The following is a 72,089-nucleotide window of genomic DNA, read 5'->3' as shown; positions in this document are numbered from 1 at the left end:
AGTTTCAAATTCTTTAACACCTTTCAGCTTCACTTTCTGTGCCTTGGCATCAGCTCTGCTGTCATAGCCATCATTTCCTCTTTAGAATCCTCTGCTCCCTTACTACATTCCCCATCATCCCCTGTGCTGGCCTGCAAGCCAGCAGTGAGCACACCCACTGAAATTCTGCCTAAACCCCTTCCACTGCTCCCAAAGAGTTAGACACAGCATCAGCACAATCTCCTGTAGAGGACACTGCAACAGGAAAAAGAAGTAATACAAAAAGCACCAGCCACGCCAATAGAGATTATCCCCCACTCACCCTCACTGACGGATGGATGAAGTATCTCTCCCAGAAAATTATTGCAATTACATGTTTTGTTATACACATGTTTATTTCTTTTGTGTGTATTGAAACAATAAAAAAAACTAAGAAAAGGAGGCAAATTGGACATAATTTCACACAAAACTCCCAAAATAGGCCAGACAAAATTGTTGGCACCTTTCCAAAATTGTTGGGAAACAACTTTGTTTCAAGCATGTGATTCTTATTTAAACTCACATGTGGCAAGTAACAAATGTGGGCAATAAGGAAATCACACCTGAAACCAGCTAAAAAAGGGAGAAGTTGATTCAATCTTTACATTGGAAAAAAAACTGTCAGAGGACTTGAGAACCAAAATTGTTAAAAAATATCAATAATCTCAAGTTATAAATCCATCTCCAGAGATCTTGATGTTCTTTTGTCAGCAACATATTGAAGAGGTTTACAACCCATGGCACTGTAGCTAATCTCAGAGAAGAATTCATGAAAGGTTGCATTGCAGGATAGTTTGGATGGTGGATAAGCAAGGATCAATCAAGTTCCAAAGACATCCAAGCTTTCCTGCAGACTCAGAGTACAAGGTATTTAATCAACTGCTTATAAATGGCAATTAGTTCACATGAAAGGGAATTGTACAGTACTGATCAACTCCTTTAATTTTACAAAAATGAAAAGTCTAAGAGCTGGGGGTGGATGCAATGTCCTTGTTGGGATAGGGTCATGTCAATTGAGGAGGAAGTGGATAAGTGCGACCTAGCATTGGCATTAAACCTGATGCTCAACTATGTAGGCTTCACAACCTGCCCTGGTTGCATTAGTGCATTTCTTCCTTTCAAATCGCTAACCAAGTGGGCCATGAAATATGTACACTCCCTGTCCAATTGTTGTTCAACATGTCGATGGTGCAGTGCACTTTCAAATCCCCCCAAAAATAGAACAGATGCGATTGCATACTTACGAATCGTGTTGATGGCAAATTCCTCAATGCTTTTTATTTCAAAGGTTATCGAGGAGATTCAGTCTAGGGCACCTGTGTGACACTCCTTTTTGGGTTGGGCTAATCTTCTTAAAATAATTTCATTGCCAATACTATTTTTTTCAAACCATACCCTCCCTTAATAATTACAAGATCTGATGAATCAAGACTCAATAAATCTTTTATATCATTCACTTGGAAGGGTGACAAAAGTAGTCATATTAGTTTCTTTAAATTGAAGCAGTTCAAATCTTTTATATGGCCTTAATTTACTAAATCAAATAATGCAAAATTTTAGCAGCTAACATGAGATATGCTATGGGTTGGATTGGTAATAGATACTTTACCACCAATTTACAAGTTGATGCTGGATTTTGTGGTCCCACTAATCCTCGAATGTTGTTAAATACTAAATTGCCTAACATTCATGCAGACACTAAAGATAACCCCCCTTATTCGGAACATAATAATATCTTGGAAATCTTCCAGGATGCTTTGTAAACTTAATCCAAATGGATTGATTCTGGCCCCATTTATTGGAAACACAGAATTGTTCAAGGGTAGTAGGTATAGATATTTCTGATATGCTGACTAATGAATATTCTATACTTTCATTCAATGAGACAGTCACAAAATTTTCCTTCTCTAGAAATTTTACAGAGACTATTATGGCCTCAATCGTTGAACAGTCAAGAGGACACCCATTAGATAAAATACAGTTATATGAAAAAGTTTGGGCACCCCTATTAATCTTAAGCTTAATGTTTTATAAAAATTGTTTTTTTTTGCAACAGCTATTTCAGTTTCATATATCTAATAACTGTTGGACACAGTAATGTTTCTGCCTTGAAATGAGGTTTATTCTACTAACAGAAAATGTGCAATCTGCATTCAAACAAAATTTGACAGGTGCATAAGTATGGGCACTCTTATCATTTTCTTGTTTTAAATACTCCTACCTACTTTTTACTGACTTACTAAAGCACTTTTTTTTTGTTTTCTAACCTCATTGAGCTTTGAACTTGTTAGTGCTGATAATTCCCTATCATTTTGTAACACGTGCCAGTTCTTATTTATAGCCGCATACATTTCTTTATCTATTGGGCTATGTGTGAAGGTGAATACAAATTTTTTATGATCTTTCTCATGTGGGAGGGACCGTACGGTTTTCTTGCGTTTTTTTAGCAGGTCTTTTTGTGTGAGCTTCCCCACTCTATGTTCGGCTGCCGACAATATTTTAGATGGATAATTTCTATTCAAGAAATTCGTTTTCAGCTCTGCGATTTGTTCTTTAACCCCTTTCTGACATCGGACGTACTATCCCGTCGAGGTGGGGTGGGCCCCCATGACCACGGACGGGATAGTATGTTCAGCGCGATCGGCGGCGCTCACGGGGGGAGCGCGGCCGATCGCGGCCGGGTGTCAGCTGCCTATCACAGCTGACATCCGGCACTATGTGCCAGGAGCGGTCACGGACCGCCCCCAGCACATTAACCCCCGGCACACCGCGATCAAACATGATTGCGATGTGCCGGCGGTACAGGGAAGCATCGCGCAGGGAGGGGGCTCCCTGCGGGCTTCCCTGAGCCTCCCGCAGCAACACGATGTGATCGCGTTGCTGAGAGGGTCTTACCTCCCTCCCTGCTTGTTCCAGGCCCGGATCCAAGATGGCCACGGATCCGGGTCCTGCAGGGAGGGAGGTGGCTTCACAGAGCCTGCTCAGAGCAGGCACTGTGAAGCAGCTTGCACTGCTCTCAGATCGATGATCTGACAGTGTGCTGTGCACACTGTCAGATCACTGATCTGTGATGTCCCCCCCTGGGACAATGTAAAAAAGTAAAAAAAAAATTTTCAAAATGTGTAAAAAAAAAAAAAAAAAAAATATATATTCCTAAATAATGAAAAAAAATATATATATATTATTCCCCTAAATACATTTCTTTATCTAAATAAAAAAAAAACAATAAAAGTACACATATTTAGTATCGCCGCGTCCGTAACGGCCCGACCTATAAAACTGGCCCACTAGTTAACCCCTTCAGTAAACACCGTAAGAAAAAAAAAAAAAAACGAGGCAAAAAACAACGCTTTATTATCATACCGCCGAACAAAAAGTGGAATAACACGCGATCAAAAAGACAGATATAAATAACCATGGTACCGCTGAAAGCGTCATCTTGTCCCGCAAAAAACGAGCCACCATACAGCATCATCAGCAAAAAAATAAAAAACTTATAGTGCTGAGAATAAAGCGATACCAAAATAATTATTTTTTCTATAAAACAGTTTTTATCATATAAAAACGCCAAAACATAAAAAAATGATATAAATGAGGTGTCGCTGTAATCGTACTGACCCGAAGAATAAAACTGATTTATCAATTTTAGCAAACGTGGAACGGTATAAATGCCTCCCCCAAAAGAAATTCATGAATAGCTGGTTTTTGGTCATTCTGCCTCATAAAAATCGGAATAAAAAGCGATCAAAAAATGTAACATGCCCGAAAATGTTACTAATAAAAACGTCAACTCGTCCCGCAAAAAGCAAGACCTCACATGACTCTGTGAACCAAAATATGGAAAAATTATAGCTCTCAAAATGTGGTAACGCAAAAAATATTTTTTGCAATAAAAAGCGTCTTTCAGTGTGTGACGGCTGCCAATCATAAAAATCCGCTAAAAAACCCGCTATAAAAGTAAATCAACCCCCCCTTCATCACCCCCTTAGTTAGGGAAAAATTAAAAAAATGTATTTATTTCCATTTTTCCATTAGGGCTAGGGTTAGGGTTAGGGCTAGGGTTAGGGCTAGGGCTAGGGTTAGGGCTAGGGTTAGGGCTAAGGCTAGGGCTAGGGTTAGGGCTAGGGTTAGGGTTAGGGTTAGGGCTAGGGTTAGGGCTAGGGTTAGGGCTAGGGTTAGGGCTAGGGCTAGGGTTAGGGTTAGGGCTAGGGTTAGGGTTAGGGCTAGGGTTAGGGCTAGGGTTAGGGCTAGGGTTAGGGCTAGGGTTAGGGTTAGCGTTAGGGCTAGGGCTAGGGTTAGGGTTAGGGTTGGGGCTAGGGTTAGGGCTAGGGTTAGGGCTAGGGTTAGGGCTAGGGTTAGGGCTACAGTTAGGGTTGGGGCTAAAGTTACGGTTAGGGTTTAGATTACATTTACAGTTGGGAATAGAGTTGGGATTAGGGTTAGGGGTGTGTCAGGGTTAGAGGTGTGGTTAGGGTTACTGTTGGGATTAGGGTTAGGGGTGTGTTTGGATTAGGGTTTCAGTTATAATTGGGGGGTTTCCACTGTTTAGGCACATCAGGGGCTCTCCAAACGCGACATGGCGTCCGATCTCAATTCCAGCCAATTCTGCGTTGAAAAAGTAAAACAGTGCTCCTTCCCTTCCGAGCTCTCCCGTGTGCCCAAACAGGGGTTTACCCCAACATATGGGGTATCAGTGTACTCAGGACAAATAGGACAACAACTTTTGGGGTCCAATTTCTCCTGTTACCCTTGGGAAAATACAAAACTGGGGGCTAAAAAATAATTTTTGTGGGAAAAAAAGATTATTTTCACGGCTCTGCGTAATAAACTGTAGCGAAACACTTGGGGGTTCAAAGTTCTCACAACACATCTAGATAAGTTCCATGGGGGGTCTAGTTTCCAATATGGGGTCACTTGTGGGGGATTTCTACTGTTTAGGTACATTAGGGGTTCTGCAAACGCAATGTGACGCCTGCAGACTATTCCATCTAAGTCTGCATTCCAAATGCCACTCCTTCCCTTCCGAGCCCTCCCATGCGCCCAAACGGTGGTTCCCCCCAACATATGGGGTATCAGCGTACTCAGGACAAATTGGACGACAACTTTTGGGGTCAAATTTCTCCTCTTACCCTCAGGAAAATACAAAACTGGGGGCTAAAAAATAATTTTGGGGGGAAAGATTTTTTTTAAAATTTTCTCTGCGTTACAAACTGTAGTGAAACACTTGGGGGTTCAAAGCTCTCACAACACATCTAGATGAGTTCCTTAGGGGGTCTACTTTCCAAAATGGTGTCACTTGTGGGGGGTTTCTACTGTTTAGGTACATTAGGGGCTCTGCAAATGCAATGTGACACCTGCAGACCATTCCATCTAAGTCTGCATTCAAATGGCACTCCTTCCCTTCCGAACCCTCCCATGCGCCCAAACAGTGGTTCCCCCCACATATGGGGTATCAGCGCACTCAGGACAAATTGGACAACAAATTTTGGGGTCCAATTTCTCCTGTGACCCTCGGGAAAATACAAAATTGGGGGCTAAAAAATAATTTTTGTGGGAAAAAATTTTTGTTTTATTTTTACGGCTCTGCATTATAAACTTCTGTGAAGCACTTGGTGGGTCAAAGTGCTCACCACACCTCTAGATAAGTTCCTTAGGGGGTCTACTTTCCAAAATGGTGTCACTTGTGGGGGGTTTCAATGTTTAGGCACATCAGTGGCTCTCCAAACGCAACATGGCGTCCCATCTCAATTCCTGTCAATTTTGCATTGAAAAGTCAAACGGCGCTCCTTCCCTTCCGAGCTCTCCCATCCGCCCAAACAGTGGTTTACCCCCACATATGGGGTATCAGCGTACTCAGGACAAATTGTACAAAAACTTTTGGGGTCCAATTTCTTCTCTTACCCTTGGGAAAAAAAAATTGGGGGAAAAAAGATAATTTTTGTGAAAAAATATGATTTTTTATTTTTACGGTTCTACATTATAAACTTCTGTGAAGCACTTGGTGGGTCAAAATGCTCACCACACCTCTAGATAAGTTCCTTAGGGGGTCTACTTTCCAAAATGGTGTCACTTGTGGGGGGTTTCAATGTTTAGGCACATCAGGGGCTCTCCAAACCAAACATGGCGTCCCATCTCAATTCCAGTCAATTTTGCATTGAAAAGTCAAATGGCGCTTCTTCGCTTCCGAGCTCTGCCATGCGCCCAAACAGTGGTTTACCCCCACATGTGGGGTATTGTCGTACTCAGGACAAATTGTTCAACAATGTTTGGGGTCCATTTTCTCCTGTTACCCTTGGTAAAATAAAACAAATTGGAGCTGAATTAAATTTTTTGTGAAAAAAAGTTAAATGTTCATTTTTATTTAAACATTCAAAAAATTCCTGTGAAGCACCAGAAGGGTTAATAAACTTCTTGAATATGGTTCTGAGCTCTTGAGGGGTGTAGTTTTTAGAATGGTGTCACACTTGGGTATTTTCTATCATCTAGACCCCTCAAAATGACTTCAAATGAGATGTGGTCCCTAAAAAAAAATGGCGTTGTAGAAATGAGAAATTGCTCGTCAACTTTTAACCCTTATAACTCCCTAACAAAAAAAAATTTTGGTTCCAAAATGTAGATGTAAAGTAGATATGTGGGAAATGTTACTTATTAAGTATTTTGTGTGACATATCTCTGTGATTTAATTGCATAAAAATTCAAAGTTGGAAAATTGCGAAATTTTCATAATTTTCGCCAAATTTCCGTTTTTTTCACAAATAAACGCAGGTACTATCAAAGAATTTTTACCATTGTCATGAAGTACAATATGTCACGAGAAAACAATGTCAGAATCACTGGGATCCGTTGAAGCGTTCCAGAGTTATAACCTCACAAAGGGACAGTGGTCAGAATTGTAAAAATTGGCCCGGTCATTAACGTGCAAACCACCCTTGGGGGTAAAGGGGTTAAATATCGCTTCATTGTTATTAATTTTTCTATACCGCACCATTTGGCTGTAGGCAGAAGCGTAGCTAGGGTTTCACCTCAGGGGGGGGCGAAACACCTGAGTGGGCCCCTAACCAGCTAACCCTGATTACAACTACGGTTGCGCACTCTAATTGTGAATATAGTGGAACCTCAGAATATGACCGCGCTGTTATTGAAAATAAATCTATATACAAAAACAAACATTGATTTTACTGCCATATTGTGACCATATAGTGGTAGATACCAGTTCTACAGACCATATAAGAGATTGCACTACAGTCATAGATGGAGACTTACAGCTGACGTTTTCTCTGATGGAGTCATTCACTTTCCCATCTTTTCCATCTGGCCCACACTGACATGACAACAACACATCTGACTCCTCACATTTCCTGCACTGTCCCCATCTTTCCCCAATCTGCACAAACTCCTGCTGATATCCCAATACTGAGCCGCTGCTACCATATGTGTCCCTATTACTGCACCTACTGTGTGGTACAATAACGGCTCCTCTTACCGCCCCACATAATAATGCCACCACTGTGCTCCTTACATAGTAATAATGACTCCTTTTTGCTCTCTAGATAGTAAAATTGCCTCCTAGAAAATATTAATGCCCTTTGCTAGTGCCCTCCACATTTTTGACCTAGAAAGTAATAATACCCCATATGCAACTTTGATGGTCACAATACTCTGAGTGCCCCTATAACAATAATGCTTAAGTGTCCACTTAACATTTAATAATGTCCCCTAAGTTCCCTCATGTACTGCTCCATTATTGGCCCACAGCTCCCTTATACACAGTATGATGGGCCCGCAGCTCCCTTATACACAGTATGATGGGCCTGCAGCTCCCGTATACACAGTATGATTGGCCCGCAGCTTCCTTATACACAGTATGATGGGCCCACAGCTCCCTTATACACAATATGATGGGGCCACAGCTTCCTTATACACAGTATGATGGGGCCACAGCTCCCTTATACACAATATGATGGGGCCACAGCTCCCTTATACACAATATGATGGGGCCACAGCTTCCTTATACACAGTATGATGGGGCCACAGCTTCCTTATACACAGTATGATGGGGCCACAGCTCCCTTATACACAGTATGATGGGCCCGCAGCTCCCTTATACACAGTATGATGGGCCCGCAGCTCCCTTATACACAATATGATGGGCCCACAGCTTCCTTATACACAGTATGATGGGGCCACAGCTTCCTTATACACAGTATGATGGGGCCACAGCTCCCTTATACACAGTATGATGGGCCCGCATCTCCCTTATACACAGTATGATGGGCCCGCAGCTCCCTTATACATAGTATGATGGGTCCGCAGCTCCCCTATACACAGTATGATTGGCTCGCAGCTCCCCTATACACAGTATGATGGGCCCACAGCTCCCTTATACACAGTATGATTGGCCCGCAGCTTCCTTACACACAGTATGATGGGCCCGCATCTCCCTTATACACAATATGATGGGCCCGCAGCTCACGATCATGATTTGGCAGTCTGCAGTCATATAAAGTGACTGCAGACATTTATTCCAAGCCTTTATCAACTTTATAGTAAAAAATAGCTTATTATTAAATTATTAAAGCACCTCTCTAGTAGGGTTTTTTTTCTACCGCTGGAATGGTGCTTTAAGTGCACTATTTTGTGGCACTGCTGCAGTGTGGCGGCTCAGACTTGTGAGCGCAGCTTCTGACTGGCCAGAAGTGAGAAGCTATGTCACAAGCGCTCAATGTAAGACTATGAGAGCGAGGAACATACCAGAACGAGGCTCCCATAGACTTACATGATTACTGACCTCTGCACCACTCCATGAAACACTGCAGGAGACGGAGCTGAGGTGAAAACCGATGAAAACCCCTGAAGGTGAGTATTAGACAGGGGGCAGGGGACTTGGATTTTCAGCTCCGCTCCAGCAGTGAAATAAAAAAAAAAATACTGGAGTGGTGCTGTAAATGTGATGCAGCTCTTGGTTACTGTATGGGGCTTCTTATACTAATACTCATAGAAGACCCAAGTGGTACGTATCAAAAGCCCCCTACCCCCCCCCAGACAGCAAATATTACATGTGGAGTACATACAGTTAGGTCCATATATATTTGGACAGAGACAACATTTTTCTAATTTTGGTTATAGACATTACCACAATAAATTTTAAACAAAACAATTCAGATGCAGTTGAAGTTCAGACATTCAACTTTCATTTGAGGGTATCCACATTAAAATTGGATGAAGGGTTTAGGAGTTTCAGCTCCTTAACATGTGCCACCCTGTTTTTAAAGGGACCAAAAGTAATTGGACAATTGACTCCAAGTGTATTTCATGGACAGGTGTGGGCAATCCCTTCGTTATGTCATTCTCGATTAAGCAGATAAAAGGTCTGGAGTTGATTTGAGGTGTGGTGCTTGCATTTGGATGGTTTTGCTGTGAAGTAAACATGCGGTCAAAGGAGCTCTCCATGAGGGGAAACAAGCCATCCTTAAGCTGCGAAAACGGAAAAAAACCATCTGAGAAATTGCTACAATATTAGGAGTGGCAAAATCTACAGCTTGGTACATCCTGAGAAAGAAAGAAAGCACTGGTGAACTCATCAATGCAAAAAGACCTGGGCGCCCACGGAAGAAAACAGTGGTGGATGATCGCAGAATAATCTCCATGGTGAAGAGAAACCCCTTCACAACAGCCAACCAAGTGAACAACACTCTCCAGGAGGTAGGCGTATCATTATCCAAGTCTACCATAAAGAGAAGACTGCATGAAAGTAAATACAGAGGGTTCACTGCACGGTGCAAGCCACTCATAAGCATCAAGAATAAAAAGCCTAGACTGGACTTTGCTAAAAAACATCTAAAAAAGCCAGCAGAGTTCTGGAAGAACATTCTTTGGACAGATGAAACCAAGATCAACCTCTACCAGAATGATGGAAAGAGAAAAGTATGGAGAAGGCGTGGTACAGCTCATGATCCACAGCATACCACATCATCTGTAAAACACGGCGGAGGCAGTGTGATGGCTTGGGCATGCATGGCTGCCAGTGGCACTGGGTCACTAGTGTTTATTGATGATGTGACACAGGACAGAAGCAGCCGAATGAATTCTGAGGTATTCAGAGACATACTGTGTGCTCAGATCCAGCCAAATGCAGCCAAACTGATTGGTCGTCCTTTCATACTACAGATGGACAATGACCCAAAACATAAAGCCAAAGCAACCCAGGAGTTTATTAAAGCAAAGAAGTGGAAAATTCTAGAATGGCCAAGTCAGTCACCTGATCTCAACCCAATTGAGCATGCATTTCACTTGTTAAAGACTAAACTTCAGACAGAAAGGTCCACAAACAAACAGCAACTGAAAAGCACCGCAGTGAAGGCCTGGCAGAGCATCAAAAAGGAGGAAACACAGCGTCTGGTGATGTCCATGAGTTCAAGACTTCAGGCAGTCATTGCCAACAAAGGGTTTTCATCCAAGTACTAAAACTGAACATTTTATTTAAAATTACTGAATCTGTCCAATTACTTCTGGTCCCTTTAAAAATAGGGTGGCACATGTTAAGGAGCTGAAACTCCTAAACCCTTCATCCAATTTTAATGTGGATACCCTCAAATGAAAGCTGAATGTCTGCACTTCAACTGCATCTGAATTGTTTTGTTTCAAATTCATTGTGGTAATGTCTAATACCAAAATTAGAAAAATGTTGTCTCTGTCCAAATATATATGGACCTAACTGTATAATAAAATAGCATAAGAAAACATAATATTCAGCCCCCAGTGCCCTGTCCTCCTCCCCCATTTCAGCCCCAACAATACCCCCATCATCTCACATCCACCCCCTCAGTGCCCTGTCCACACCTCACCCACAACACCCCCATGGTCTCACATTCACCCTCCAGTGCCCTGTCTCCCCTCCCCCACAATACCCCCGTGGTCTCACATTCACCCCCCAGTGCCCTGTCTCCCCTCTCCCACAATACCCCCATGGTCACATTCACCCACCAGTACCCTGTCTCCCCTCCCCCACAATACCCCCATTGCCTCACATTCACCACCCAGTGCCCTGCCTCCCCTCTTCCACAATACCCCATGGTCTCACATTTACCCCCCAGTACCCTGTCCTCCCTCACCTACTTTCAGCCCCTACAATACCCCCATTGCCTCACATTCACCCCCCAGTGCCCTGTCTCCCCTCTTCCACAATACCTCCATGGTCTCACATTTCCCCCCCCGAACCCTGTCCTCCCTCACCTACTTTCAGCGCCCACAATGCCCCAATGGTCTCACATTCACCTCACAGTGACATATCTGAATTTAGTAAAGCTAATAAGTTCCATCCCCACTTGCTGATGTAGTTTGCAGGCAGGACCAGGAAGTGTCTGTGTCAGTGAAATGGCACTAGGACCCAGCGTGCACACTGCACAGAGTCAAGATTCAGAGCTGCAGCCCAGGAAAAGCATGATCAGGTCAGACAGGCAATACCATTCACTGCAGGAGGGAGACTCTGCAGCCGGCCACTGTGCTAGCAGCTTGCAGAGTCTCTGTCAGACGGGAGCAAACATACTGCTCTGCTCCTATGCTGTGATCTGCCTCCTCACAGAAGTGGGCTCCCAGTGGGCCCCTTCATGTGACAGGGCCCGGGGCGAGGGCCCCCTCTGCCCCCCCAGTAGCTATGCTACTGGCTGTAGGGTATGCTATTTCTTGTGTGGAATGGGTGGGCGCTAGTAAAATGTAATAGATTATTTGTTGCGGTGGGTTTCTTATGTACTTTCGTATTAAGCTTACCATCCACTATCTCAATTTTCACGTTCAGAAATTCCAACACATTTCCTCCAAAACAGGCTGTAAATTGCATGTTGTCCTCATTTACTGCATTAAGATGGGCTACAAAAGTGTCAAACTCTTTCCTAGACCCGTCCCAGACGATGAAAATATCGTCTGCTCTGCGAATCTTAGATACGTTCCAGTGGTATGGAGGAACCAATAGGGAATGCGCTTTCTGCATGTGTCTTCGCTAACCTATTTCTTGCAGTGTTCAAGGAAAAATATATAACATCCGTTGCAAACCCCTTTTTAAAATATATATGAACGTATCTAAGATTCGCAGACGATATTTTCATCATCTGGGACGGGTCTAGGAAAGAGTTTGACACTTTTGTAGCCCATCTTAATGTAGTAAATGAGGACAACATGCAATTTACAGCCTGTTTTGGAGGAAATGTATTGGAATTTCTGGATGTGAAAATTGAGATAGTGGATGGTAAGCTTAATACGAAAGTACATAAGAAACCCGACAAATAATCTATTGCATTTTAATAGCACCCACCCATTCCACACAAGAAATAGCATACCCTACAGCCAAATGGTGCGGTATAGAAAAATTAATAACAATGAAGCGATATTTAAAGAACAAATCGCAGAGCTGAAAACTAATTTCTTGAATAGAAATTATCCATCTAAAATATTGTCGGCAGCCGAACATAGAGTGGGGAAGCTCACACAAAAAGACCTGCTAAAAAAACGCAAGAAAACAGTACGGTCCCTCCCACATGAGAAAGATCATAAAAAATTTGTATTCACCATCACGCATAGCCCAATAGATAAAGAAATGTATGCGGCTATAAATAAGAACTGGCACGTGTTACAAAATGATAGGGAATTATCAGCACTAACAATAAATCACCCAAGATTTGCATACAAACGTACAAAGAATTTGGGTGATTTACTAGTTAAAAACCGCCTTTTACCCATTGAAAATAATTGGCTAAAGAAACTTCAACCCACGGGCAATCATACAATCATAGATGCGGTAACTGTAATTTTTGTCATCTTAGACTTTTGGAATATCCCATCCGTATAGGTTCCATCAATCACACAGTCCGACACTTAATTACATGTAAAACTAAATATGTAGTCTATTTAATTTTCTGTCCATGTTCATTTTTCTATATTGGTAAAACTATACGCCCGATGGTCACAAGATTCAGAGAACACTTTAACTCATATCAACTGGGAAAGGGTGCCGCCGTTTTATTAAACACATGCGAGACCAACATAATGCGAACCCGAATGTATTACAGTTTGCAGGTTTGGAGGTAGTAAAAAGCCCGATTCAAGGTGGCGACCGCAACAAAATTCTACTTCAACGGGAGGCAAGATGGATCATGGAGACTAATGCGCAAGGGCCCATCGGACTGAACGATAAACTGGACATGGCTATATTTTTGTAAATTCATAGAGCCAGTCCAGTTATAATATGTGAAGTTTAATGTTTGTTTCTATTTGTGCTTATTAATGATGTTTGATGCACATAACCAGAAAGGTTTTTTAATTGTTCACATGTTCATGTTAAGCTGTCTAGTTTTTAATTGTGCACCTGGACCCGTGGAAGCGCACGAGCGCGAAACGGCCGTCGTCCTCCCCTCACTTCCCGCACCGCAACTCTCACCAGCCGCCTCTCCTTACCATGTCTTTTTTGTTACAAAGATGAATAAAGGACATTAAATTGCAGCAGAAACTGGGTGAGTGCCATGTCTATTTCATTATTATCCTTTGGCACCTGTCTGTGAACTTTCGTTGAGCACCTCCCATATACTGCTGTGCATACACGTGCTATATGAGCCCTAATAAGGATCCCACGTCTGCTATTGAACTGACTGTTGCGATACCGCCTGGTGCCGTTCATATTCCAAACTTTGTTTATGCTTTGCGGACAGTTCTTGTTAAGGCTGGAAGTGGCAGGCCAAGAAAAACATCAGAAAAGCAGAGAAGAAGAATGGTGAGATCAGTCAAGGACAATCCTCAGACCACCTCCAGAGAGCTGCAGCATCAACTTGCTACAGATGGTGTCTCTGTGCATCGGTCAACTATACAATGCACTTTGCACAAGGAGAAGCTGTATGGGAGAGTGATGCGAAAGAAGCTGTTTCTGCAAGCACGCCACAAACAGAGTCGGCTGAGGTATGCAAAAGCACATTTGGAGAAGCCAATTTCTTTTTGGAAGAAGGTCCTGTGGACTGATGAAACCAAGATTGAGTTGTTTGGTCATACAAAAAGGCGTTATGCATGGAGGCCAAAAAACACAGCATTCCAAGAAAAACACTTGCTACCCACAGTAAAATTTGGTGGAGGTTCCATCATGCTTTGGGGCTGTGTGGCCAATGCCGGCATCGGGAATCTTGTTAAAGTTGAGGGACGCATGGATTCTTCTCAGTATCAGCAGATTCTTGACAATAATGTTCATGAATCAGTGACAAAGTTGAAGTTACGCAGGGGATGGATCTTTCAGCAAGACAATGATCCAAAACACCGCTCCAAATCTACTCAGGCATTCATGCAGAGGAACAATTACACTGTTCTGGAATGGCCATCCCAGTCCCCAGACCTGAATATCATTGAACATCTGTGGGATCATTTGAAGAGGGCTGTCCATGCTCGGCGACCATCAAACTTAACTGAACTGGAATTGTTTTGTAAAGAGGAATGGTCAAAAATACCTTCATCCAGGATCCAGGAACTCATTAAAAGCTACAGGAAGCGACTAGAGGCTGTTATTTTTGCAAAAGGAAGATCTACTAAATATTAATGTCACTTTTCTGGTGGGGTGCCCATACTTATGCACCTGTCAAATTTTGTTTAAATACAGATTGCACATTTTCTGTTAGTACAATAAACCTCATTTCAAGGCAGAAACATTACTGTGTCCAACAGTTATTAGATATATGAAACTGAAATAGCTGTTGCAAAAAATTTTTTTTTATAAAACATTAAGCTTAAGATTAATAGGGGTGCCCAAACTTTTTCATATAACTGTATTGGCTAAGATACAATCATCATCTTTATCACTGAGTTTTGTTTATCAGATTATTAAATTAGAAATAAAGTGGTTGGATAAATATCCAGGTCCCGGTAAGTGGTGCCTTCAGCTACCCACTATCAATTAAAAAAACTGTAAATGAGAAGCTACAAAAAAATTTAAATAATGCGTCCATAAGATAATTATAAATCTTTGATCCTAATGATATTTTATGGAACCTATATTATACCTAAGAGACAAGCCAAGATGTATACTCCATGTAGATGCTGTTGTTCCAAATGTCAAAACCCACAGGCAGATATGTTCCATTGTTTTTGGAAATATTCTGTTATCCAGGAATTATGGGAAATGGTTAACCTCATTTTCTTAGGGATACCTTTAATATCTCTATCTACCCAACATCAGAGTGGGCTCTTTTCAATATTTTAGGAGATCTTACAAACATCTCATTGAAGAGAAAAGGTAAATACATATATATACATATATCTGGAAGGCAGCCACTCCCAAATCATCTTACATTGCTGGATACAGAAAAGTCCTCTTCCATTTTCTCTTATTAACCTCTACATGACAGAGCACTTTTTCTTTTTGCACTTCTGTTTTTCGCTCCCCTTCTTCCCAGAGCCATAACTTTTTTATTTTTCCATCAATATGGCCATGTGAGGGCTTGTTTTTGTGGGACAAGTTGTACTTTTGAACAACACCATTGGTTTTACCATATTGTGTACTCAAAAATGGGGAAAAAATTCCAAGTGCAGTGAAATTGCAAAAAAAGTGCAATTCCGCAACTATTTTTTGGACTTTTTTTTACTATGTTCACCAAATGCTAAAACTGACCAGCCATTATGATTCTCCAGGTCATCATGAGTTCATAGACACTAAACATGTCTAGGTTCTTTTTTATTTAAGTGGTGAAACAAAAATCCAAAATTTGTTAAAAAAATGCGTAATTTTCAGAGACCCGTAGCGTCTCCATTTTTTGTGATCTTAGATTGGGTGAGGGCTTATTTTTTGTGTGCCGAGCTGTCATTTTTAATTATACTATTTTAGTGCATATATGATCTTTTGATCGCCCGTTATTGCATTTTAATGCAATGTTGCAGCGACCAAAAAAAGTAGTTCTGTCATTCTTAATTTTTTCTCATTATGCTGTTTAGCGATCTGGTTAATTATTTTTTATATTGATAGATTGGGTGATTCTGAATGCGGCGATACCAAACATGTGTATGTTTGATTTTTTTATTGCTTTATTTTGAATGGGGCGAAAGGGGGGGGATTTGAACTTTTATATTTTTAAAAACTTTTTTTTTTACTTTTGGCATGCTTCAGTAGTCTCCATGAGAGATTATAAGCTACAATAACCAGATTGGCTCTGCTACATACAGGCGATGATCAGGCATAAGATCAGCGAAATATAGTTATAGTGCAATGCCAAAGATTTCACTTACTTCTTGCATTACATGAGTGATGCCAATAGCTCAGAAACCAGACAGTATAGTCCTCCATACAGTACTATGGGCACCACATAGTGCTCCATACAGAATAAATGAGCCCCATATATTGCTCCATACAATATATGGTCACCACATAGTGCTCCATACCAAATAATGAGCATCATGAATTGTGGTATGTGTTAGAGGGGCCCACTGAGGCTCTATCGCCTGGGGTCCAATAAAAACTGAAGCTAGCCCTGATGTCTCTGTATTATGACTGTTTTGCTCTTAAAAATCTAAATTTTAATTTGTATTATTTTGTTGGTGTTTTGAAAAATAACCTGACATCCGTACATAGTCATTATCTAGCCACTAGGTTAATAACCATATATAGACCTATGACTCACATTGGATGGCCCTGATATATGACATATAAAGCCATCCACAACCTGTCTCCTCCATACATCTGTGACCTCGTCTCCCGGTACTTTCCTGCACGCAACCTCCGATCCTCACAAGATCTCCTTCTCTACTCCCCTATTATCTCCTCTTCCCACAATCGCATACAAGATTTCTCTCGTGCATCCCCCCTACTCTGGAATGCTCTACCACAACATATCAGACTCTCGCCTACCATCGAAACCTTCAAAAAGAACCTGAAGACCCACCTCTTCCGACAAGCCTACAACCTGCAGTAACCACCGATTGACCAAACCGCTGCACGGCCAGCTCTACCCTCACCTACTGTATCCTCACCCATCCCTTGTAGATTGTGAGCCCTCGCGGGCAGGGTCCTCTCTCCTCCTGTACCAGTTGTGACTTGTATTTTTCAAGATTATTGTACTTGTTTTATTATGTATACCCCTCCTCACATGTAAAGCGCCATGGAATAAATGGCGCTATAATAATAAATAATAATAATAATAATATATTATACAGTGGTATGTAAAAGTTTGGTCAAAATTACTGTTATTGTGAACAGTTAAGCAAGTTGAAGATGAAATGATCTCTAAAAGGGTTGTGGCTAAAGATGACATACTTCCTTTGTATTTTAGGCAAAAAAATATACATTGTAATTTTTTACATTTTAAAATTGCAAAAAGGAAAATGGACAGAAGCAAAAGTTTGGGCACATTGGAGATTTGTGTGCTCAAATAACTTTGACCAATGTTTCAGACGTTAATTAGCCTGTTAGGGTTATTGTGTGCTCACCTCACTATCATCATTAGGAAAGGCCAGGTAATGCAAATTTCCCTGCTTTATAATGACCCAGCCTCCTCTAACCATGTGCCAAAAAACAGCAGCCATGTATTCTTCTAAGGAGCAGCCTAGCACTCTGAAAATGAAAATGGTGGAGGTCCACAAAGCAGGAGAAGGCTATAAGAAGATATCAAAGCGATTTCAAGTTGCCCTATCTTCAGAAATGTAATTAAGAAATGGCAGTTAACAGGAAGAGTGGAGGTCAAGGTAAAAAATCACATTAGCTTGGCTGGTTGTCAAAAATGGGGAGACCCAACTCCGTTTTTTTAAATTATTTATTTAAATAATTTAAAAAAAAAACAGTGTGGAGACCCCCTTATTCTTGATAACCAGCCTTGCTAAAGCTGACAGCTGAGGGTTGCAGCCCGCAGTTGCCAGTTTTGCCTGGCTGGTTATCAAAAATACAGGGGAGCCCACACCAATTTAGTTTTTTTATTTATTTATAGCGCAGGCGTCTGCTGATGAATACTCTCATCAGTCGCCTCCTGTTCTCGCTGTTATTAGTTGAATTCAACTCTCAACATTGCCCCCTGCTCGCACTGATTGGACGCTGATATCTCCATTACAGTTTTTTCTAGTTCTGGATATAGCAGGATGTGTGAAAGAGCCCTTATTGAACGAATGCATATCTGATTGCTTAGGCAGATGGTTGTAGATTTTGAAATGTGAATTATTTATTATTGAAGTCTCAAGGCATGGCATATATGAATTTTACACAGCTTGATATAGCATTTTTATAGTGTAATTCAGTTCAAGTCTCTGGATACACGCTTTAGTCACAAACAAGATTTTATGCTTTTTTTCGAATATCCTCATTGCCACAAAGCTGCTTGGCACTATTGGACTTAAAAACATTGTGACAATGTTTAGTCTAGTATTTATTGCATTTTCTGACAGTGTTGCTTGAAAATGCATTCAAATTGTATAAAGTGGTGACTCTACCATCAGTCATTTGGGTTCATTAATAAAGACTAACATGATTTATAGAGAAAGAAGCAATGATACTTTTTTTAGTGGTTTAGTGGCAAAGGCACTCAAATTAGTCAATAAATCCTATAATACTACTATTATAATGAGTGATGGATGGCAAGTCATATATTTGCAAATAACCCTTAGGTTCCCTTTATAATTTTTGTTAAGATCCACTAATGGTTTCAACCAATACATATTTAGGAGGACTATAATAATATATAATATACTATGCAGATGTCCTTGGTGGGATTTGAACCCAGGACTCCAGCGCTGCAGTGCTAACCACTGAGCCACCGTGCTGCCCCACACATGGTAACCCTTCTTGTTTTCCATTTACTCCACTAGTCAGCAGCTATTCTGTGGCGCCGTGGCTCCCCCCTTCGTTTAAGACCAGATTCCTGAGCATGAGTTAAAGGGCAAATGTCAGGGCAATCCCTAGAATCTGGTAAACGGAGCTGTTGCACTAAGCCTGGAAGCTCTTTTAACGAACAGTACAGCTGTGAAAGAACAGGCACCCTGCATTTAGAAAAAATGCATGTCTGCCAAGAGCACCGAGAGATCGTAAAGTCTTCTCTTTAGCAATAAAGCAGTAAATCTGTGAATTCATGTTATCATCAATGAAATGTAGCTCCTTGACACCAGCAGCACTCATGCAGCCCCTCATAAAAACCCTTCCACCACTCTGTTTCACTGAAGGCACTATGCATTTTTCTATATTCATTTTTCTAAATGCCTGGTGCCTACAGTGAAACATGGTGGTAGCAGTGTCCTTATGTTGGGCTGCATGAGTGTTACTGGTGTCAGGTAACATGCAGCTGCAATGCAGTACAGCGCAACCTCTACCAGGGGGAGCTTGGTTGGGAAGCCAGACTGCACACACAGAGAAGCTGAACAGACGCCACCTAGTGGCGAGAGCGATGTCAGGAAAGCCGAGTCAGATTACAAGAAAGCACAAATGGAGTTAGACAGAATGAATGGTCAGGACATAGCAAGGGATAAGTAAACCAGGACGGACAAAATACGGTACAATAGCGACAAACTGAAACAGAGTCAAAGAGCCAAGCCAAGATCATAACCAGGGAGTCAAGCAGATATACAAACAAAGAGACACTGGGAGAGGGCAGGCAGGGGGAGATAACAGACACAGGACAAGTCAGGGTTCACAGTAGGACAAACCAAGGGCTTCGAGAGTCAGGTTCACACGCCAAAGACAGAGCTATGGCTGACACCACCCTCAGGATACCTGGGAGCTAAATAGCAAACCCAAGCCCAGAATGAGGCAGATCAAAGTTAACCCTTGACATGATCCACCCAGAGAAAGAGCAGACAGGACTAAACTCCGGAATGGATCATGACATCAGGGAGCTACATTTCATTGATGGTATTATGAATTCACAGATTTGCTGCTCTGTACTGAAAGAGAAGATTCCTACCATCATTCCATGACCTTGTTAGATGTCCACTATTCCAACATGACAAGTATTCATTTATGCTGTATCTTTAGACCTGTGGTGTTGTATTTGATTCTCACTAGTGAATTTTCTTTTTCTTCATATTTTTTGTCTCGTGCAAATGATGATTACATTTTTCTTTTGATCAATTACAATTGTTTTCTGTATGCCACTTGCTTTCATATATTATTTATTTCTGCTGTTCCTATGCCTAAACATATTTATTTTTTATTACCCTATTACCTGGTCTTCTTCTGTTCTACCCACTAATTTTGATATAGTGTTTTTGCATTTTTTTTTAATGGATCTAATTTTAATTATTAAATAATAAAGTAATTGTATTTATATCGACGGAAATTTGGCATGTACAACTTTTTTATTTTTTGTGTAAATAGACCAAACATTACTATCTGGTAAAACTTCACAGGGTTTTTTTTAATATTATTTATGCAAGTCAAAAATATGAAAACTGCAGCCGGGACCTGAGGTGTAAAAAGGACATGTACATATGGTAGTGAAGGGGAAATAATCTTATCCTGCTCCTGAACAAAGTAAAAGTATGATGTAATATTTGTTTTACATTTAGTTGAATATTATCATATCTATATTTGTATGTATTTGTTTGAAGCAGTATATAAATATGATATAAATTCTTTTTGATACGGAGAAAAAAGCAGTATGCTTTCTTATCTTATTTTTAGTATATCCTGTTCTAGGGAACACAAATATTTGTATGTTCATTAAGTATGATATAAAAGGTTAGATTTGTATCTTAACTTGAAACAATAGCATGATATCTAGACATCAGTACCCGAAATAATATGTTAACTAGATTATGGTAATCTAACCCTTTCACTGCCACAAAAAAATAACACTGGTCAACACAAAAAAAATCATCAGCAAAGGTAAAATCTCTGTTTTATGGAGTTTGATGTGCTGATTCCGAAATATGCTTAGTTTTGCCCTATCACATAAAGTTTCTGAGATAGAAGTATTTTTGTTATTACGTTATTTCTGCATTTTCAATGTATGTGGTTTTTGCTATGTTATTCCCATTTCTTTGCTTGTCTTACTTAATTTGTGAAATTTCTTACAGGGACAACATCAGTAAAGGTTTTAGTGAGTTTTATGGGAAGGAGTATTGACAGTGCCGTCAACCAATGACTGCTTCTCAGAAAGTCACATGTTATGCGGAGGAGCTAACTGTTATGGAGGCGGTAAGATTTGAGTCAGTCAGATAAGGATGGTGATGGCAGCATGGTGATGGCAGCAAGGACTGGTATGTGAGACTCTGACAGGAGTCAGGCCTCTACAAGGATGAGCCCTGCCACAGGGAGATAGAAGGGAAGGCAGTGGACAGCTGGCATTGTGAGAGGATTTTCACTGCATTTCCTGGAGGGCAAGTCACCTCAGAGGGAAGAAAACAGCTCAGCCACTGAGGTGTAACTGAGTGAGAGTCTCCACAGAGAGAGAACCTGAAAGCAGCCAATATCACACTGATAAACTGTCTGTCTGCAAATATTGATCTGTAAGAAATAGGCTGACCCTTTTACCTCACAACTCTATATAGTTATCTACCAGATTACCTCCAGTAAAATCAGTTCTAAATACAAGCTGCCTCTGTCATCTCTGGGGAAATATCCACATATAGCCGGTCGGATCATCGCATTTTTTTTTTTTAGTTTGTCACCACCATTGAACTGAACTTACTCTACTGGTTGATCTGATTTAAAGGAGAAAAATGCCCCAACAGTGTATGAATCACCCGAACAGATTCTGCTATGTGCGTGATTCTTTTACAACAAACGGCCAAATACGTTCAATCACTCGTGATATTAAAAAGTTGTACCAGATGTACTTTAAGTGTCCACTTGGTGATCAAGACAAAAGCTGTGCCCCTCATATGATATGCTCAAGTTGTTCAAATGGTCTTCGTGACTGGTTGAATAGGAGGAAAGTGGCTTTGCCATTTGCTGTTCCCATGATTTGGATAGAACCCCAAAATCATAGCGATGACTACTACTTTTGTTTTGTCAAACTGAAGGCTTTTTCTACAAAGAACAAACATAAGATTAATTACCCTGAACTTTAATCTGCGATTAGGTCAATTCCACATGATGGTACCTTGCCAGTTCCTGTACCACCGTTGTCTGGATTGGATGAAAATAAAGTAGAATATGAAGACTATGGAGCTGAACTACTGGCGAAGACATGGAGACCTCAAGTCAAGATGAGCATGTACCTGATGGAGCAGCCGAGCAGCCAGAACGCTTTACTCAACATTTTTAGACCTTTTATTGTCGAAAGAAAAAGCGGAACTTCTTGCATCTAGGTTGAAACAGAGGAATCTTCTTCATGATGATGTCAAAGTGTGTTATTACCGAAACAGAAGTAACATTTTAACAGAATTTTTCACAGTTGATGGACCAATGGTGTACTGTAACAATGCGAATGGCCTCTTTGAAGAATTGAATCAAGAGTATTTTGCTGCAGATTAGCGATTGTTTATTGACTGATCCCAAAGAAGTTTGAAAGCAGTGTTGCTTCACAATGGAAATATGAAACCATCAATCCCTATTGCTCACTCATGTCATCTAAAAGAAAGTTATGAAAATCTGTCATTTCTTTTGTATGCTATACAATATAAGCATCATCAATTGTATTTCTGTGGAGATTTGAAAGTGATTGGTTAGCTAATGGGAATGCAAGGAGGTTTCACAAAATATTGTTGCTTCTTGTGTTTATGGGACAGTAGAAATACAGTAGAGCATTATGTTCGTCGTGATTGGGGACAGAGAAACATCTATGCTCCAGGTAGAAACAATGTTCAGCATAATTCTTTAGTTGCTCCAACAAAAATCTTTGTTCCTCCACGACATATAAAGTTAGGATTGTTTAACCCCTTCATGACCCAGCCTATTTTGACCTTAATGACCTGGCCGTTTTTTGCAATTCTGACCAGTGTCCCTTTATGAGGTAATAACTCAGGAACGCTTCAACGGATCCTAGCGGTTCTGAGATTGTTTTTTTCGTGACATATTGGGCTTCATGTTAGTGGTAAATTTAGGTCAATAAATTCTGCTTTTATTTGTGATAAAAACGGAAATTTGGCAAAGATTTTGAAAATTTCGCAATAATCACATTTTGAATTTTTATTCTGTTAAACCAGAGTTATGTGACACAAAATAGTTAATAAATAACATTTCCCACATGTATCCTTTACATCAGCACAATTTTGGAAACAAAATTTTTTTTTACTAGGAAGTTATAAGGGTTAAAATTTGACAAGCGGTTTCTCATTTTTACAACGAAATTTACAAAACCATTTTTTTTTAGGGACCACCTCACATTTGAAGTCAGTTTGAGGGGTCTATATGGCTGAAAATACCCAAAAGTGACACTTTTCTAAAAACTGCACCCCTCAAGGTGCACAAAACCACATTCAAGAAGTTTATTAACCCTTCAGGTGCTTCACAGCAGCAGAAGCAACATGGAAGGAAAAAAATGAACATTTAACTTTTTAGTCACAAAAATGAGCTTTTAGCAACAATTTTTTATTTTCCCAATGGTAAAAGGAGAAACTGAACCACGAAAGTTGTTTTCCAATTTGTCCTGAGTACGCTGATACCTCATATGTGGGGGTAAACCACTGTTTGGGCGCACGGCAGGGCTTGGAAGGGAAGGAGCGCCATTTGACTTTTTGAATGAAAAATTGGCTCCACTCTTTAGCGGACACCATGTCACGTTTGGAGAGCCCCCGTGTGCCTAAAAATTGAAGCTCCCCCACATTTTGGAAACTAGACGCCCCAAGGAACTTATCTAGATGCATAGTGAACACTTTGAACCCCCAGGTGCTTCACAAATTGATCCGTAAAAATGAAGTACTTTTTTTTTCACAAAAAAATTCTTTTAGCCTCACTTTTTTCATTTTCACATGGGCAACAGGATAAAATGGATCCTAAAATTTGTTGGGCAATTTCTCATGAGTACACCGATACCTCACATGTGGGGGTAAACCACTGTTTGTGCACATGGTAAGGCTCGGAAGGGAAGGAGCGCCATTTGACTTTTTGAATGAAAAATTATCTCCATCGTTAGCGGACACCATGTCGCGTTTGGAGAGCCCCTGTGTGCCTAAACATTGGAGCTCCCCCACAAGTGACCACATTTTGGAAACTAGACCCCCCAAGGAACTTATCTAGATGCCTAGTGAGCACTTTAAACCCTCAGGTGCTTCACAAATTGATCTGTAAAAATGAAAAAGTACTTTTTTTCACAAAAAAATTTCTTTTCGCCTCAATTTTTTCATTTTCACATGGGCAATAGGATAAAATGGATCATTAAATTTGTTGGGCAATTTCTCCCGAGTACGCCAATACCTCATATGTGGGGGTAAACCACTGGGCACACGGCAGGGCTCGGAAGGGAAGGCGCGCCATTTGACTTTTTGAATGGAAAATTAGCTCCAATTGTTAGCGGACACCATGTCGCGTTTGGAGAGCCTCTGTGTGCCTAAACATTGGAGCTCCCCCACAAGTGACCCCATTTTGGAAACTAGACCCCCCAAGGAACTTATCTAGATGCATATTGAGCACTTTAAACCCCCAGGTGCTTCACAGAAGTTTATAACGCAGAGCCATAAAAATAAAAAATAATTTTTCTTTCCTCAAAAATGATTTTTTAGCCTGGAATTTCCTATTTTGCCAAGGGTAATAGGAGAAATTGGACCCCAAATTTTGTTGTCCAGTTTGTCCTGAGTACGCTGATACCCCATATGTGGGGGTAAACCACTGTTTGGGCGCACGGCAGGGCTCGGAAGGGAAGGCACGCCATTTGGCTTTTTAAATGGAAAATTAGCTCCAATCATTAGCAGACACCATGTCACGTTTGGAGAGCCCCTGTGTGCCTAAACATTGGAGATCCCACACAAATGACCCCATTTTGGAAACTAGACCCCCAAAAGAACTAATCTAGATGTGTGGTGAGGACTTTGAACCCCCAAGTTCTTCACAGAAGTTTATAACGCAGAGCCATGAAAAAAAAAAATAATATTTTCTCAAAAATGATCTTTTAGCCTGCAATTTTTTATTTTCCCAAGGGTATCAGGAGAAATTTGACACCAAAAGTTGTTGTCCAGTTTCTCCTGAGTACGCTGATACCCCATATGTGGGGGTAAACCACTGTTTGGGCACATGCCAGGGCTCGGAAGTGAAGTAGTGACTGTTATGACCTGGTGGTTAGGAGCACCCGGAACGACCTGATGGTTAAACTGACACAGGACAAGCTCTGGGAAGTGGGAGCTCTGCCGACCGCAACCCCTAATCCTATCACACAACTAGAAATGGCCGTGGAGCGTACCTAACACGACCTAGACGCCTCTTCACAGCCTAAGAGCTAACTAGCCCTAAAGATAGAAAATAAAGCCTACCTTGCCTCAGAGAAATTCCCCAAAGGAAAAGGCAGCCCCCCCCAGATATTGACTGTGAGATAAGATGAAAGTCACAAACACAGAAATGAAACAGGTTTTAGCAAAGGGAGGCCATACTTACTAAACAGACTGAGGATAGGAAAGGTATCTTTGCGGTCAGCACAAAACCCTACAAAAAGACCACGCAGAGTGTGCAAAAAGACCTCCGCACCGACTCACGGTGTGGAGGTGCCACTCTGCATCCCAGAGCTTCCAGCTAGCAGGGCAAGATCATGATAGCCAGCTGGACAAGGAAACAATGAACAAATAAATAACTAGCAGGGACTTAGCTTCTGCTGGAGTAGACAGGTCACCAGAAAGATCCAAGAGCGAACTAAACAAGTACAAGAACATTGACAGCTGGCATGGAGTAACGATCTGAGTGGAGTTAAATAGAACAGCCAGCCAAAGAATAAACTACGTCACCTGTGGAAGGAACCTCAGAAGCAGCAGCTCCACTCACAGCCACCAGAGGGAGTCCATGGACAGAACTCGCCGAAGTACCATTCATGACCACAGGAGGGAGTTCGATAACAGAATTCACAAAATTCCCCCCCCCCCGTGAGGAGGGGTCACCGAACCCTCACCAGAGCCCCCAGGCCGATCAGGATGAGCCAAATGAAAAGCACGAACTAGATCGGCAGCATGAACATCAGAGGCAAAAACCCAGGAATTATCTTCCTGACCATAACCCTTCCACTTGACCAGGTACTGGAGTTTCCGTCTCGAAATACGAGAATCCAAAATCTTCTCCACCACATACTCCAACTCCCCATCGACCAACACCGGGGCAGGAGGATCAACGGAGGGAACCATAGGCGCCACGTATCTCCGCAATAACGACCTATGGAACACATTATGGATGGCAAAAGAAGCTGGAAGGGCCAAACGAAATGACACAGGATTGAGAACTTCAGAAATCTTATACGGACCAATGAAACGAGGCTTAAACTTAGGAGAGGAAACCTTCATAGGAACATGACAAGATGACAACCAAACCAAATCCCCAACACGAAGTCGGGGACGAAGATAGCGCCGGCGGTTAGCGAAACGTTGAGCCTTCTCCTGGGACAATGTCAAATTGTCCACCACATGAGTCCAAATCTGCTGCAACCTGTCCACCACCGTATCCACACCAGGACAGTCCGAAGACTCAACCTGCCCTGAAGAGAAACCAAAGTAGCCGAGCTGGCCCAATTATTAAGGGCGAACTCAGCCAAAGGCAAGAAGGACACCCAATCATCCTGATCAGCAGAAACAAAGCATCTCAGATACTGTATGTTTCCAAAGTCTGATTAGTTCGTTCGGTTTGGCCATTTGTCTGAGGATGGAAAGCCGAAGAAAAAGACAAATCAATGCCCATCTTAGCACAAAAGGACCGCCAAAACCTCAAAACAAACTGGGAACCTCTGTCCGAGACGATGTTCTCCGGAATGCCATGCAAACGAACCACATGCTGGAAAAGCAATGGCACCAAATCAGAGGAGGAAGGCAATTTAGACAAGGGTACCTAATGGACCATCTTAGAGAAGCGATCACAAACCACCCAAATGACCGACATCCTTTGAGAGACAGGGAGATCTGAAATAAAATCCATGGAAATATGCGTCCAGGGCCTCTTCGGGACCGGCAAGGGCAAAAGCAACCCACTGGCACAAGAACAGCAGGGCTTAGCCCGAGCACAAGCTCCACAGGACTGCACAAAAGAACGCACATCCCGTGACAAAGAAGGCCACCAAAAGGATCTAGCCACCAAATCTCTGGTACGAAAGATTCCAGGATGACCCGCCAACACCGGACAATGAACCTCAGAGATCACTCTACTAGTCCATCTATCAGGGACAAACAGTTTCTCCGCTGGACAAAGGACAGGTCTATCAGCCTGAAACTTCTGCAGCACGCGCCGCAAATCAGGGGAGATGGCAGACAAAATTACCCCCTCTTTGAGAATACCCGCCGGCTCAGGAACACCCGGAAAGTCAGGCACAAAACTCCTTGACAGGGCATCAGCCTTCACATTCTTAGAGCCCGGAAGGTACAAAACCACAAAATCAAAACGGGAGAAAAACAGCGACCATCGAGCTTGTCTAGGATTCAACCGTTTGGCAGACTCGAGATAAGTCAAATTCTTGTGATCCGTCAAGACCACCACGCGATGCTTGGCTCCTTCAAGCCAATGACGCCACTCCTCGAATGCCCACTTCATGGCCAACAACTCTCGATTGCCAACATCATAATTGCGCTCAGCAGGCGAGAATTTTCTAGAAAAGAAGGCACATGGTTTCATCACCGAGCCATCAGAACTTCTCTGCGACAAAACAGCCCCTGCTCCAATCTCAGAAGCATCAACCTCAACCTGAAACGGGAGCGAAACAACTGGCTGGCACAACACAGGGGCAGAAGAAAAACGACGCTTCAACTCCTGAAAAGCCTCTACAGCCGCAGAGGACCAATTGACCACATCAGCACCTTTCTTGGTCAAATCAGTCAACGGTTTAGCAACACTAGAAAAATTAGCGATGAAGCGACGGTAAAAATTAGCAAAGCCCAGGAACTTCTGCAAGCTCTTCACAGATGTCGGCTGAGTCCAATCATAAATGGCCTGAACTTTAACAGGGTCCATCTCGATAGTAGAAGGGGAAAAAATGAAACCCAAAAATGAAACCTTCTGAACCCCAAAGAGACATTTCGACCCCTTCACAAACAAGGAATTCGCACGAAGGACCTGGAGCACCATTCTGACCTGCTTCACATGAGACTCCCAATCATCCGAAAAGACCAAAATATCATCCAAATATACAATCATGAATCTATCCAGGTACTCTCGGAAGATGTCATGCATAAAGGACTGAAACACAGATGGAGCATTAGAAAGCCCAAATGGCAAAACCAGGTACTCAAAATGGCCCTTGGGCGTATTAAATGCTGTTTTCCATTCATCGCCCTGTTTAATTCGCACAAGATTATACGCCCCTCGAAGATCTATCTTGGTGAACCAACTAGCCCCCTTAATCCGAGCAAACAAATCAGACAGCAGCGGCAAAGGGTACTGAAATTTGACTGTGATCTTATTAAGAAGGCGGTAATCAATACAAGGTCTCAAAGAGCCATCCTTCTTGGCCACAAAAAAGAACCCTGCGGACGAATATGACCTTTCTCCAAGGATTCCTTTATATAACTCCGCATAGCGACGTGCTCTGGCACAGATAAATTAAACAGTCGGCCCTTAGGAAACTTACTACCAGGAATCAAATTAATAGCACAATCGCAATCCCTATGAGGAGGTAAGGCACCGGATTTGGGCTCTTCAAATACATCCCGGTAATCTGACAAAAACTCAGGGACTTCAGAAGGAGTGGAAGGCGAAATTGACAGCAATGGAACATCACCATGCACCCCCTGACAACCCCAGCCGGACACAGACATAGATTTCCAATCCAATACTGGATTATGGACCTGTAGCCATGGCAACCCCAAAACGACCACATCATGCAGATTATGCAACACCAAAAAGCGAATATCCTCCTGATGTGCAGGAGCCATGCACATGGTCAATTGAGTCCAGTACTGAGGCTTATTCTTGGCCAAAGGCGTAGCATCAATTCCTCTCAATGGAATAGGATACTGCAAGGGCTCCAAGAAAAAACCACAGCGCCTGGCAAACTCCAAGTCCATCAAATTCAGGGCAGCGCCTGAATCCACAAATGCCATAACAGAATAGGACGACAGAGAGCAAATCAGAGTAACGGACAAAAGAAATTTAGACTATACCATACTAATGGTGGCAGACCTAGCGAACCGCTTAGTGCGCTTAGGACAATCGGAGATAGCATGAGTGGAATCACCACAGTAAAAACACAGCCCATTCCGACGTCTGTGTTCTTGCCGTTCAGCTCTAGTCAAAGTCCTATCACACTGCATAGGCTCAGGCCTATGCTCAGAGAATACCGCCAAATGGTGCACAGCTTTGCGCTCACGCAAGCGCCGATCGATCTGAATGGCCAAGGACATAGACTCATTCAGACCAGCAGGCGTGGGAAATCCCACCATGACATCCTTAAGGGCTTCAGACAGACCACTTACTAAACTTCTGACAGTACACCTCCGCTTCATCCTGACCCTGACACAAAGCCAGCAAGATTTTCTCTGCCTGATCCACTGAATTTGGTTCATCATAAAGCAATCCAAGCGCCAGAAAAAACACATCTACATCACGCAATGCAGGATCTCCTGGCGCAAGGGAAAATGCCCAGTCTTGAGGGTCACCACGCAACAAAGAAATAATGATTTTTACTTGTTGAACGGGGTCACCAGAGGAGCTGTTTCAAAGCTAGAAACAGTTTACAATTATTTTTGAAATTCAGGAACTTAGATCTATCCCCAGAAAACAAATCAGGAATTGGAATTCTAGGCTCTAACATTGGATTCTGAACCACAAAATCTTGAATGTTTTGTACCCTTGCAGTGAGATGATCCACACAAGAGGACAGACCTTGAATGTCCATATCTACACCTGTGTCCTGAACCACCCAGAGGCTTAGGGGAAAAGAAAGACAAAAAACACTGCAGAGTAAAAAAAATGGTCTCAGAACTTCTCTTATCCCTCTATTGAGATGCATTAATACTTTGGGCCAGCTGTACTGTTATGACCTGGTGGTTAGGAGCACCCGGAACGACCTGATAGTTAAACTCACACAGGACAAGCTCTGGGAAGTGGGAGCTCTGCCGACCGCAACTCCTAATCCTATCACACAACTAGAAATAGCCGTGGAGCGTACCTAACACGACCTAGACGCCTCTTCACAGCCTAAGAGCTAACTAGCCTTAAAGATAGAAAATAAAGCCTACCTTGCCTCGAAAATTAGCTCCAATTGTTAGCGGACACCATGTCGCGTTTGGAGAGCCTCTGTGTGCCTAAACATTGGAGCTCCCCCACAAGTGACCCCATTTTGGAAACTAGACCCCCCAAGGAAGTTATCTAGATGCATATTGAGCACTTTAAACCCCCAGGTGCTTCACAGAAGTTTATAACGCAGAGCCATAAAAATAAAAAATAATTTTTCTTTCCTCAAAAATGATTTTTTACCCTGGAATTTCCTATTTTGCCAAGGGTAATAGAAGAAATTGGACCCCAAGTGTTGTTGTCCAGTTTGTCCTGAGTACGCTGATACCCCATATGTGGGGGTAAACCACTGTTTGGGCGCACGGCAGGGCTCGGAAGGGAAGGCACGCCATTTGGCTTTTTAAATGGAAAATTAGCTCCAATCATTAGCGGACACCATGTCACGTTTGGAGAGCCCCTGTGTGCCTAAACATTGGAGATCCCACACAAATGACCCCATTTTGGAAACTAGACCCCCAAAGGAACTAATCTAGATGTGTGGTGAGGACTTTGAACCCCCAAGTGCTTCACAGAGGTTTATAACGCAGAGCCATGAAAATTTAAAAAAAAACGATCTGAGTGGAGTTAAATAGAACAGCCAGCCAAAGAATAAACTACGTCACCTGTGGAAGGAACCTCAGAAGCAGCAGCTCCACTCACAGCCACCAGAGGGAGTCCATGGACAGAACTCGCCGAAGTACCATTCATGACCACAGGAGGGAGTTCGATAACAGAATTCACAACAAGTGACGTTTTGAAATGCAGACTTTGATGGAATGCTCTGCGGGCGTCACGTTGCGTTTGCAGAGCCCCTGATGTGGCTAAACAGTAGAAACCCCCCACAAGTGACTCCATTTTGGAAACTAGACCCCGAAAGGAACTTATCTAGATGTGTGGTGAGCACTTTGAACCCCCAAATGCTTCACAGAAGTTTATAACGCAGAGCCGTGAAAATAATAAATACGTTTTCTTTCCTCAAAAATAATTATTTAGCCCAGAATTTTTTAAATTTCCCAAGAGTAACAGGAGAAATTTGACCCCAATATTTGTTTTCCAGTTTCTCCTGAGTACGGTGATACCTCATATGTGGGGGCAAACTACTGTTTGGCACATGCCAGGGTGTTGTGAGTTCTGTTTTTGGGCTCCCTCTGGTGGTTACTGATGGTACTGGGTGATTTGTGTTCTGCTGTCTCTGGTGTCCACCTGTTCTATTAGGATTTGGGAGTTTCCTATTTAACCGGGCTTTCTTGTCATTTCCCCGCCGGCTATCAAGGTTATCAGAGTGTTTTGTTACCTCAGCTTCTGGCTTCAGTAATCTTCAGGACAAGCTAAGTTTTTGATTTTCTTGTTCCACGTTTTGCTTTATTTTTGTCTTGTCCATCTTGCATGTGATTGTTTCTTTGCTGCTGGTTGCTCTGGTGGGCTGTAATTGCTCCTCATGTTCCATGAGTTGGAACATGAGTTCAAGTAATTACAGGATGGTTTTTTGAAGGGTTTTTTGCTGACCGCGCAGTTTACTTTTGTATCCTCTGCTATCTAGTTTTAGCGGGCCTCATTTTGCTGAATCTGTTTTCATACTGTGTATGTGCCTTCCTCTCATTTCACCGTCATTATATGTGGGGGGCTGCTATTTCTGTGGGGTATTTCTCTGGAGGCAAGAGAGGTCTGTGTTTCTTCTAATAGGGGAAGTTAGATCTTCAGTTGGTGCGAGACGTCTAGGATCAACGTAGGCACGTTCCCCGGCTATTGCTATTTGTGTGTTCAGGTTTAGGGTCGCGGTCAGCTCAGGTTCCATCACCCTAGAGCTCATTGGTGCTTGTCCTTTTGTGATTCCCTGCCATTGGAATCATGACAGTATAGCCGGCCAAATGTTTGGGCTGAAGTAGGAGGAAAAGTAGTCTGAGGAAGTTTTTTTTTTTTTTTTCTCCTCTGAGGTTGCTGCCTAGCCTTAATTGCAGCCTGGCTGATTTTTTTTTTTTTCCTCCTCTTAATCCTTGAATGGCTCTGACCTTAGCTGTTTATCATGGACGTCCAGAGTTTAGCTTCCAGCTTGAATAATCTTGCTGCTAAGGTTCAAAATATACAAGATTTTGTTGTACATGCTCCTATGTCTGAACCTAGAATTCCTATTCCAGAGTTCTTTGCTGGAGATAGATCTAGTTTTCTGAATTTTAGGAACAATTGCAAGCTGTTCCTTTCTTTGAAATCTCGCTCTTCTGGAGACCCTGCTCAGCAGGTTAAGATTATTATATCTTTCCTGCGGGGTGGCCCTCAAAATTGGGCATTTGCATTGGCACCAGGGGATCCTGCGTTGCTTAATGTGGATGCGTTTTTTCTGGCATTGGGTTTGCTCTATGAGGAACCTAACCAGGAGATTCAGGCTGAAAAAGCTTTATTAGCTCTCTCTCAGGGGCAAGATGAAGCAGAAATATATTGTCAAAAATTTCGGAAATGGTCAGTGCTTACTCAGTGGAATGAGTGCGCCCTGGCTGCAAAGTTCAGAGACGGCCTTTCTGAGGCCATTAAAGATGTTATGGTGGGGTTCCCTGCGCCTACGGGTCTGAATGAGTCTATGACTATGGCTATTCAGATTGATCGGCGTTTACGGGAGCGCAAACCTGTGCACCATTTGGCGGTGTCTTCTGAACAGGCACTTGAGACAATGCAATGTGATAGAGTTCAGTCTAGAAGTGAACGGCAAAACTATAGGCGGAAAAATGGGTTGTGCTTTTATTGTGGTGATTCAGCTCATGTTATATCAGCATGCTCTAAACGCACAAAAAAGGTTGATAAGTCTGTTGCCATTAGTACGTTACAGTCTAAGTTCATTCTGTCTGTGACTCTGATTTGCTCATTATCATCCATTTCCGTCGATGCCTATGTAGATTCAGGCGCTGCCCTGAGTCTTATGGATTGGTCATTTGCCAAGCGATGTGGGTTTAGTCTTGAGCCTCTGGAAGTCCCTATTCCTTTGAAGGGTATTGACTCTACACCTTTAGCTATGAATAAACCTCAGTACTGGACACAAGTGACCATGCGTATGACTCCCGTTCATCAGGAGGTGATTCGCTTCCTGGTGTTGTATAATTTACATGATGTTCTAGTACTTGGTCTGCCATGGTTACAAACTTATAATCCAGTCCTTGACTGGAAAACAATGTCTGTGTTAAGCTGGGGATGTCAGGGGGTTCATGATGATGCACCTCCGATTTCTATCGCTTCATCTACTCCTTCTGAGGTTCCTGTATTTTTGTCTGATTATCGGGATGTTTTTGAGGAGCCTAAGCTCAGTTCGCTTCCTCCTCACAGGGATTGCGATTGTACTATAGATTTAATTCCTGGTAGTAAATTTCCTAAAGGTCGTTTGTTCAATCTGTCAATGCCAGAGCATGCTGCTATGCGGGATTATGTTAAGGAGTCCTTGGAAAAGGGACATATCCGTCCATCTTCGTCCCCTTTGGGAGCAGGTTTTTTTTTCGTGGCCAAAAAAGATGGGTCCTTGAGGCCTTGTATAGATTATCGTCTTTTGAATAAGATTACCGTAAAATATCAGTATCCTTTGCCTTTGTTGACTGATTTGTTTGCTCGCATTAAGGGGGCTAAATGGTTCACTAAGATTGATCTTCGGGGTGCGTATAATCTTATACGAATAAAGCAAGGTGATGAGTGGAAAATCGCATTTAATACGCCTGAGGGCCATTTTGAGTATTTGGTAATGCCTTTCGGACTTTCTAATGCTCCTTCAGTCTTCCAGTCCTTTATGCACGATATTTTCCGTGAATATCTGGATAAATTTATGATTGTGTATTTGGATGATATTTTGTTTTTTTCTGATGACTGGGAGTCTCATGTTCAGCAGGTCAGGAAGGTGTTTCAGGTCCTGCGGGCTAATTCCTTGTTTGTAAAGGGCTCAAAGTGTCTCTTTGGAGTCCAGAAGATTTCTTTCTTGGGGTATATTTTTTCCCCTTCTACTATTGAGATGGATCCCGTCAAGGTTTGGGCTATTTGTGACTGGACGCAGCCTGCATCTCTTAAGAGTCTGCAGAAGTTCTTGGGCTTTGCTAATTTCTATCGTCGTTTTATAACTAATTTTTCTAGTGTTGTTAAGCCTTTGACGGATTTGACTAAGAAGGGTGCTGATGTTGCTGATTGGTCTCCTGCGGCTGTGGAGGCCTTTCAGGAACTTAAACGCCGGTTTTCTTCTGCTCCTGTGTTGCGTCAGCCTGATGTTTCGCTTCCTTTCCAAGTTGAGGTTGATGCTTCCGAGATTGGAGCGGGGGCGGTTTTGTCACAGAGAAGCTCCGATTGCTCGGTGATGAAGCCATGTGCATTCTTTTCTAGAAAATTTTCGCCCGCTGAGCGGAATTATGATGTGGGTAATCGGGAACTTTTGGCCATGAAGTGGGCATTTGAGGAGTGGCGTCATTGGCTGGAGGGTGCTAGACATCGTGTGGTGGTCTTGACTGATCACAAAAATCTGATTTACCTTGAGTCTGCCAGGCGTCTGAATCCTAGACAGGCTCGTTGGTCACTGTTTTTCTCTCGTTTCAATTTTGTGGTTTCATACCTGCCAGGTTCAAAGAATGTGAAGGCGGATGCTCTTTCTAGGAGTTTTGTGCCTGACTCCCCTGGAAATTCTGAGCCCACTGGTATTCTTAGGGATGGGGTGATTTTGTCGGCCGTCTTCCCAGACTTGCGACGTGCTTTGCAGGAGTTTCAGGCGGGTAAACCTGATCGTTGTCCGCCTGAGAGACTGTTTGTTCCGGATAGTTGGACCAGTAGAGTCATCTCCGAGGTCCATTCTTCTGCGTTGGCAGGTCATCCTGGAATATTTGGTACTAGAGACTTGGTGGCCAGGTCTTTTTGGTGGCCTTCCTTGTCGAGGGATGTGCGTTCTTTTGTGCAGTCTTGTGAGGTTTGTGCTCGGGCTAAGCCTTGCTGTTCTCGAGCCAGTGGATTGTTGTCACCTTTGCCTATCCCGAAGAGGCCTTGGACGCACATTTCCATGGACTTTATTTCGGATCTCCCTGTCTCTCAAAAAATGTCCGTCATCTGGGTTGTGTGTGACCGCTTTTCTAAAATGGTTCATCTTGTACCCTTGCCTAAGTTGCCTTCCTCCTCTGAGTTGGTCCCTCTGTTTTTCCAGAACGTGGTTCGTTTGCATTGGATTCCGGAGAACATCGTTTCTGACAGGGGATCCCAGTTTGTGTCTACATTTTGGCGGACGTTCTGTGCTAAGATGGGCATTGATTTGTCCTTTTCGTCTGCATTCCACCCTCAGACGAATGGCCAGACGGAGTGAACTAATCAGACCTTGGAGACTTATTTGAGGTGTTTTGTTTCTGCGGATCAGGATGACTGGGTTACCTTTTTGCCGCTGGCCGAGTTTGCCCTTAATAATCGGGCTAGTTCTGCTACCTTGGTTTCTCCTTTCTTTTGTAATTCGGGGTTTCATCCTCGTTTTTCCTCTGGTCAGGTGGAGCCTTCTGATTGTCCTGGAGTGGACATGGTGGTGGATGGGTTGCATCGGATTTGGAGTCATGTGGTGGACAATTTGAAGTTGTCCCAGGAGAAGGCTCAGCAGTTTGCTAATCGCCGTCGCCGCGTGGGTCTTCGACTTCGTGTTGGGGACTTGGTGTGGTTGTCTTCTCGTTTTGTTCCTATGAAGGTCTCTTCTCCTAAGTTCAAGCCTCGGTTCATCGGTCCTTATAGGATCTTGGAAATTCTTAACCCTGTGTCGTTTCGTTTGGATCTCCCGGCATCATTTGCTATTCATAATGTGTTCCATCGGTCGTTGTTGCGGAGGTATGAGGTACCTGTTGTTCCTTCGCTTGAGCCTCCTGCTCCGGTGCTGGTGGAGGGAGAATTGGAGTATGTTGTGGAGAAGATCTTGGATTCTCGTGTTTCCAGACGGAAACTCCAATATTTGGTCAAGTGGAAGGGTTATGGTCAGGAGGATAATTCTTGGGTGGTTGCCTCTGATGTTCATGCTGATGATTTGGTCCGCGCTTTTCATAGGTCTCATCCTGGTCGCCCTGGTGGTTCTCGTGAGGGTTCGGTGACCCCTCCTCAAGGGGGGGGTACTGTTGTGAGTTCTGTTTTTGGGCTCCCTCTGGTGGTTACTGATGGTACTGGGTGATTTGTGTTCTGCTGTCTCTGGTGTCCACCTGTTCTATTAGGATTTGGGAGTTTAAGGCAAGTGTAGGACCTGGTATAAGAGAGATGCTGTAAAGGGGCTACCAGGTACACATAAAATTGGCCATTTTTATGCGCTAAACGCTCTCATTTTTCATATTTCTAGTGCAGTAATGCAGTTCAAATTTCGTTTTTCAAGTTTGTATGTTCTAGCGCTGCAGTGTGCTGCCTTATTTACTTAACTACAGTTCAATGTAAACCTATGGGAAACAAAAATCGCTGTACACATGCTGCAGAAAAACTGCACGGAAACGCAGCGGTTTACATTCCGCAGCATGTCACTTCTTTCCGCGGATTCCGCAGCGGTTTTACAACTGCTCCAATAGAAAATCGCAGTTGTAAAACTGCAGTGAAATGCGCAGAAAAACCGCGGTAAATCTGCCATAAATCCACAGCGGTTTAGCACTGCGGATTTATCAAATCCGCAGTGGAAAAATCCGCAGAGGACCAGAATACGTGTGCACATACCCTAACCCTAACCTAACCTTAGTGGAAAAAAAAAATTCTTTATTTTATTATTGTCCCTACCTATGGGGGTGACAAGGGGGGGGTCATTTACTATTTTTTTTTTTATTTTGACCACTGTGATAGGTTATATCACAGTGATCAAAATGCACTTTGGAACTAATCTGCTGGCCGGCAGATTCGGTGGGCGCACTGCGCATGCGCCCGCAATTTTGGAAGATGGCGGCGCCCATGGAGAAGACGTACGGACCCCGGAAGGATCGGTAAGTATGATGGGGTGGGGGGGAGCACGGGGGGATCGGAGCATGGGGGGTGGATCGGAGCGCGGGGGTGGATCGGAGCATGGGGGGGTGGATCGGAGCACGGGGGGAGGATCGGAGAACGGGGGGTGGATCGGAGCACAGGGGGGTGGATCGGAGTGCAGGGGGGTTGGATCGGAGCACGGGGGGTGATTGAAGCAAGGGGGGAGCGGACAAGAGCACGGGAGAGCGGAGCACAGGACGGAGCGGTGCATAGGACTGATCGGAGGACTGGGGGGCGATTGGTGGGGTGGGGGTGGTGCAGACCAGTGTTTCCAGCCATGGCCGATGATATTGCAGCATCGGCCATGGCTGGATTGTAATATTTCACCAGTTTTAATAGGTGAAATATTACAAATCGCTCTGATTGGCAGTTTCACTTTCAACAGCCAATCAGAGCGATCGTAGCCACGGGGGGGGGGGGGTGAAGACACCCCCCACTGGGCTGTACTACCACTCCCCCTGTCCCTGCAGATCGGGTGAAATTGGAGTTAACCCTTTCACCCGATCAGCAGGGACGCGATCTTTCCATGATGCCACATAGGCGTCATGGGTCGGATTGGCACCGACTTTCATGACGCCTACGTGGCGTCAAAGGTCGGGAAGGGGTTAAAAACTTTGTGAAAGCCACGACAAAGACAAATTCACAAGGATTCTAGTACATTTCACAGAAATTCTCCAGCATTTCACCAGCAAAACTGAAGGAAGAGGTATTTGTTGGTCCTCAGATCAGAAAGCTTATGAGAGATGATGTGTTTGAAGGAACTCTAAATCGTAAAGAATTGAGATCTTGGAAAAGATTGAAGTGGATCTGTGAAAACTAGGAAAAAAATCTCCAGAATATGTTGAAGGTGTTGAGGAACTGCTAAATGCATACCAGTGTCTTGAATGCTGCATGTCTATGTAAATGCATTTTTGGCATTCACATTTAGATTTCTTCCCTCAAAATCTTGGGGATGTAAGCGAAGAACAAGGTGAGCGGTTTCACCAGGACATTAAAGTAATGGAACACCGTACCAGAGTTTTTGGAATGACTCAATGATGGCAGATTACTGTAGGATGTTATATAGGACAACCCTGAAACATCATATCAACGACAGTCTAATGTCAAGCACTTTTAATTTCTGCTATATTTTGGTTTCTATTTTGCATGTGAAATTATTTTGGTTCAATAAAAACTGTTTTGTAAGGTGAAGCATTTTTTTATGATATGTAGATTACTGTTTTATTAATGTCGCCAGTATATTTCCTATATCTTATAATAATAATACTGCTCCATGAAAACTATACGTGCTACAGAAAAACTATATACCGTATTTTATTTTCTGGTGTATAAGACGACTGGGCGTATAAGACGACCCCCAACTTTTCCATATAAATTATGGAATTTGGGATATGCCCGCCATATAAGACGGGGGTCATCTTATACGCCCAGTCATCTTATACGGCGGGTGGTTCCCAGGGTCTGGAGGAGAGGAGACTCTCCTTCAGGCCTTGGGATCCATATTCATGTAAAAAATAAAGAATAAAAATAAAAAATATGGATATACTCACCCCTCCGACGGACCCTGGCTCTCAGCGCTGCTAGCGTCTGCCACCGTTCCTAAGAATGCCGAGAGTGAAGGACCTTCGATGATGTTGCGGTCACGTGAGCGGTCAGGTGACCGGTCTCTTGACCGCGACATCATCGAAGGTCCTTCACTCACTGCATTCTTAGGAACGGTGGCAGACGCTAGCAGCGCTGAGAGCCAGGGTCCGTCGGAGGGTGAGTATATCCATATTTTTTATTTTTATTCTTTATTTTTTACATGAAGTTGGATCCCAGGGCCTGAAGGAGAGTCTCCTCTCCTTCAGACCCTGGGAACATCCAGGATCGCTCCCTGCACACGCCGTACCCAGCGTATAAGACGACCCCCGACTTTTGGGATAATTTTTAGGGGTTAAAAAGTTATCTTATACGCCGGAAAATACGGTACATTTTTTAAATCGGGACAAAAAGATGATTCAGAAAAGTACAAAGTCACCTGCCATTATTACAAAAAATATTTTTTGAAGACCTGCGTAATAATAAAATATGTATGCTGCAGTTTCTCTGCGGCCAAACAAATTTTACTATTTAGCAATGTATGATTTCAAAGAATATATCTACAAACAGCTTAAATATATACACAAACAATAGAAAAAGTCTGCATGCAGACAATAATATCCCAAAGCCTGATAAATTAGTTAAGATACATTTGTAAGGAACAGAGACCAAGGCAAGCAAATAGTGTTTAAGGCAAAATAGCAGAAAAAAAAATAAAAATAAGCTAAGCCAGTACTTATATGTGTTCATTTCCTTTACATTCTAAGAATTTTGAGTTTGTTTCATATTTTCATCACACAAGGTAACTATTATTTGTATGACATGCACTTTTTTAGACCAGTAGTAGTGTCTGCAGTATATGGGTATTTACTTGCTCCAAACAGATTTCTGTTTTCAACAAAAATTGGGGTGTTATTATTGAAATATGTTCAAATCCCATGAAAAGTTCAATATGATAAGTATAAAAGAAAAAAGGAAAATGTGAAAAAAGTGTGATGCTAGTCACTATTCATGGTGAACACGTGAGGCTGGGTAGTCAAGAGGTCCGGGGGCAGAAACCAAGAGAGCTCGTCATAAACAAAGGAGGCAAAGGCGTAGTGAGGTCACAGTCCAATGTCAGAATTCCAGGAAGGTGGCGGATCAAGGCAAAAGAGCAAGTCACATGGATGGTCAGAGACAAGGTACAAGTTCTTGCAACAAAGATCAACTACAGGAACACAGAGAACAAAGTAAGCTCACACCACTTGAGTTAACCTACAACTGGCACCAACGGGACTCAGAAAGCCAATTAAACAGCCAGGTAATCACTTGAATAGGAGACACATGGTGGAAACCCTGGCATGTCCTGGCCCTGATTGGACAGCTGAACTCTCACTCAACATATTGACAGCTCAGCATGCCCAGCCTCTGATTGAACAACTGAGCTATCAATCACCATACTGACATCTCAGCACACCCCTGTCCTAGATTAGATGACTGACCTGTCACTCACTGCTTCCAGACACTTAGGAGGAATCGTGACAAAAAGTAGCTTGGGAAAAATGGACAGGAGGTATCATTGAGATACACCTACTATAGTATATCAGTATTACTGATAAATACAGATCTGTTCATCTTAAAGAAGCACTCCTATCAACATTTGTATCCAATTAATATATTGCAGAATTATTATATAGCATTGTGTACTTACAGTTTCTCATTTTGCCTTTCTACCCAGTTAATTAAGTTCTATGTAGAAACAGGAGGTAAATTTTCCCTGCATGAGTCATAAGTCACTGCAAAAGTCCGTGACAGGAGAGGAGGGAGCAGGTGGGTCAGGAGTTGAAGAGGGGAATGATAAATGCAGGGACAAGAGACTTTGTTTCTCCAAAGAGAAGAGAAAAGGGAAGAATTATGGTAACTGTGTAGAAGTTAAAATGAGCAATTGTAAGTACACAGTGCTATATGATATGATGAGTGCAATATATTAAGAGGATAAAATACCTGGTGGTTGTGCTTTGTATGGAATTCATTTATCACTTGTAAGCAGTAGAGGTCCACTTCCACACGTTTATAATGCAGATCTGCAATATGACATGTTAATAAAGTGGATGCATCATATTTTTTATTAATAATTGATCAATTTTTGCATATGTAACTGCCTTCAATGCTATTTTTGCCCAACTGAAAATATAGTCAATGAATGTAAATACAGATGCAAAATCTGATCAAATGCTGCTCAAAAAGGGCATTAATATTTTCTAGATGGCGATTATACTATCAAGAGAGTACAAAGATGACATTTAATGTGTAAGTGTCAAAAGGGAGGGCATTATTACTGTGCGGGGTACTAAGGGGAGCACAGTTACCATGCCATACAGCAGCAGCTCAGTATTTAAGTGATGGTAGGAAGTAACGTTTGTGTGGGATGGGAATAGGTGGGAATGGTAATAGAAATGCAATTGTGTCTTTGGTGTAAACTCTGCAGAGGAGTTCTGTCTGAAGAAGCCATCATGGATGACTGGCCATATGGAAAAAGTGAATACCCCCATCAAAAAGAATGTCACCTGTAACTCACTATTTTTAACTGCACTGTAATCTCTTACATTTTCTGCAGAACTGGTATCTACCATAATATGGTCATAGAATGGATGCAATATTTGCCCTGATCTTTGTATCTTTATTTTTCCTAATCAGTTTCACCTTTACTCACTATGATTAGGGTGCACCACCGTAGAGGACAACATGGTTACCTATGTAAGGGGTCCATGTCGATATGTTTTTTTCCATTCTGTGCAGACTACCTAACTACATCTTTGTCACTGTGGACATGGTCCCTAGGATGCCTGGGACACCCACTGGTGGGACTGACAGAATGCTGGAACTGTCTATGAAATTATTTTTGTTATTGTAAGAAGGTTCATTTATGGATTAATACAATTGTTTTAAATATATACAAAATGTACATACACATTTCTACTATTCTCTTGTTTGCTAGAGAATGGAGGAAACATATGCTAGAAAAATGATTATCTGAGTGCATTACAATATCATTGACAGAACCTTTTGATAGCAAATGTTTATGAGCTCCAAAATAAATACAATTATCAAGAACATTTGTAGAAGGTTAAATGAAAATCTTTGCAAGTGGTGACGTAGGTCTTCAAAGATTTTAGTTATAAAAAGCAAAGTCTACTGTTCCACAAGTTCACTTCAAAGATATACTGAAGACACCTAAACGGTGTTTCCCTAAGCCAGTAACCATGAAGTGGGTGATCCTTGCGCTGGTTTGTCTCCAGCTGTCAGAGGGCTTGGTCAGGTCTGTACATACCCTCATTTTTGACATACATTTTACTTTTGATACTCTATTCAGTTATGTCTTTTTATTTATATCTAAATATTGTATCTAGATCTTTTGATTGTTGAGTTTAAATCTTTGTAGTATAAAATCTAGATCCATCATGTGGCACATGTGCATCAGGGCGGTGACAAAAGTGTGGTGTAGATTTTCTGGGTCCACATTTCCTGAAAGCTGATCACTACCTGCCCTAAGTATTAACACATCACATTAGTTTGCAGAACAGCACTCCACTAAGCACAGTTTAGAGAGTAAGTAGAGATGGGAAAATCGATTTGCAGGACTCTGGTCCATCAACCAAGTCACTAATCTATGACTGCTGAATGAGAGGCCTGCAAGTCTCCTTACCTCCTAGGATTACCAACTCTTCATTTGATTAATTGGGCTAGTACGATATCAGGAGCTTGTTGCGCCACACGGATGACATTAAATCAACTAGGCTAATCAAAAGAATAGCTGGGAATGCCAGGAGGTTTGCAGGCCTCCCTTCCAGCCGTCCCAGATTACTGGTCTGGTTCTGTGAATTGCTTCCTCCATTTCTATTAGCAAGTGATATTTTATTTCCATTGATTAAATTCCACAACTAGAAATTTACACTTCAGTTCTGTCACAAGCCGCAGTAAACATTGGAGTCTTCTTTTTTACGTCGCCATAGGGCATCCACCACCCAAAAATGTTCTAATTATCCATTATATGCTTAATTAAACTTTTTATTTTACCCAAAATGTTGCTTCTTTAACACAAACAATTATCTGAAATGATCTGATTCGGAAATTAAAATAGTGTGAGTAAAATAATATAGCATAACTTGTGTCTACTGGAGTGCTATAATACAAACCAATGTGACATAGGTAGACTTTAAAGTGTATTTCCACCGTTGAACACCATTGAATGCTGTGAGTGTAACAAGGAGGCACGGGATGGTAGTCGTGGGCGAGTTCACTAAGCAACAGTCATTGAGCACCCCGACACCTTGTACATGAAAAGATAAAGTTGCTTGTACTGCATGTGCAGCATGCACCACAGCACACTCACAGGCCCTGTCAGATTCCCCTCAGCTGCTGCCATGCTGGCTCCACATTCATGAGCCCCGCAAGATGAGGTCTTTTTCCACAGTTCAAACACCGAGACGTCTTCTTATCTGCATTCTTCACATCAGCAGCACTTTTCACACAGGGCAACGTTTCCTGTACTTTACCTTCCACTGCCATATGGGCAGACTCTAGTATCTCTGTCATTTCTCTTGATTTTCAGTTTGGGTTAATGATATGCTCGTGCTTCGGTGCGCCTGTGGGGAGTCTTCATGTGATCTTCTGATTAGGTATTCATGTGTATGGTTTCTGACAGGTCACTGATACCCCAAAAAAGCACCTCACTATCAATTAAATATGTGCATTATTATGCACAGACTCCATAATAATGCATTTTCAAAGGTTCCTCAGAACTGCCGAAGTACACTATAATTCGATATAAAAATGGTCACACTGGCGCTCACTCAAAGACACAACAATTATCCTCAGCTGCTAGAATCTGGACACAGTAGTGCCAACTATGTCTGTATTCAAGAAATGTTTAATGCCATAACGATCCTGCGCTTAAGGATAAACCAGAAATGAAATAATTCAAATCGGTCAGACCCCTTACTGTACCAGAGTCTCAAATCCCACTCAGCAGGGCAAAAGAAAGATGGCCGCTAAGCTCCACCTACTTGTGACGTCACATTCAGATGGAGCGCTGTGGAGCTCAAAAAGCTAGGGGAGCTAACCAACACGTTTCGAAGAGCCACACTCTTCTTCCTCCCTGAGGAGCCCCGCGCGATATCCAGGGACGCTACCGCCGGAGCATCCCTGGTTGCACATCATGTCTCAACACCAGATACACTCAGTACCTCAGCCCCGAACACCTGCCCTAAATTAGTTCGCTTGTGGAGCACCCCCACGTAAGGGCAATGGGGTACTTGGTACCGGGTCCTTCAGTTCCCTCAGCTGGGATGTCACGGTGGCCCGACCCGGACCGTGGCCCTATGAGGGGTGCCCCATGAAAGGGAATAGTTTGTAGATAACGGTAGTGTTCGTGACGCCACCTGTGATATTCGGTCAGGGTGACCGATGCTGCTTAGGGGTCCGCTAATGGAATGGCAGCTAGATGGTATACCTTATCACAGGTGAAGTATATCCCCAGGGCTTCCCAGAAGTGTAGATGTTGATGGTGGATGATGTAAGGCGCGGCAAATAACGAGGACACAATGGGTGCAGTCTCTTTACCTTTACTGAAGGCTTCAGCATCCCCAGTCCAGAGTGCCGGATAACAGGGTAGGCAGGGTCCGGCTGGTCTTTTGGCAATTCCAGAGTCCCCTGATCCAGGTGGAAATCAGTAGCCTACCCCTTGTGCACAGTAACATAGTAGGTGCCTACTTGCATTAGCTCCCATAGGGTCCTCACTCTTGTTACTTCTCTCTCTGTCCCCCAGATGGATAGGACAAACCCGTATGACGGTGGTGGCCTGAGGCTATTTTATAGGGACCCTAGAGATGCCCCTCCTCCGCGTTGCCACCTTGTCTGCTTAGGTTCTTAAGTCGGACAGCCAACTTGGAATTGACTGCCCTGCCGGTCTCTGAAGCAAAATCGTAGAATATATTACTCCCTCGGTGTTCCGGCAACCGGATCTGCGCTCAGTGGGAGGCAGCCTGCTTCTATCTGGTCTCCCACTGGTATTTCACTCCTGATGCTACGATTTCTGTGCTCACTCACTACGGCACACTTCCTCTCTAGACCTTTCTTAGGAGGCTGCCGTATGGGTTGCAGGCGCAGCTCCGTGTCCTTCTTTCCTTTTCCTGGGCCGAGCCCAGTCTGCTCCTCTCCTCTCCTCCTGGCTTTCTCCCTCACTTCCTAACCAACCCCCAGTTTTACCCAAGTGTGAGGAGTGGCCTAATAGATAGAACCTTTTGCTCCCCCTGGTGGCCGGCGTGTGAAGTGTGTGTGTGGCTGTGATACCTGGCAGGGTGAATTCCTTTGGTGCCATCAGACGTAACATCACTCTCCCTGGTGGAAGAACGACATTACTGCAATGACCAGGACTCTGGGGCGCTGCACTTGCATCTCACAGACACAGGAGCACATTGTACGCTGCAGCACCCAACATATACAGGTAAGCTTGCAGCTATACACTCCTTGATCGCTGGGACCATCTGAGGCTTTTGTTCTTTTGTTGTTATTACACAGCTGCTTCTCTGAGTGGGATTTGAGACTCTGGTACAGTAACGGGTCTGACCGATTTGAATTATTTCGTTTCTGGTTTATCCTTAAGCGCAGAATTGTTATAGCATTATACACTATAATTCGATTTAGGCCTTTTATATCAATATATGGATTGAGCTGTGCTCTGTGACCTCCTAGTCCTAGGCAGTAAAATCCTAAAATGACCGTTGCTTGCTCTGCCCTCATCCTTTATAGTCCCAATGATAGTCCCCCTGATTGGCTGCACTAGACCATGCATACATATAGAAATTCTCTATTTTCTAAATACTTACTAGAAACTGTATCTATCACATCTGTATTTAGTTGAGTTGAATTTATATAGTTCACAAAATTATAAAATGTGAACGGTTGAATGGAGAAAGTTCAACCTACATCTATCAGACACAATTAACACTTCAAAGCTATGTCCAAAAGTTGATTGCCGCTTTTTTTCTGCAGCCAAAGCCTGATCTCTTGGCAGTAAACTAAGTGGGTCCACGATAAAATAATCTTTTGCCAGAAAGATTGTAATACGAGTAAAACAACAAATCCAAATTGTACTCATCCTCACCAGGTCCTGCGCTCGCTCTCTTCTGCTGTTCACATCTATGGTTAGTGGCTGCAGCAGTGACTTCACGATCACAGTGCAAATCACTGCTGCAGCCAACTGAAAAAAGTGGACCCTAAACAATTCTTCTAACGTAAAAAGACATATAGTTCTCACCTTGACTTGCATCACTGCTGGTTATCATTGCAACTATGTTCTCAAGTTCGACTGCTTACATCACTGAGCTTAGCGACCTGCTGATGTAGAAGGCATGAGCCGCTATGCTCAGTGATTGGCTGCAGCGATGATATGCATCGTAGTCATGTCATCACCACGGCAAGCAGTAAACAGAGACCAGAGCAGCGGAGAAGAATGATGACTACTTTATGTATTTTTTGTTTTTAAAATATGCCATTGTTTTGGCGCATGGTTTCTGACACTGGAAAACCCCCGTAACTCACAGCATTATCAGCCCCTTAGACACAGCTCCCTGTTGGCTGTAGAAAAAACTGAAGCCAATTAAAATGACTTCAGTTTTAATTATGCAATTAATATGACAATGAGTAGTTTCATTCTCCACTATAGAACAAGGATAATCTTACATATGCGATGTTAATATTTAATAACTTTTTTGTAAATAATGATGACATGACATGTATATACCTATCTATGTGTGAAATACCATGTACTCACCATCCCACTATCATCACTCAGAGTGCCTCTAAAAAGATTCAAGTCTATAAGAGAGACGATGAAGGAAAAGGGCGTCCTGGAGCAATTTACGAAAACGCACAAAAGAGATCCAGCCATGAAGTACAGCTTCAACCACAGGAATAACTTTGCAATTGCCTATGAGCCAATGAACATGGACGTAAGTATTTGTATGAGTGGTAATGTTAGCAAATTACCAATTATGTTAAAGGGAATCTGTAGCCAGTTTTTCTCACCTAATCTGAGAGCAGCATTCTGTAGAGCCCTGTGACGTGTCACTTACTACCTACCTAGTGTAGTTTTGGTAAAGTCACTGTTTTATGAGCAAGAGATTATCACTAGAGGACTAAAAAAACTTCTACCATGTCATTCCTATATATTCATAAATTCTGTATAAACTCACCCCCACCACTGATTGACACTCTGCATAGGCAGAATGCTGCCAATCAGTGGTGTGGGCGGGGCTATACAGAGCTCAATATTTAGAGAACTGCTGGATCTGCAAAAGGTAAAACAGTGAAAGCAAAACTGCAGCATGCAGCCCAGTTGCTAGAATCAGGGCTTCTGTCCCCTATGCTGTACTTAGATGGGGTAGCCAAACCTGGTGACAGATTTCCTTTAAGAAATTAGTGTTGTATAAGGGCACTTTCACACAAATCTATGTCCAGTCTGAGTGCTGTTCCTGTGCGCAGCACACCCCTCAACACATGGACCAATTGTAGCATATATGATAAAGCAGGGGTGTCAAACTGCATTCCTCGAGGGCTGCAAACAGGTCATGTTTTCAGGATTTCCTTGTACTGCACAGGTGATAATTTAATCACCTACACACATAATGATTGCAGCACCTTGTGCAATGCTAGGGAAATCTTGAAAACACGCATGGTTTGCGGCCCTCGAGGAATGCAGTTTGACACCCTTGTGATAGAGGATATCCGTGATCTCCCACACAGACCTCAGCTCTGCATGGGAAAAATCACATTTTGCACTAGACCAGTGGGTCATATGGGCCAGTCTATTGCATACAAATAGCAGGTGCTACTGCACCCATCCGCTATGTGGGCGAGCATGCGGCGCTGCACACGGAGCCAGTCATGTCTGTAACTTGCCCAATTTTTCATATGGCCATCTGAACGTATACATAATGTGTAGCAAACTAGTATTTACATAGCATACGCGCTATCATACACTTTTGCTAATAATGGTAAGAGGAAGAAAAAAATTAGGAAAAGGAACTTTTCAACGTTACCAAAACGATATAGTATGCAGGGCGGCACAAAACTTACTATACAGTTGAATCAAATTTGATGAGATGTTATGGGTACACCTACATATTGAAACACCACAAAGTCACTTGTCCCTGCATCAATGTGGAGCAAAGTCTTGGTTCCTGAATGGCATCACACTCTGCCCACCACTCTTCTGCCTTAATAAATGTAACACGGTGTGTGTTTTTTCTGTTTCAGGCTTGTTACTTTGGACAAATTAGTGTCGGAACACCACCGCAAAACTTTATGGTTCTTTTTGACACAGGGTCATCCAATCTTTGGGTTGCTTCCACCTATTGCTCGAGTGAAGCTTGCCGTGAGTATTTAGCAGCAATAGGGTAATCATATCCAAAGTACAAAAATCAGCTCAGTTCGAATAAAATGTTTAAATATTACATTCATCTTGTAATTAATAACAATTTTAAGTAATTAGTATTTTCCAAGCAGTAGTGATAATCACCATCTTGAATGTTCGATTTTCAAGAGCCATAACTTTTTAATTCTTCCATCCACATCGCCATTTGAGGCCGTGTTATCTGCAGAACAAATTCTAGTTTTGAATGACACCTTTCATTTTACAATAAAATGTATTGTAAAATGGTAAAAAAAAATGCAAAAACAGTGAAATTCCGCCAGTTATTTTTGGGTTTTAGTTTTTACGTCATTCAATGTATGCTAAAGATATTCCAAGTCAATATGATTAAGGCATTAGACAATTTGTAAATGTCTTGTTTTAGTTTCTTTTTTATTTAAGTGGTGAAAACAATTCTGAAATTTGTAAAAAAAATGCCTTTTTCTGAAATCAGTTATGTTTTTATTTGACTATCAAAGCAGCTCCAACATGGCAGCCATGGAAGCCTTCAGCAGACACCAGCTACCATGGCAGCCAAGTGGCACCCCACAGTGACTTCAGAAGTTGGGCTGATATGACTAGCATGACACTGGGTTAAGGGGTTAACACATCAGTGTAATAGCTGTAGTCATAGCTGTTAGAGGTGGACTTTGGCTGTACAAAACAGCCTGCCTCCACCATTTTCACAGCAGGTTCAGCTGCTGAACCTGCTCCATACACCAGCACTCAAAATGTGACGTATATGTTAATCACCGTTCGGAAGGGGTTCAATGAATCTTTATATTGGTCATAAAAAATAATGGATCACCAGATTGTTCAAATGTTAAACATCTACACTAAAAACTAAAACACTTTCAATATCTGTAGGATGAACTTGTTTGAATGACAGCTATCACTCCCAACTTCTTTGGCAATGGCATATCTCCAGAGAGAACAAAGAAATTCCACAGGCCTCCAACGTCAGAGAGTTTAGTATTGCAGTAAAGTACAATTTTGAATGACCCCTCAATTTTCCATACTTCAAAAGTAAAAAAAAAATATGAAAATTTAATTGGAGTGACAGCATTGTCATTTTTCGGTTATCGCACTTCCCAAAGAAATAAAAAGCAATCAAAATGAAATATGTACCCCAAAATGGTATCAATATAACATCAACTCAGGGTGCAAAAAATCTCAACGTTATGGGTTTCAGAAAATGGTGACAATTCTTTTTTTTTCAGATTTTTTTCACCACTGATATAATAATAAAAAAAAACTATACAATTTTTTTATTATTATAATCATACTGGCTTGGAGAGTCATGTAACCAGGTTATTTTTACTGCAGAATAAATTGGGCAAAATTAAAATCCAGCAAAAGAGTGGAAATATTGAGTGTGTGAGTGTGTGTGTGTGTGTGTGTGTGTGTGGGGGGGGGGGTTGGGGGTTCTGCAATTTCGCAGCACTCAGAATTTTTTTTATATTCTCTAGTGCATTATATGGTAAAGTAAAACAAGCTCTTGCATCGCTACTTTGATGAAAATATAAAAATGTTATGGCTGTTGGAAGAGAGGGAGAAAAAAACGAAAAAGCAAAAAGGAAAAATTCTCTGGTCATTAAAGATTAAACATATTTTATGAAATAACAGTTGATATGAATAAAAAAAATAGAGAAAATGTTTTACAATCTTAAGAGTGGAGTCAATTTCAACTTTTGCTATGAGGCACAATAATTTCTTGCATGCCCATAGCCCAATGCCTAGATGTGCCTTGTTTTAATAGATTAATAAAAATGCAATATGCATTTTACTTGCAAAATATATCTTAGAAAATACTTTTTCCTCAGTTTTAGTTATTTTTTCGCCATATGTAGGTAATTTACTAATAAAAGTATCTTGCTTTGTTAGAGAACCACCCACTTTTCAACCCAAGCCAGTCTTCCACATACTCCTCCAATAATCAGCAGTTTTCCATGCAGTATGGCAGTGGAAGTCTCACCGGTGTCTTTGGATATGACACTGTATCTGTAAGTAATGGATTGCATCTACATTTCTTTTCCAAGGACAAGCCCTACCCTCTGGAGTGCCTTCCTGTATGCCTTTGAGTCACCCCGCGGGCAAGGGGTACTCGGTACTGGGTCCTGCTGTTTCACAGGGGGATGTCCGTGGCCCTGGGCACCCATGTAAAAGGGAAAGGTCTTTAAAGGGATAAATTTTATGTTCACGACGCCACCTGTGGTATTCGGTCAGGGTGACCGATGCTGCTTTACGGGGTCCGCTGGAGTGATGTTATGGCAGCTAGATGGCATACCTTCCCACAGGTGAAGTATGTCCCCAGGGCTTCCCAGTATGTAGATGGTGGTATGGTGAATGGTGCAGTGAAGCACGAGGACACAAGGTTGCAGTCTCTTTACCTTTACTGAAGACTTCAGCATCCACAGTCCAGAGCACCAGACCACAGGGCAGCCAGAGTCTGGCCGGTTTTGAGGCAAGTCCAGAGTTCCCTTATCCAGGTGGAAATCAGTAGCCTTCCCTTGCACTGCAGTGGTGTAGTCCCTTACTGCCTATGGCTTCACAGGGTCTCACAGATGCGATGCTTCGCTCTCTCTGTCCCCCGTATAGGATAGGACAAAACCTGTATGACTGGTGACTTGAGCCTGTTTATAGGGTCTCTTAGATAACCCGGCTCTGTGGGTGTCACCGTGCCTCCTGGGTGTAGGTGCGGACAGGTAACCTGCAATTAGCTGTCCTGCCGGTCTCTGAAATTAGGCGTAGAGGTCCTTACTCCCTCAGTGTTCCGGCTACCGGGATTTTGCGCCTCAGAAGGAGGCAGCCTGAGCAGGGCTGGTCCCCTTCTGGTATCCTCTCCTTTGCTTCGACTTCCTTCACGCTCGCTGCAATACAATTCTGCCTTCCAATGTCTCTTTCTGGGAGCTGCAGCTCTGAGGGCATGCACAGCTCCGTTAACCTTCTGTCCTCCTCAGACTACTGTCTGGAACTTTCTTCTACAGAACTCCTGTCTGGAGCTCTGTCAGGAACTAACTTCTGTCTGGAACTTTCTTCTACAGACCTCCTGTTTGGAGCTCTGTCAGGAACTAACTTCTGTCTGGAACTGACTAACTTTCCCTACAGACTACCAGTTATATATCTATATGGGGAGTGACCTAATAAATAGGAGCAGGAGCTCCCCCTGATGGCCTGGAGTGTGAAATGCGTTGCATGTTTGTGATGCCTGGATGCAGTTATCCTTCCTTGCCTCCAAACGTAGCATCGCTCTGCCCAAGAGGAAAGCAATACCACTGCGATGACCAGGACCCTGGGGCACTGCACCTTCTTCCTGCTCCTAACTGGATGGCCATTACTGTCCCTTGAAGTTTCTGCTCATGTCATCTTATACATTTTTCACATGGGACATTCATTTTAATACATATTTGAGATCGGCCTGTAGACCTTACCAAGTTTATTCCGTTTTAGAAATAAAATATTGAAAGCAAAATGATAGGAAAATCACAATTAAGTTGAAAAAAATTCCCCTCAAAACACTTCTGTAAAGTGAGCCTCTGCAAGAAATATGGATTCCAATTGGAACACAATTACAACTAAGTATATTGCTTTCTGAAATACCAGAGCCGGAAATAAACTTTGGAGATCCAGCTAAGGGCTGTAGCCAGAGTTGAAACTAGTCCAGCGCCAACTCCTTGCCAGCTATTCTCATGGCTGCTGCAAGTAATTGATAGGTCTCTCCATATGAACATATAGGAGAGAGATCTATCAATCACGTGCAGCAGAGCAGGGAGAAACCAACTGGGTCTCCGGCTATGGTCCCCATGCAGATGTTCTTCTTCTGAAACACCAAAGCATTTCAGAGAATAGTATACTCGCCTACAATAATATACTTGTCCTACAAGATCCCTTTAAAACCATGTGTTTACAGATTATCTGTTGTTATTAATACATTTACATTATGTTATGTAGGTACAAGGCCTGACTATCACAAACCAAGAGATTGGACTAAGTGTGAATGAACCAGGTACTAATTTTGTGTATGCCGGCTTTGAAGGAATTTTTGGAATGGCCTACCCTTCTCTTTCTGCTGGAGGTGCCACCACTGCTATGCAGGGCATGCTGCAACAAAACCTTCTCACTTACCCAATCTTTAGTGTCTACATGAGTAGGTAAGTTTTAGTAAGTGTGTACTCATTTATTTTTAGTCTTGCCTCTTGATTATTGATGATATTACTTCCAAACCGAGAAATTAGAACATTGATATGACTTTACAATCTTTTTGCAGTCAGTCTGGGATGGTTGTTTTTGGTGGTGTTGACAACAACTTGTATTCTGGTCAAATATACTGGGCACCTGTCACCCAGGAGCTATACTGGCAGATTGCAATTGACGCGTGAGTAGTCTTTCAACAAATGTTGCTCAAGCCAAATGTATTCTTGTACTTGTATTGCAATTACAAAACTAATATTTTTCAGGTTTTCCATTAATGGACAAGCAACAGGATGGTGTAGTCAGGGTTGCCAAGCCATGGTGGATACTGGAACCTCCCTCCTTACCATACCACAACAGTTTTTGGGAACATTCCTTCAGTCTGTGGGAGCCCAAGAAAGCCAGAATGGAGCGGTGAGAAAGTTCACATAAGAGCCTAGACTCATACTCTAGCTTAAAGAAAGATTAGAGATTAGAAATAAGATTTTGCTTCTACAGTTAAATAGTATTAGTTAAAAACACAAACCTTTTTATGTAGCAAAATGTTTTCTTCATTTAACATGTGCAATATTAGAACAGTTCTAACTTCAACTTTACATTTTCTTGGATTCACTCAGTGCCGGTGAGGACCAAGAAGTACACAGACATGTGATTACCAAGATTCTCTGAAGAATATCTGAAGTGTCTATTTATTTATACCATTTATGAATATAAATGAACATTGCATACATTTTATTAATTTCCTACAAAATAGCAAACAGCAGAATACATGGCTGAATAATAAGGAAAGATAATCTCTGTATCCACCCAGCTTATTCATACTCCTTAGCAAGACTTTCTTTGGGCTTGTGCAGATGACTGTGTTAACTGAACAAGGGCTATCCATGGTTTTCACCATTAGCATTCGTACCCATGTCCAATTTGCCTCTGAGAATCGGATTTCACGCATCTATTCAAGTCTATTGGTCGGACATTGGATGACATGTGTATGCAGTCCAATTTTCACAGACTGAATGGATAAGGTGGAGAAATTATTTTCTCTCCACCTTGAGAAAATCGGACCCCACTCTGATCAAACTCTGATCAGTGTCAGATTTTCTCAGATGGTTGTGTGACCCTTGCCTTTCAGAGAGTTCTAGTGAGAATTACCACACTCCATGAGTTTTGGCATGCCTGAAGCCATTAAAGGGAACCTGTCACCTGAATTTGGAGGGAATGGTTTGCGGTCATATGGGCGGGGTTTTCGGGTGTTTGATTCACCCTTTCCTTACCCGCTGGCTGCATGCTGGCCGCAATATTGGGTTGAAGTTCATGCTGTGTCCTCCGTAGTACATGCCTGCACAAGGCAAGATTGCACCTTGTGCAGGCATGTACTATGGAGGACAAAGAATGAACTTCAACCCAATATTGCGGCCAGCATGCAGCCAGCAGGTAAGGAAAGGGTGAATCAAACACCCGAAAACCCCGCCCATATGACCGCAAACCTGTCCCGCCAAATTCAGGTGACAGGTTCCCTTTAACCCCTTCCTTAATTTAACAGTAATCGTAATAATAAGTACCCTAATGCATGCTATTATGGTCATAAAAATGATTGTTTTTACAGTCTGTCGCATTACATTCATACATAGACATTTAAACAATTTAACATTATGCTTTTTAATTCACAGTATCTGGTGAACTGTAACAATGTGCAGAACCTACCGACCATCAGCTTCACAATCAATGGCGTACAGTTCCCCATTCCTCCTTCTGCCTATATTCTCCAGGTATCTGGTCTATATCACATTCATAAACAATAATGTATTAATCTTTGTCAATTCTCCATTCTCATTACATTATTCTTTCTTTGTAGAATAATGGCTACTGTACAGTTGGAGTAGAAGTGACCTATCTGCCTTCTCAAAATGGTCAACCCTTCTGGATTCTGGGTGATGTCTTCCTCCGTCAGTACTACTCTGTTTATGATATGGGCAACAACAGAGTTGGATTTGCACAATCAGCATAAAAATCTGCATTTTTAAAGACTGTCAGTATATACCCTTTTCTATTAAAAAAAATAGGCAAATTCTGATGGTTATTAAGTACTGGTTACATACTGGTGCGGCGGTGCCAGTAAATTGAAGAGAAAGTAATATAAAGGAGAATTAACTAGCAAATAAACTATTGCCTATGACTCAGTTTGTTTATATATTTTTTTCCTACCACACTGTAGCATTACATGAATCCCCTATTTTACAAAATCAATGACTGCAAATAAAACGTTTAATAAATGTTTATTCAAATATCTCTGTGTATGGTAATATCGTAAAGTGATTCATTCTAATACTTTTCCATATACAGTATGTACACACAAAAGTATGCAAAACTTTTTTAGGAAGGTGTGGAAAAATGCTACAAAGTAAGAATGTTTTAAAAAATAGAAGTGTTAATAGTGTATTTTTTATTCATTAACAAAATGCAAAGTGAATGGACAGATGAAAAATCTTAAATCAATATTTGGTGTGAATAACTTTTAAATAGCATCAAAACATCAATTCCTCAAGGTACACTTGCACACACAGGTTTTTTTTAAGGAATTTGATTGGGACATTGTTCCAAACATCTTGGAGAACTAACCCCAGATCTTTTATGGATGAAAACTTGAGCAAATCATTCTGCCTCATCATGTAATCTCAGACAGACACGATGATGATGACATCAGCGCTTTGTTGAGGCCATATCATCACTAGAGATGAGCGGTGTTCTAGTCGAACTGTTCGCCAATCTCAAATTCGAGCTGTTTTGGGCGGTGTCTGAGTCGTTCGACGAACCCGAACAATTTGCTTAAAATTCGGCTGTTCGAGTTTCTGTTCGATAAATGTTCGTTCATCAAAAGCCTTGCTTGATTTGCACATTAAAACTGTTTATCATTGTTAATAGACTGTTTCAGTGTATAGTGGGCGGGGGGGGGGGGGGGGCGCGTTGGATAGATCTGTGCTGAAATAACGCCGATCTCCTTTTTTTTTTTCTTCCCGCAATTACAGTGGGGCGGGGCAGTCTCTCAGCCTATCAGCAGTGCACACTCACACACAGCAATGTGCATGTGATGCACACAAGCAAGGGCATGTGTCATTGGCTGTGTATGTCACATGTCCTTGCCCTATAAGAACCAGCCATTTGCCCCATCGCCACCATTTCCTCACTGCTGCAGCTTAGTGTTAGACGGCAGCGCTGCTGCTGTGTGCGCTATACAGACTAATAGTGTTTTTTTGGAGCGAATTGTCAGAGAGATAGGATTAGGGAGTCGGGAGGAGTTGGGACTAGTTGTAATATCAGCCCTTTTCAGGGTAGGTTACAGCAGTTCATAGCACTGATTGCCAGACAGGTCTGTGCCAGTGCTGTGCAAGTGTTTGTCACAGCATTTGGTGTAATCTAGCTCAGTCAATCCTTTTGGGCTAGTAGCATTGTCTGGTAGTCATCTGAGTAGCCCGCCTGTGAAGCTAGCTACACCGCCTGTGTATCTCAATTTTTACTGCATATAACCCAGTTAATAGTTTAGGACCTAGGAGCAGTGTCTGCACGTCAGCAGAGTAGCCTGCCTGTGAAACAAACTATACCGCCTGCCTATCTCAATTTTCACTGCATCTAATCCGGTTGATAGTTTAGGGCCTAGGAGCAGTGTCTGCACGTCAGCAGAGTAGCCTGCCTGTGAAACAAACTATACCGCCTGTGTATCTCAATTTTCACTGCATCTAATCCATTTGATAGTTTAGGGCCTAGGAGCAGTGTCTGCACATCAGCAGAGTAGCCTGCCTGTGAAACAAACTATACCGCCTGTGTATCTCAATTTTCACTGCATCTAATCCAGTTATTAGTTTTGGGCCTAGTACCACAGTTTGGCCACTCAGTTCTGCTCAGTTTTCATCCATCGGTTGTTGTGCCAACAACTACAGATACAGAGTTGCCAATTAGTTAAGCATTAAAATGAGTGGCAAAAGGCCTGCTGCTGGCGGAAAGGGGAATAGGCGTGTTGGAAAGGGAAAAAAAGGTTGTGTCCATGGGGTAGGTGGTCAAGCAGTAGGTGGTCAAGCAACAGTAACATCTGCAGAAGAAAGACCATCTTCCAGCCAAAGTAAGATGTCTGCTTCTTTTCGTGGGCAATCTGATATGATCCCTTTCTTACCACCATCGCTACAAGCCTCGCCAAAAATTCAAGATGAGGCTCAAAAACAGCAGGTGCTTGAATGGATATCAAGTGCTCGTTCAAGTGGGCTCTCCTCCATGTCAACTTCAACATCACCACTACTCCAGTCCTCAGAGTTGTCACCCCAATCGCACTTGCCTCCTCACAGCTCCCAAGTCTCCAGCTGCCCTTCTGAGCAAGGGGTAACACACATGGTTGAGTCTGTAGAGCTGTTTCGCATACTGTAGCCTGGGAATCAGAGGTCTGCTCCAGAGCTTCTGTGAATCCAGACGAGGAAATGATCTGCAATGATGCCCAGAATCTTTGTGAGTCGGATCCAGGCCCAGATGAAGAAGGTTCTGAGCATAATGTAGACCCTCGTTCCCAAACTGTAACTCCTGCTGGTGGAGACAATGAGGAAGATGATGATGAGACTGAGATACCTGATTGGAACGAAAACTTGACTTTTCGGTCGGGGCAGGAAGAAGTTGGCTCTGAGGACAACTGGCGTGAGAACATACAGGATGATGATGACGAGTTTGTAGACCCCACTTACTGTCAACCCCCAGTCCGCCAGTCCATGAGGTCAGCAGAGGAGGTGGAGGAGGATGCTAGTGATGAGTCTGATGACGAGGTAACGGTGTGCCTTTCTGGACAGAGACGGAGTACTGGAAGCACGTCAACAACTGCATCCTCAACCCCAACTGTGCCTCAGACCAGAAGTCGTGGTGGCTCTTCAGGCCATACGGGCTCTAAGCCTTGCATAGCCTGGGCATTTTTTGACATCGCAAAGGATGACCCAACTCATGTTGTCTGTAAGATTTGTCAACAAAATCTCAGTAGAGGCCAAAAAATCACTAGCTTGCTTGAGTACTTCATGCATGAACCGTCACATGGATATGAGGCATAAGTTGCAGTGGGAAGCTCACTGTGCTACAATGCGGCCTAGTGGGCCGGGTCAACCACCGTCTGCCCCATCAAGTGCATCTGCGTCCTCTTCTTCTTCTGTGACTGTGGTGACAGCAGTCGCACATGGTTTTGGATGCAGACCTTCCACCTCTTTACCCGCAACAGCCAGTGTGATTGGCAGGTCGTCAGGACATTTGCACATGGAAACACCTGCTGGTGTTGAGCGCTCTCTGACATCGACACCACATTTTGATCAAGGCAACATAACATCTCCACCTGCACCTTCCTCACAGACCAGCAGTTTTCCGGGGACACCCTACTCAACTCCGTCTAAGCACGGCAGCCAGCCCTTAGTCCCTCAGATGTGGACAAGTAAAAGACCATTTCCTCCTAGCCATGACAAAGCTAAGAGGTTGAATTTCTCCATCTGCAAGCTGTTGGCTACAGAATGAGGACTAAGAACACAGCTGTGTTTGAAACGCGTTCAGTGCAGTGAGAGCTGCTATGTGATTTCTTTGTTATACCACTTGTCATTGGAGTCCACATTTTAAATTTTTTCATGACAATAAAGCTATTTTGGATTTTATCAGAGACTATTTATCTTTCCTGGAGCTGGATCTCCCTCGTTTCTTTTGTATCCATGACGTTGTTGGCTGCACGCTTGATCCTTGCTCGGATTTCTTCTTGGAATTTGGACTCCATTTGGGTGAGCTGAAGATTTTTTTTCCCTTTTTTACAGAAATGCTGCCTTTCCGCCTGGTGGACACAGAGGATTTTCGAGACCTTATGTCCGTCGCATTGCCCCAGTACCAGATGCCCAGTCGCCACTACTTTTCAAAGAAAGCTGTGCCTGCGCTACACCAGCATGTCGCACACAACATCATCGCTTCCTTGAGAAACTGTGTGTGACAGGGTGCATTTCACCACAGACACTTGGATGAGTAGACATGGACAGGGGCGTTGCATGTCGGTGACTGGGCACTGGATAACTACGGCGACATCAGGAGAAGGGGCTGCTGTCCGAGTCTTGCCGTCCCCACGAGTTGCTCGTCTATCCTCTGTATCTAGAAGTTCCTCCACTGCTTCTGCCTCCTCAACCTCCTCTCGGTCCTCCACCTGCACCCAAAGCCTGTCTGGTATTGCCACCCGCATTGTAACTGGGAAGAAGGAATCCTGCACACCTCCTTACTATGCTGTCACCAGGGCTCAACGGCATCAGGCAGTGATTACATTGAAATGTCTGGGAAATGTGAGTCACACAGCTGAGGAGTTGTGGTCAGCTCTGGAGCAAGGTCAAGAAGGTTGGCAGCACCAAGGCGGCTGGCATTGGAGGCTGGGGGAGAGGGATTACCGAGGGTGCATGGTAGCTGCCAAACTGTTGAGGAAGGTGCAGGAGGCGAGGAAGAAGTGGAGGACGAACTGGCGCTGGGCATGGAAGACTCATCAGATGAGGGAGACCTTGATCAAATTTCTGTTGTGCGAGGTTGGGGGGGAGAGAGCAGATGAAGGAAGCATGATTATCACCTCGCCACCACCAAGACAACAAGGACTTGGTCCTCCTGGATGTGCAAGACACATGAGTGCCTTCTTGCTGCACTACCTGCAACATGACCTTCGGATTGTCAGAATCCTAAGTAATGCCGACTACTGGGTTGCCACACTCTTAGATCACCGGTACAAAAGCAAATTTGGTGAAATAATTCCTGCCATAGAAAGGGATTCACGCATGCAGGAGTATTAGCAGAGACTGTTACAGAATCTAACATCTGCTTTTCCACAAAACACCAGTGGTGCACGAAGTGAATCTCTGAGTTCTAACTTGCCAACTGTGGGACTATCGAGTCATCACTCAAACCGTAACAGTAACATCGTATCTGGTGGTAACAGCAATTTTTCCAATCGTTTCAAGATTTTTTTAGACCATCCTTTACAAGGCCACAGGAGACAAGAAGTCTGACGCACAGCCAACGCCTAGAGATGATGGTACAAGAGTATCTCCAAGTTAACATCGATGCCATGACTGTGGAACTGGACCCTTGCTCATTTTGGGCTTCCAATCTTGAAAAATGGCCTGAACTCACCACTCACACCTTGGAGATCTTGTCGTGCCCCGCAGCCAGCATTCTCTCTGAACGTGTGTTCAGCGCTGCTGGTGGTGTGCTGACAGATAAGCGCACGCGGCTGTCCAGTGACAATGTAGACAGACTAACGTTCATCAAGATGAGCAAATCCTTGATCCGCAAGGACTTTTCTACCCCTGTGTCATCTTGGGGAGACTAAAAGCTTGATGATTTTTGAAAATCACCTCACCAACTGTTTTAAAAAACTCTTGCAAAATTGATGCCACTTAAGTGGTGTCTGTGGCCGATTTTTTGGAAAAAATGGAGACTCTTTATTTAGTCCCCTTGCTGAGTTTTACATGACGTTGCCATCGTCAATTCCAGGTGGGTGGGGCCGTCTGCAGAGTTCTTTACTCATACTATGGCCTGGGAATCAGAGGTCTGCTCCAAAGCTTCAGTGTCTGCTAGTCATCAGAGTAGCCCAGCCACCCACCGCCTGTTTACCTAAATACTATTTTTAGCGGCATCTAGCCCAGGAAATCCTTTTGGGCCTAGTAGAATTTGGTGCAACTCAGCAGCGCACCCCCCCCATGAAGCAAGCTACACCACTTGTTTACCTAAGTACTATTTTGTAACGGCATTTAGCCCAGGAAATCCTTTTGGGCCTAGTAGAATTTGGTGCAACTTAGCAGCGCACCCCACCCATGAAGCAAGCTACACCGCCTGTTTACCTAACTACTATTTTTTAATGGCATCTAGCCCAGGAAATCTTTTTGGGCCTTGTAGAATTTGGTGCTACTCAGCAGCGTACCCCACCCATAAAGCAAGCTACACCACCTGTTAACCTAAGTACAATTTTTTATCGGCATCTGGCCCAGGAAATCCTTTTGGGCCTAGTAGCAATTTCTGCTACTCAGCAGCGTACCCCACCCATGAAGCAAGCTACACCACCTGTTTACCTAACTACTATTTTGTAATGGCATCTAGCCCAGGAAATCCTTTTGGGCCTTGTAGAATTTGGTGCTACTCAGCAGCGTACCCCACCTATGAAGCAAGCTACACCGCCTGTTTACCTAACTACCATTTTGTAACGGCATCTAGCACAGGAAATCCTTTTGGGCCTAGTAGAATTTAGTGCTACTCAGCAGCGTACCCCACCCATAAAGCAAGCTACACCACCTGTTAACCTAAGTACAATTTTTTATCGGCTTCTGGCCCAGGAAATCCTTTTGGGCCTAGTAGCAATTTCTGCTACTCAGCAGCGTACCCCACCCATGAAGCAAGCTACACCACCTGTTTACCTAACTACTATTTTGTAACGGCATCTAGCACAGGAAATCCGTTTGAGCCTAGTAGAATTTAGTGCTACTCAGCAGTGTACCCCACCCATGAAGCAAGCTACACTGCCTGTTTACCTAAGTACTATTTTTTAACGGCATCTGGCCCAGGAAATCCTTTTGGGCCTAGTAGCAATTTCTGCTACTCAGCATCGTACCCCACCCATGAAGCAAGCTACACCGCCTGTTTACCTAACAACTATTTTGTAACGGCATCTAGCACAGGAAATCCTTTTGGGCCTAGTAGAATTTAGTGCTACTCAGCAGCGTACCCCACCCATGAAGCAAGCTACACCACCTGTTTACCTAAGTACTATTTTTTAACGGCATCTGGCCCAGGAAAACCTTTTGGGCCTAGTAGCAATTTCTGCTACTTAGCAGAGTATCCCACCCATGAAGCAAGCTACACCGCCTTCTTTCTTTCTCAATCTAACCCCTCGGCTCAGGGGTGTCCACTCTCCCTCCAGCTCTCTCCTTCTCACAGGTGGACTATCGCGTGTTTTCACACTGTGGCGACTCTTTTGGTCCCAGGCATAAGAAGTCGTCGAGGTAATGGATAATATGTGCCGCCTTACAAACGTCCATGATGACACATTCGAGGAAGCAACTAAACGCCTCAAATAGTGAGCAGTATATATGGAGCACCCCATGGGCAAACAGCGATCTATGTAGTATGCTCCTTAAAAGAAGCAGCCCAATGGGAGGACACTATTCGGAGGCACAGGTAGTAACTGGAACGCCCCCTCAATGTCTGTTTTGGCCATTAGGGTGCCACTTACCAACTTCTTGACCCGCCTGATTGCCTCATCAAAGGAGGTACAGTACATAGTACTGTACTTGGTTCCGCGTCGATGTTGTCGTTTACTGACCTGCCCCTTGGATATGACAAATGGTGGATTAGTCTGAATGTATTGGGTTCATTTTTTGGCACAACTCGCAACGGGGGTACCACTACGTCTTCTAAGGAAAGTGTTCTGAATGGACCCGCTGCCATTCTACCTAAAGATATTTATTTTATTTTTTTGTCAAGACGTCTGGGTGTTGGTAGAGTGAGTTTAGAGTTTTACTCCAGCCTTTCTTGATTTTAGAAGGGCATGACATGCCTATATCTGTGTCTCCTCCTCCTTTTACGCCTACAACTCTTTTCTTTTCGCATGACTATATGTAGTTGTGACTTTTCCATGTGTTTGTTGTGTCTTCTGAGCAGTTTGTAGCTTTTGGACACCTTTTAAGGTGTTTTCTATGTGTTTGTATGTGTTTGTGTTTGCCTGCCACTGGTTTCAATGGGGTTCGACGGTGTTCGTCGAACGTTCACGAACAGTTTGTCTAACACGTCCCTGTTTGACGAACCGAACCCGAACATTAGGGAGGTAGCTCAACACTAATCATCACTTCCAGGACTTCTTGTTCCTTTCTACAATGAAGATATTTCTGTCATGCTGTGACGGTATTCAGTAAGGAAGGGGGCCTCAAACTGTCACTGGAACTGAGACCCTTACTATCCCTGTCTCGGTGGTACTCTTGAAGGAAGGGAGCCCCGAAGGTCTCCGACCTTACTGTGCTCCTGTTATCTCCTGATTAGTTATGAGTGAATATACTAGTTACTCGAGATTTCCCGAGCACGCTCGGGTGTCCTCTGAGTATTTTTTAGTGCTCGGAGATATAGTTTTTATTGCCGCAGCTGAATGATTTACATCTGTTAGCCAGCATGTACATGTGGGGATTCCCTAGCAACCAGGCAACCACCACATGTACTTATGCTGGCTATAAGATGTAAATCATTCAGCTGCGACAATAAAAACTAGATTTCCGAGCACTAAAAAATACTCGGAGGTCACGCGAGCATGCTCGGGAAATCTCAAGTAAGGAGTATATTCGCTCATCACTACTCCTGATCTGTCCCCTCCCCCACCTCATGAGGCCTGGACAGAAATATAAGGCAAACAAGACACAAAGACGAAACAGGATAACAGAAAGCAACAAACATACAGACACTCACCAGAGAGGTAGAGAAGTATATAGGGAAGGATAGGAATGTACCAACCAAATAGGAATATGGACGAGGAGATAAACACACACGTACTACAGCAAACTAAAGATCACTGCTACAACTCCTCTCCAGCTAGTTAGCTTTTGCACTCAACACAGGAAGACGAATCTCCAGCACTAACAGTAAACTCCTATTCAGCACAGCGTCTCCAAGAAGCTAGGAAGCAAATCTTTCACTGGCAATGCAGAGAGGGACTGGCCAGGTTTTATAGGGAGAGGTAATGATCAGATCAGAAACAGCTGAAAATGGAGCTACAAGTTTCTGATCAGCATAGAAAGGGTCATTTACCTCTTCAGCACCAAAGGAAACCAAATCCATTTAATATGGGACACCAACACACAGGTTAAATGGAAGATCTGCGATTAACAATACGTAATGATATTCTAACCCCAGATCTCCCAGGAGGACGTGACAATCTCGTGACAAGTTCTAGATAAAATTGACTGTATGCTTTGGGTTAAAGTCCTTCTGCAGAATATATTTGGGACCAATTAGATGTCACCCTAATGATACTGCATAATGGAAAAGTATCTGCCTGTATTTCTCAGCATTGAGGACACCATTAGTCCTGACCAAATCCCGAAGTCAATTTCTTGCAATGCAGTCCCAAATTTGCAAGGAACCTCCACCATGCTTCACTGCTGCCTGCAGACACTCATTATTGTGCTTATCTCCAGCCCATTAGCAAGCAAACTTCCTCTTTTATCACAGCCAAATATTTCATATTTTGACTCATCAATCCAGATCACCTGCTGCCATTTTCTGCACCCTAGTTATTATGTTTTTGTGAATATCATGATATTGGGGTAGAACCAATGTGGCATTCCTTCGTAGAGGCCTCTTCATGGTGTTCCTCATGTGGTCATCAGATGGAGATCATAGGCTGGAATGGAGTTATATCCTCATCAGCAATTAATCATTAGTTGTTTTGGACACAATGACAGCTGGAGATTGCTCTGGAGAAAATGTGGGCAACGTCATGAAGAGGCTTTCATAACGGAACATCAAACCAGTTCTACTTCCGGGATTATGGGGTGGGGAGGAGTGGATACACAACGGTCAGTAGGTGCTCTTGTCTACTGGCCTTACTGTCTTTTGAAAGACTGCATGGACCGGGGCTCATCCCACAGAACGCTTACCCATACTCCTTCCCCATGGGTAGAATACTACTCAAACAACACAGGGTGAGGGTAACACACTGCAGTAATGTGTTATATAGTACACAGTACATTACCAGCAAAAACACACGATGGTACAAATGACAGAGTTATAACCTTCTGCGGGCTTGTTGGGGATTAGAACCTTTGCAACCTGGGGGCATCCAGGGACAACTACTCCAACCAATAGCACCTCACTTTTGGTGAGCACCCACAGACAGAGGGTAGCAGCAAGCTTAGAAAGCTGATCGAGCACAGTAAGGTATTTGGCCAGGTGACCTGATTGTTCCAACCTGGGATCGCCAAACATCTTTGTGGGTTCAGTGGTGGGCAGTGGAACTTATCTGTATTCCACCAGTTGGAGCTGTGGTTTATTGGGCTGATGTCTTGTAGCGTCTCTCTGGAAACAGAGGCAGCCCCCATTTATAATCCACAGCTCTCAATCAGAGCATTCTCCCACAGGATTGGGAGAAGGTGAGGGGAGGTAATCCTTCATTGTTCGATTGTTCAATTAACCTGCATTTTTGTCCTCCAAGTTGTGCAGACTAGTACAACGCAGAGGGCTGATGCAATACATAATCAGTAGGCATTCCACACATTAAGAAACAACAAAGGTCAGTGGACAGACTCACATGAAACAATAGCACATGTCCCTTGACCCACTGAACAAAAGAATAATATGTCTGGCAGAATTAAGAATAATTCACCCCAACACCAGTGGCCAGGTTGACGCTGTGTGGTCACAGGAGGCATAAAATACAGTAGCTGGACCACTGTAGTCTTCATTCCAGGAACACTAAAAACTTAGAATTACATTGATTTGATGGTATGATAATTTTTCCAACTTGTCCTATGAGCTGTTTTAGAACACAATAATTCTTGGTCGGATGTTGCTCATACTACTGTGAGCAGCGTGCATAGTGTAATTGTGTTACCATGGTCTGCAGCATCTCCAGACTTGTCTTCCATCGAGTCCATCAGTGGTCAACAGTTGCAAAGGGAGCTTCCAGCAGCGTATCTTAATGAGTTGCATGCCCAAGTGAATTTACTGTGGCAGAACATTCCAGACAACCATTGACAACCTCACTGATTGCATGCCAAGGCATGTAAAGGCAGGTAACTGATAATGTGTGCAAAACTGTAAAGCGCTGTGGAATATGTTAGCGCTATATAAAAATAAAGATTATTATTATTAGATTATTATGTAACTTTGCAGTACACACGCCGATAGACTGGCGCTCTTACCTGTCATGCCATTTTCCCATTTCTATTGACACAGCCTTCATACTGGAAATGTATCTGTAAACTGCATAGTACCCTGCAAAACTTGCACAAGCAGCAGTTTGCATTTACCTCGTAGACCACATTCTGATGATATCACACACCAAGTTGGGATGATATCTGCCTCCCTACTGGGACTTTGGAATGCTGGTTTTCAACCAGATAAAAAGGTTAGCACACACACTAGGATTTCACATTGCAACAGATAAAAATAACCAAATACACAAGCAAATGCTAAATCACAAGGCACCATCTAAGAGACCAGGGGTTTTATCTGGAAAGTCATCGCCACTTACTACAACTGATAGGCTTTGCATTGCAGTGTTGTAAAAAAGGAAAGAGTCAAAGCTTCTCACAGAAAGTTGCTACCTTGTTTAACCCCTTCATGACCCAGCCTATTTTGACCTTAATGACCTGGCCGTTTTTTGCAATTCTGACCAGTGTCCCTTTATGAGGTAATAACTCAGGAAAGCTTCAACGGATCCTAGCGGTTCTGAGATTGTTTTTTCGTGACATATTGGGCTTCATGATAGTGGTAAATTTAGGTCAATAAATTATGCGTTTATTTGTGATAAAAATGGAAAGTTGGCGAAAATTTTGAAAATTTCGCAATTTTCACAATTTGAATTTTTATTCTGTTAAACTAGAGAGTTATGTGACACAAAATAGTTAATAAATAACATTTCCCACATGTATACTTTACATCAGCACAATTTTGGAAACAAAATTTTTTTCTGTTAGGAAGTTATAAGGGTTAAAATTTGACCAGCGATTTCTCATTTTTACAACGAAATTTACAAAACCATTTTTTTTAGGGACCACCTCATATTTGAAGTCAGTTTACGGGGTCTATATGGCTGAAAATACCCAAAAGTGACACCATTCTAAAAACTGCACCCCTCAATGTGCACAAAACCACATTCACAAAGTTTATTAACCCTTCAGGTGCTTCACAGCAGCAGAAGCAACATGGAAGGAAAAAATGAACATTTAACTTTTTAGTCACAAAAATTATATTTTAGCAACAATGTTTTTGATTTCACAATGGTAAAAGGAGAAACTGAACCACGAAAGTTGTTGTCCAATTTATCCTGAGTACGCTGATACCTCATATGTAGGGGTAAACCACTGTTTGGGCGCACGGCAGGGCTTGGAAGGGAAGGAGCGCCATTTGACTTTTTGAATGAAAAATTGGCTCCACTCTTTAGCGGACACCATGTCACGTTTGGAGAGCCCCCGTGTGCCTAAAAATTGGAGCTCCCCCACAAGTGACCCCATTTTTGAAACTAGACACCCCAAGGAACTTATCTAGATGCATAGTGAGCACTTTGAACCCCCAGGTGCTTCACAAATTGATCTGTAAAAATGAAAAAGTACTTTTTTTCACAAAAAAATTATTTTAGCCTCATTTTTTTCATTTTCACATATGCAACAGGATAAAATGGATCGTAAAATTTGTTGGGCAATTTCTCCTGAGTACACCGATACCTCACATGTGGGGGTAAACCACTGTTTGGGCACATGGTAAGGCTCGGAAGGGAAGGAGCGCCATTTGACTTTTTGAATGAAAAATTATCTCCATCGTTAGCGGACACCATGTCGCGTTTGGCTAGTTTGAAAATGGCTAGTGTCCAGTATGAAGGACCTGTTATTCTTAATCAGTGGTGTCCGGTTTTGTTTTTATTTTATTTTATTTTTCATTATTTTTTCATTCTTTTTCATTTTCCCTTTTCGATTTTTATTTTCTTATTTTCCTATTTCCTTTTTTTATTTGTTATTTTTTCCATTTATTTTTATTGTTCAATTTTTCAATTTTTACCTTTTTACTTTTTCATTTTCGTTTTGCCTTCAGTCCATTTACCATATTTTTCCTCATGCCAGCTCACCTTGGTTCTATTTCTGTTTCACTTTCATTATCATTCATTCCATGTCAGATCTCATTCCACACCCCCTCTATACTTCCATACCCCACACACACCCGTCTCTTCCCCCTACAGTGCCCACGTTCTGTTGGTACTCTCAATATCCAGTAGTGCGAGCCATCCCCTTTCCCATTGCCCTCAGCGTTCCTAGTAACGCTGTTACACTCCCACTTCTGGGCAGCACTCTGCCCTTTCTCGCTAGGTATACCATCTGCGCATGCGCGGCTCAGTCACCGCGTCACTTCCGGTCCGGGACTTCCGGTCCGGCGGTATTTTAGGGCGGCATTCCCTCCCTTCTCCACTCCTCAAGCCTCCCTCTAGGACTATGCAGCAGGGCGCGGGATGCGCCGCTGATCTCCAGACCAACCATTTTAAGGTATTTTGCGCAGCCATCTCTCCCTTCTCTCCCTGCTCTGCCAGTCACTACCGGACACCAGCAACCCATGGTTACTACTCTTTCCTCATTTACAGACCTAACGTATCTGTTACGGCCCTTCAGCCCTCTCTAACCGGGACAGCAGCCCTTACTGGCCTCATCACAAGGTATCTGCTATTACCTGTACTTGACCGCTCTGTACTCCTGTGGGCACTCCCTATTACATAGTACCCCTTAGCTTTAGCACTACTAGTGGGATCCTTATTCATAGGGACGGCATTTTGTCCATTGCGGTAAGCCCGCTACTGCCTATTTCATTACAGATACTACTCCATCAGGGTCACACGTGTCTTATACCCATTGCATGAGGAGGATGTTGTCACACACTTTGCCTTTATTTTCATTAATATTATAATCTTGTCACTGCGATAGGTTATGCCTTAATACTAAAAGGGGTCGTCTGCTCTTCCCTACTACTGCCACCTTTATGCGTGTATTTCCAAGGACTAGAGGTAAATTTTATACAGTCTATTACCATGATCCTCGATTCATATGACAATGGTTTCCGCTGTTCCTTGTCGTACGACCACCTGAGATTTAGTTGCTATGTACATAATGTTTTGTCTTACCTGTTTTCCCCTTTTTCTCCTTTGTTGGTGATTTAATGTATATGATTTTGTATATAATGTAATCTTGCCATATATTGTTATATTTTATTTATACGGTTTCTTTACTATTCTAGTAACCCCATGAATAAGACCCGGGAGGGTCGAAACGTCGGGTTCATTGTCTACCTTACTTATGTGGCAACCAATATCTTGATTTGTCTTCTTGAATAAAATTGGCATATACCTTTTTGCATCATACCAGTATCGAGTGTGCGGTAATTTTTTCTATGATTGACTTGACCACACGGTCGGTTTACCAGCACCTCATTGTCCCATGACCTGAGTGCACACCATTTACCCTATTTACGTGATTTTTTCTTGGTGTAGCACCGGTCCACCAGATGTCGTCTGAGACTTTTGCATACGACGTTGCAACCAGCTCTAGCATTTTATCCCAGGTCTCGAACTCGAGTGAGTTCTTGAAAACTCCTCTCCACGAACTCAGGACAAGGGACTACGAGAAGGAGCGACGGAAACTAATTTCCTTTGATCTACACTGCATCACCTTGGCGGAGTATCACAAACAAGGAAAGATCCCGAGGGGCCTCCGCTGCAACCTACGCCCCACCCTTTTTTCAGATAACCCGGAGTTCTGTGACAAGTATAAGAAGATTCTAAATAAATGCTCTATGGACATTATCATACTGACCGTTGAATTTCTACAAAAGGCTATTACTGAGACAAAGGACAGCATCAGAGCTATAGAAACCCAATTATCTTCAACCTTGGCATCTGCGGATTGGATTAACCTTAAAGAAAAGACAGACAAGATCCTTATTGATCACCAAAAATTTCTGGAAGAAAAGAAACGCCAAAAGTTTCAACGGGACAACGACGATTATACCCATAATAGGGTGTACAGATGGAGCGACTCTGCAGGCAACAATTCTTGGCGTCGCCCACACCAACGCAGAACGGGTTCCTTCAGTACAGAGAGCGACTCGTCCACGGGCTCAAGCAGACCTCCTTTTTTATCGAAAGGCCGCAGGGGAGGATACCAGAGTACCGACTGTCATGATCCCAATGGCAGGGGATCACAAAAAGGACAAGCACAGATACAAACAAGCTCTAGGGCGATGGAACCTGAGCTGACCGCGACCCTGAACCTAACACACAAATAAAAGTAGCCGGGGAACGTGCCTACGATGATCCTAGACGTCTCGCTCCAGCCGAAGATCTAACTTCCCCTATCAGAAGAAACACAGACCTCTCTTGCCTCCAGAGAAATACCCCACAGCAAATAGCAGCCCCCCACATATAATGACGGTGAAATGAGAGGAAAGCACATACGTAGTATGAAAACAGTTTCAGCAAAATGAGGCCCGCTAAAGCTAGATAGCAGAGGATACAAAAGTGAACTGCGCGGTCAGCGAAAAACCCTTCAAAAAACCATCCTGAAATTACTTGAACTCATGTGCCAACTCATGGTACATGAAAAGCAATTTCAGCCCACTAGAGCAACCAGCAGCAGAGAATCACATATCTGCAGGCTGGACTAAAAACCAAATTAAGCAAAACACAAAACAGGAAAATCCAAACTTAGCTTGTCCAGAAGGTTCTAGGAGCAGGGAGCAGAGGTAACAAGACACACTGGATACATTGATAACCGGCGAGGAAATGCCAGCAAAGCCAGGTTAAATAGGAAACTCCCATATGCTGATGGAACAGGTGGAACCCAGAAACCCAGGAAAGACAAGTCACCCAGTACCATCAGTAACCACCAGAGGGAGCCCAAAAACAGAACTCACAACAGTACCCCCCCTTGAGGAGGGGTCACCGAACCCTCACGAGAACCACCAGGGCGACCAGGATGAGCCCTATGAAAAGAGCGAACCAAATCATCAGCATGAACATCCGAGGCAACCACCCAAGAATTATCCTCCTGACCATAACCCTTCCACTTGACCAAATACTGGAGTTTCCGTCTGGAAACACGAGAATCCAAGATCTTCTCCACAACATACTCCAATTCTCCCTCCACCAGCACTGGAGCAGGAGGCTCAAGAGAAGGAACAGGTACCTCATACTTCCGCAACAACGACCGATGAAACACATTATGAATAGCAAACGATGCCGGGAGATCCAAACGAAACGACACAGGGTTAAGAATTTCCAAGATCCTATAAGGACCGATGAACCGAGGCTTGAACTTAGGAGAAGAGACCTTCATAGGAACAAAACGAGAAGACAACCACACCAAGTCACCAACAAGAAGTCGAGGACCCACGCGGCGACGGCGATTAGCAAACTGCTGAGCCTTCTCCTGGGACAACTTCAAATTGTCGACCACATGACTCCAAATCCGATGCAACCTATCCACCACCATGTCCACTCCAGGACAATCAGAAGGTTCCACCTGACCAGAGGAAAAACGAGGATGAAACCCCGAATTACAAAAGAAAGGAGAAACCAAGGTAGCAGAACTAGCCCGATTATTAAGCGCAAACTCGGCCAGCGGCAAAAAGGTAACCCAGTCATCCTGATCAGCAGAAACAAAACACCTTAAATAAGTTTCCAAGGTCTGATTAGTTCGTTCAGTCTGGCCATTCGTCTGAGGATGGAATGCAGACGAAAAGGACAAATCAATGCCCATCTTAGCACAGAAAGTCCGCCAAAATCTAGACACAAACTGGGATCCCCTGTCAGAAACAATGTTCTCAGGAATCCCATGCAAACGAACCACATTCTGAAAAAACAGAGGGACCAACTCAGAGGAGGAAGGCAACTTAGGCAAGGGTACCAGATGAACCATTTTAGAAAAGCGATCACACACAACCCAGATGACGGACATTTTTTGAGAGACAGGGAGATCCGAAATAAAGTCCATGGAAATATGCGTCCAAGGCCTCTTCGGGATAGGCAAAGGTGACAACAATCCACTGGCCCGAGAACAGCAAGGCTTAGCCCGAGCACAAACCTCACAAGACTGCACAAAAGAACGCACATCCCTCGACAAGGAAGGCCACCAAAAAGACCTGGCCACCAAGTCTCTAGTACCAAATATTCCAGGATGACCTGCCAACGCAGAAGAATGGACCTCGGAGATGACTCTACTGGTCCAATTATCCGGAACAAACAGTCTCTCAGGCGGACAACGATCAGGTTTAGCCACCTGAAACTCCTGCAAAGCACGTCGCAAGTCTGGGGAGACAGCAGACAAAATCACCCCATCCCTAAGGATACCAGAGGGCTCAGAATTTCCAAGGGAGTCAGGCACAAAACTCCTAGAAAGAGCATCCGCCTTCACATTCTTTGAACCTGGCAGGTATGAAACCACAAAATTGAAACGAGAGAAAAACAGTGACCAACGAGCCTGTCTAGGATTCAGACGCCTGGCAGACTCAAGGTAAATCAAATTTTTGTGATCAGTCAAGACCACCACACGATGTCTAGCACCCTCTAGCCAATGACGCCACTCCTCAAATGCCCACTTCATGGCCAAAAGTTCCCGATTACCAACATCATAATTCCGCTCAGCCGGCGAAAACTTTCTAGAAAAAAACGCGCATGGCTTCATCACTGAGCCATCGGAGCTTCTCTGTGACAAAACCGCCCCCGCTCCAATCTCGGAAGCATCAACCTCAACCTGAAAAGGGAGCGAAACATCTGGCTGACGCAGCACAGGAGCAGAAGAAAACCGGCGCTTAAGTTCCTGAAAGGCCTCCACAGCCGCAGGAGACCAATTAGCAACATCAGCACCC

General features: G+C 43.1%; 1 protein-coding gene and 1 long non-coding RNA gene across 2 annotated transcripts; both read left to right on the top strand.

Moving 5' to 3' along the window:
- Nucleotides 1–42,015: 42,015 nt before the first annotated feature.
- Nucleotides 42,016–55,380, top strand: LOC138672036 (gastricsin-like). Its single transcript, XM_069760116.1, has 9 exons — nt 42,016–42,122; nt 46,659–46,815; nt 48,122–48,239; nt 50,160–50,278; nt 52,227–52,426; nt 52,543–52,650; nt 52,733–52,880; nt 54,134–54,232; nt 54,319–55,380. The coding sequence occupies exons 1-9, from the start codon at nt 42,067–42,069 to the stop codon at nt 54,469–54,471; spliced, it is 1,158 nt and encodes a 385-aa protein (XP_069616217.1). The 5' UTR covers nt 42,016–42,066; the 3' UTR covers nt 54,472–55,380.
- Nucleotides 55,381–67,644: 12,264 nt separating this feature from the next.
- On the top strand, nt 67,645–68,232 carry LOC138672035 (uncharacterized). Its single transcript, XR_011319543.1, has 3 exons — nt 67,645–67,720; nt 67,816–67,887; nt 68,153–68,232. It is a non-coding gene; the product is annotated as an uncharacterized lncRNA (long non-coding RNA).
- Nucleotides 68,233–72,089: the final 3,857 nt, after the last annotated feature.

The sequence above is a fragment of the Ranitomeya imitator genome, chromosome 3 (genome assembly GCF_032444005.1).
Source record: "Ranitomeya imitator isolate aRanImi1 chromosome 3, aRanImi1.pri, whole genome shotgun sequence".
Lineage (NCBI taxonomy): Eukaryota > Metazoa > Chordata > Amphibia > Anura > Dendrobatidae > Ranitomeya > Ranitomeya imitator.
The sequence above is the reverse complement of the archived record's forward strand: the minus strand, read 5'-3'. Positions and strand labels throughout refer to the sequence as shown.

Excerpts from the sequence above, each read along its gene's own strand:
- LOC138672036 (XM_069760116.1), top strand. The coding sequence starts at position 42,067 with ATGAAGTGGGTGATCCTTGCGCTGGTTTGTCTCCAGCTGTCAGAGGGC. Across the intron at positions 52,881-54,133 it reads AAGAAAGCCAGAATGGAGCG|TATCTGGTGAACTGTAACAA; the intron begins GTGAGAAAGTTC and ends TTTAATTCACAG. Across the intron at positions 54,233-54,318 it reads CTTCTGCCTATATTCTCCAG|AATAATGGCTACTGTACAGT; the intron begins GTATCTGGTCTA and ends CTTTCTTTGTAG.